Source organism: Homo sapiens, chromosome 17 (assembly GCF_000001405.40).
Source record: "Homo sapiens chromosome 17, GRCh38.p14 Primary Assembly".
Classification (NCBI taxonomy): domain Eukaryota; kingdom Metazoa; phylum Chordata; class Mammalia; order Primates; family Hominidae; genus Homo; species Homo sapiens.
The window spans coordinates 49,395,439-49,453,760 of NC_000017.11; the positions used below are offsets into that span (position 1 = coordinate 49,395,439).

Sequence of the window (58,322 nt, forward strand, 5' to 3'; positions counted from 1 at the left end):
AAGTGCTGGGATTACAGGCATGAACCATAGCACCTGGCCATGGAACCCTTCTTTCTTCTTCTTCTTCTTCTTTTTTTTTTTTTTTTTGAGACGTCTCGCTCTGTCGGCCAGACTGGAGTGCAGTAGTGAGATCTTGGCTCACTGCACCCTCCGCCTCCCAGGTTCAAGAAATTCTCCTGTCTCAGCCTCCCGAGTAGCTGGGACTACAGGTACACGCCACCATGCCTGGCTAACTTTTGTATTTTTAGTAGACATGGGGTTTCACCATATTGGTCAGGCTGGTCTCTAACTCCTGATCTCAGGTGATCCACCCGCCTCGGCCTCCCAAAGTGCTTGGATTACAGGTGTGAGCCACCACGCCCAGCAGAACCCTTCCTTCTAACAACAGCAGTGCCTAAGGCCCTTGTGTAAAACTGATAAATGCATCATGGCTCTGGCTGAAAGCATCTTCACATCAATCACCTCATATACTCTTCAATAACACTACAATGTGAATATTCGTATCTTTAGTTTCTTGAGGAAAAAAATAAGGCTGTTTGAAGTATTTAAGTAATTTACCCAAGGTTTCCCAAGCTATTCAGTGGCAGAGTCAGAATACAAACCCAGATTATTATTATTATTATTATTATTATTATTTTTGACACAGGCTTTCTCTCTGTCACCCAGGCTGGAGTGCAGTGGTGCAATCACAGCTCACTGCAGCCTCGACCTCCCAGGCTTAAGCAATCCTGCCACCTCAGCCTGAGTAGCTGGGACCCCAGGCATGTGCCACCATGCCTAGCTATTTTTTAAATTTTTTGTAGAGTCAGGGTCTCGCTATGTGGCCCAGGCTGGTCTTGAACTTGTGGGCTCAAGTGATCCACCTGCCTCACCTTCCCAAACTGCTGATATTACAGGCATGAGCCAACAAGCCCGGCTTTTTGTTTGTTTGTTTGTTTTGACAGGATTTAATACTATTGCCTAGGCTAGAGTGCAGTGTTGCTCACTGCAGATGCGAATTCCCGTGCTCAAGCAATCCTCCCAACTCAATCTTCCAAGTAGCTGAAACTACAGGTATGCATGACCACACCTGGCTAATTTTTTATTTTTTGATTTTTTTGTAGAGATGAGGTCTTGCTGTGCTGCCCAGGCTGGTCTCAAACTCTTGGCTTCAAATGATCCTCCTGCTTTGGCCTCCTAAAGTGTTGGGATTACAGGCATGAGCCATCGCGCCTGGCCCAAACCCACATCTTTCTAGTTCTAGAACCTGCACTAGTTCCACTAAACTGAGTTGCCTTCTGGAGTGAGAACCCTGGGAAGTCCAGCCCAGCACAGTTTCAGTGTCAGCAAGCATTGCTGTAGTTCACTGGCATGAAGATGAAGGGCTTTTTTTTTTTTTTTTGAGACAGAGTTTCGCTCTTGTTGCCCAAGCTAGAGTGCAATGGCACGATCTCGGCTCACTGCAACCTCTGCCTCCCTAGTTCAAGCGATTCTTCTGCCTCAGCCTCCTGACTAGCTGGTATTACAGGCATGCACCATCACACCCGGCTAATTTTTTGTATTTTTAGTAGAAACAGGGTTTCAACATGTTAGCCAGGCTGGTCTTGAACACCTGACCTCAGGTGATTTGCCCGCCTCAGCCTCCCAAAGTGCTGGGATTACAGGCATGAGCCACCGCGCCCGGCCCATGAAGGGACTTTCAAAAGAGAAGACATTGTCTCTGTCTCCCCACTTTTCCAGTCTAGCTGGGGATGAAAGAGTGTGTATGAAGGGAATGGACAGGACACATGCCGCCACCCATCTGCGGATGCAAAGGAAGGATTTATATGCCAAGGTGCCCCAGATATTGGAGCATTTGAAGCTGAGAGATGGGATAGGAAAAGCACTAGATGGAGAGTTTGGGGACCTACATCCCAACCCTGGCTTTGCTACTCATACCCTGTGGGACATTGTGCAAACCTCCTTACCCTCCTCACCCAAAGGAAGGGGTGTTCCTGAGGATCTGAAAGCCTCCTCTTCAATTCTGTGCTGTTGTGGTTTCAATGGGGGTGGAGCTAGACAGGAGAGGAATCCTAAAGAAAGTAAGCTTTGAAGAGAACCTTGAGCAGGGGAAAGGTAGGACATGGAAGAGGGAAGTGGCACTGCACATAAGAGCTTGGCAGAGGCAACAAAGGAAAGAAGCTCATTCTTGAATGCTTCTTAAAGATTAGCTCTGGCACAGTTCACAGTAAAGAGCACCCGTAGGTTCTTTTGGAGTTTCTAGTTGTCCAGGACAAATATGGGCTTAGTCAAGACACTCCTCCACCCAGAGGCTAAAGCTCCCAGAGGCCCCAGTGTCTGGGATTCATTGCTACACTGGGCTCCCTTCCTCGGCCGTGGCCTCTCCTTGCTTTGGAAAGACAGTCCAGCAGCAAACACTCCCTGGAGACCAAAGGAGTGGAAAAGAAGTGGTTTTCAACCTCAGACCACCAGGAGACCTTCCTTATTAATTCCTACCTGCTTGCTACCCTCGTTCTCATCTACTGCCATTTCAGAAACATGTGTAAGCCACAGAGAACAGCAGGTGTTATAAATCTGTGTGCCAGGGCCCCAATGTGACTTTGCTTCTCAGATCACCATAGCCTTGGACACAATCAAAGACTGGTGACAATTACATTGCTATCTGACTTAAATCCCTCAGCCCCTCCTGTTGCCTGAGACTTCCAAATTCTGGGGTTCTTCCTTCTCTTCTCCAAGGCTATCAAATCCCCTAAGTTAGGGGTCAGCAAACTTTTTTTTTTTTTTTGAGACAGAGTCTCGCTCTGTAGCCCAGGCTGGAGAGCAGTGGCATGATCTTGGCTCACTGAAACCTCTGCTTCTTGCTTCAGCCTCCCAAGTAGCTGGGATTACTGGCACCTGCCACCATGTCCAACTAATTTTTTTTTTTTTTTTTTTTTTTAGTAGAGACAGAGTCTCACTATGTTGGCCAGGCTGGTATCGAACTCCTAACCTCAAGTGATCCATCCGCTTCGGCCTCCCAAAGTGCTGGGATTACAGATGTGAACCACCACACCCAGCCAGGGGTCAGCAAACTTCTTCCATAAAGGAATAGATAGCAAATATTTTAGGCTGTACAAGCCATATGGTTTCTGCTGCAACTATTCAGCTCTGCTGTTGTAGTGCTGAGGAGCATAGCTATATTCCAAAAAAAATTTACTTATGGACTGAAGTATGAATTTCACATTTTCATATATTATAGAATACTTATTTTTATTTTTATTTATTTTTTTAATGAGATGAGGCTTCGCTATGTCCAGGCTGGTCTTGAACTCCTGGACTCAGGTGATTCACCTGCCTCTGCCTCCCAAAGTGCTAGGATTACAGGCGTGAGCCACCGTACTTAGCCCCTATTATTTTTTTAGAGACAAGGTCTCCTCTGTCACCCAGACTGGAGTGCAGTGTCTTGATCATAGCTCGCTAAAACCTTAAACTCCTAGATTCAAATGATTCTCCTGCCTCAGCCTCCTGAGTGGCTAGGACTACAGGCACGCACTCCTACACCTAGCTAATTTTTTATCTTTTTTTTTTTTTGAAATGGAGTCTCGCTCTGTTGCCCAGGCTGGAGTGCAGTGGCGCAGTCTTGGCTCACTGCAGGCTCCACCCCCCAGGTTCACGCCATTCTCCTGCCTCAGCCTCCCAAATAGCTGGGACTACAGGCGCCCGCCACCATACCTGGCTAATTTTTTGTATTTTTAGTAGAGACGGGGTTTTACTGTTAGCCAGGATGGTCTTGATCTCCTGACCTCGTGATCCGCCCGCCTTGGCCTCCCAAAGTGCTGGGATTACAGGCGTGAGCCACCACTCCTGGCCCGCTAATTTTTTATCTTTTGATTTTTTTTTTTTTTTTTTTTAGAGATGGGGGTCTCACTATGTTGCCCAGGCTGGTCTCAGACTCTTGGCCTCAAGCAATCCTCCCATATGGGCCTCCCAAAGTGTTGGAATTACAGGCGTGAGTGACCACGCCTGGCCTTCATGTGTCACAAAATATTCTCTTCTTTTGACTTTGTCCTAAGCACTTAAAAGTGTAAAAATTCAAGTTAAATGTCAGAAACGAAAAAAAGTGTAAACATCATTCTTAGCTCATGAGCTATACAGAAACAAGTGAAAGGCTGTATTTGGCCCACAGGTTATATAGCTTGCCAACTCCTGACCAGTGTTTGCACCTCTTTCAGCCAAACTTAGATGGTCCAAGCCTTTCAATGATCATAGCTTTTCTGGCTAATCCAAGTGGGTTGTCCCAGTCTCCAAGGATGGCAACAGCTTTAAGTTCCCTAAAAGTAGCCTTACCCTTTCAGCTTTATTTTCTCTTCTGAAGTGGCTTGATTAGAGGGTGCTAGAGAGCCACCCCTCCTTCCCATGCCCCTAGCTATAAACTGGTTTCCCCAGTACATTTCCACCCATTCTCTCTCTCGACTATGTGCACCTGGGCCTTACCGAGTCACCTTAGTCCCTACTGGCTGGGGCAGGCCTCATCACTCCATTTTGTTAAATTCTCTACCCTGGTGTTGCCAGAACTCTGGAGCCAATGCCTCTTTTATTAAGGGAGATTTTATATACAAGGAAAGCTTGGAAGAGGTCAGCCAGAGGTGAATTCCTGGAGCAGGGGGATTTTAAGCTGAGCTTCACAGGCACAGGGTCAGGAATTAGAGGAGGGAAGAGAGAAGCGTGGTGTTCCAGACAGAAGCAGGAGAGAGTGGGCTGTGAGTAGGTGACAGGGAGGGGACAGTCCGCAAGTGGACACCCACAGGAAGTGAGATAGATATTATTCTGAGGAATTGGTCTTGGGAAGGGAGGTGGCATTGGTGGTTGGGTTGGCCAGTTAGACCCAGAAAACCCTGATTCAGAGCAGCTGGAGATAACTTGACCTATGGCATGAGAGGAGAACTCAAGAGTCTCAACTTCCAGCTCTGTTTTTGTTTTTGTTTTTGTTTTTAACGGTCCAGAAGTCTTTTATTTATTTATTTTGTGCCTATTATGCTATGAATTCATAGGGAACAGGTTCCAGCAGCTCAGACGCCTTACCATTGGTTTTCACAATGTGTGCTTCTCTGGGTGGAGCAGGCTGGCGCTTCAGTTGAACCCACATACTTTTCTCTTTGGCGTCTTTCTTTTTCTGATCATTTATTTTGATATGTTTCAGGAAGCGATTCCAGCTCTCAGAGTGCTTAATGTGCTCAATAAGTACATTCATTCTCTTGACAAGATTCTTGCCCTTGTTTCCAACAATGCCAACAGCTTGCTGGTAACACTGTAGACTCTTTTGAGTTTTGCCATGGAAATGTTTGTGGGGAATTCCTTTTTGAACAGCACCCATTCTCTTGATGTCTACAATATCACCTTTTTTTTTTTTTTTTTTTTTTTTTTGAGATGGAGTCTCACTCTGTCGCCCAGGCTGGAGTGCAGTGGTGCAATCTCGGCTCACTACAACCTCCGCCTCCTGGGTTCAAGCGATTCTCCTGCCTCAGCCTCCTGAGTAGCTGGGATTACAGGTGCCCGCCACCACGCTCAGCTAATATTTTGTATTTTTAGTAGAGATGGGGTTTCATCATGTTGCCCAGGATGGTCTTGAACTCCCGACCTCAGGTGATCCACCTGCCTCGGCCTCCCAAAGTGCTGGGATTACAGGCGTGAGCCACCGTGCCTGGCCCGCTTGCATTTTCAAACAGCACTCCCCACCCTGTGAGAACCACTAGGTAGGTTTGTGAGGTAAGCAGTAAAATAGTGTTAGGCTAGAAAGGGGTAGCCAGTACACGGAGAACCTTGAATGTCAGGACAAGACATTGCACTAAATTGAAGGTTCTTCATTGTGGAGGGGATGAGATCTGCTTTAGAAAAATGAAGTTTGGGCCAGGGGTGTTGGCTCACGCCTATAATCCCAGCACTTTGGGAGGCTGAGGTGGGTAGATTACTTGAGGCCAGGAGTTCAAGACCAGTCTGGCCAACATGGTGAAACCCCATCTCTATTAAAAATTCAAAAATTAGCTGGGTGTGGTAGCGCATGCCTGTAATCTAGCTACTCAGGAGGCTGAGGCAGGAGAATCACTTCAACCTGAGAGGCAGAGGCTGCAGTGAGCCGAGATTGTGCCACTATATTCCAGCCTGGGTGACAGAGCGAGACTTTGTCAAAAAAAAAGAAAAGAAAAGAAAAGAAAAATGAAGTTTGGAGCACTGTACAGAATGAATGGAAGATCTATGAGAGGCAGACCAATCAGTTGCAGCTTCCTGCGTCCTTCTCACCCAGGTAATTTTCAATCTGGGTGGGCTGCTTTGGCACAATTATTGGTGGATTGCAGAGGTCAAGGGGAGGACCTAACTGCACATCCTGGGGCTGATGGCTGGAATGTAACTAGATTATTTGCTAAGGCGGGATTTGACTAATATTCCACTGTCTTTCCTGTATTTCAAATAAACCCATGAGATTAACACAACGCTCCTCCTCCCCATCAGTCCACACTGGCGGAAGTTGTGTAAAACTAGCAGAAGTCAGGAAAATGGCAACCCTTTGAGGGTTTTTCTCTCCTCTCCCTGCCCAGGGTGCACTGCCTTCTTCGCCCTTCATAGCCTGAACAAGGGAACTATTCAGCCCGACCAAAGGGGAGAGGGAGGAAGACACTTCCTGCTCTCCCTTCCCTGGCCAGGACAGGACATGGTTTTTGATCCAAGGCCCAGAGAATCCCGAGCTGATAAAGGCCCATTGTGGCAGTTTCTGGAGAAACCCAGAGGCCATCAGGGGCTAAGAAGCTGGTTAACAGCCCTTGAACATTTGTGAAAAGAATTACTTGGCGGAAGTCAAGGCAAAATGAGGCCCCTGGGCTGCCACTGGGATATGCCTTTGCCATCCCTGGCAGGGAGGCTAATGGCAAAGCCAGCAGGAAACCTGGCCCTCCTGCCACTGAAAGGGCTGACCTGAAGGCACTAGCAACCTCAAAGCAGTGCAAGGCAGCTTTGCAGCTCAGGGCTCCCCTACAGACACCTGGAGGATGAAACCCAATCTCCCGCCAAATGCAGGAAACACAACTGCTCTTTTAAAAAGAGCCTGGGAAAGAGAGAGGAGCCTCCTGTCCTCCCACCCCCAAAAGGGTGTCCAAAGCAATAAACAGCAGGAAAAGGAGGAAGGGCGCAGAGTGGAAGCTGGTCTGGAACTTATTTAGGAATTAGGCTCTTTCTGCTCCAATCTTTAATGCGCTTTGAGTTCAGGCACCTCATCATTCGAAAGCCTATTCTTACAGCAAAAGAGCCAAAGTGGGAAGAGATATCCTGAGGCCTGAGATAAATGATGCTGGGGAGGCGGCAGGGAGATGGGCTGGATGCGGGGAGGCTCACGGGAGGGAGGTTTGAGGTGCAGCTGAGGGTCAGGAGCCCACCACACACTGTGGTCTGCTCCCGGGATGGCTGCTGGGAGGCCCTGGGAGGGGTGCAGGATGCAGGGATTGGGAGAACTCAATCCCTGGCTCCATCCCAAATCTGTGCATCGGGTCTCCCTCTTCCCCAGCTGACAGGTGGTGGCCCGATCACTCTGGGGGAGGAAATGTGGAATCCAGGTCAGAGAGCAGCCTGTGGAGTCTTCTTAAAGACCCCTCTCTGTGGCCAGGTGGTGAGCCTGGGGATTAAATGAAGAGCAGATTTAAAGCACAGTCAGTGCTGTCCACTCACTGCATGCTGTTTCCACTCTGTTCCTAGAAGGATTTGGGGTGGGTGATTGACACAGTTCATTTCTCAACCTGCGGTGGGCTTTCCCTCCCCATCATCCAAAATGCACAAACTCAGCTCCCCTCAAATGCCAAGGCATTTCCAATTTCCCTATTGTCAAAGCAAAGCAGAATAAGCAATACAAACCCACTGGCTGGGCGCAGTGGCTCACGCCTGTAATCCCAGCACTTTGGGAGGCCAAGGCTGGATCACTTGAGCCCAGGAGTTCAAAATCAGCCTGGGTAACATGGTGAGACCTGGTCTCTTATAAAAAATACAAAATTAGCCAAGCATAGTGGCACACACATGTAGTCCCAGATACTCAGGAAGCTAGGGCAGGAGGATCACTTGAGCCCAGGAGGTCAAGGCTGCAGTGAGCCATGTTCATGCCACTGCACTCTAGCCTGGGCAACAAAGTGTGACCCTGCCTCAAAAAAAAAAAAAAAAAAAAAAAAAAAAGAAAAGAAAAAAAGAAAGAAAGGAAAAGAAAACAAGAGAAAAAAAAAAACCTACTGCAGAGTGCCCCAAGCCATCTAACTGAGGGCTACCGGACACATTATTTACGTCAACCACTTCCCTAGCATTGGGGGAAGGTGTTGCTGGCAGTTGGCGGGCAGGCCTGTAACTCCCAGTGAGTAGTGGCACCAAAACACACAGAACAAGTTAACTGCCCTCCACCTACCTTCACTGCCTATCCCATGACAAACCTCACCTGCTACCACAGAGATTCCCTTCGGGTTGGGGATGGATCTGGAACACAACACAAAGTGTTTTCTGAAAACAAAGCATTTTCTGCCTTACTGGAGACTCTGTCCCAGCTGGCAATGCAAACATGTACACACAAAAACTGCTAGAACACTCTGTTCTGATCCCACGGCTCCCACAAACAAAAAACCAACCCATGGCTGAGCCGGAAGGTCTGGGTGTCATTTATTGACAGCAGTTTATACACATTTGTTTCCTTCCCAGTGCAGGCATAGAGCCCGTGAGAAGGGCAGTCTCTGAATGAGGGGGCCAGGAACGTAGGTCGGACACGTCTTTGGCAGGCATGTTCAGCCCCAGCAGGATGCAATCCTTCAAGTTGGAATTCCACTGGGTATCTGAGAGGGACCAAGGTGGGGGGTAGAGAGGAAGTCTTCAACAGGACTCACATCTCGGTCCAGGCCTCCTCTCTCACTATACAAGTCCATCCAAGTTTTAGGACCCTGGGGGGCAACAGTCAGGCCCACCCACCTCAACAGGGGCAGATTCTTCAATCTGTGCCCAGTTCACACACACCTGTTTCCGCTGGTCACACAGTTAAAGAGAATCAGACTTATGGTAACAGACAGACCACTTCCTCTCTGCCCCTCCCCGGCACCTCTCTTCAGCAGCATCTGCACAGGAACCGCTGGGAAGACGGAGGCCTGCCTTCTCAGTTCAGCCGCACATGCCCTCATCCGCAAACCTTCCATCAGTGACAGGACGGAGGCCACACGTGGATCTAGGCAGACACCTGTGCTCCCCAGTCCATCACATACTGCCCCGCCTGCGTGCTGCCAAATGCTGGTGCCCAGGCCGGAACTCCAGCAGGCCCCGAATTGGGACCTAAAGCTGGTTTGCATAGGCACTTGGCAATTTTTGGTAGGGAGGTGGATAAAAAAGTAGATGGATGTGAGAAGAATGAAAGAGTTTCATTTGATAGACTAATTAGAGATCTGAAGTGATTTTACCTTTATTTCCTTCACTTTAAGCCAATCATGAAATTTCACAGTGATTTCTGGGGTGGGAGCAGAAGGAAGGCTGTGTTAAGAATCATCGGGGCTGTGGCCCAGTCAGCCCGCGGAGGTGCAGGCAGGGTGGGCCCTCACTGGGGCAGCTGGAGGAGCACGGACTGCCCCGCTGGCAGGTAGGTGATGTTCCGAGAGCGTGAGAGCTGGTACGCGATGTCCTCTGCAGCTTCCAGCTTGCGCAGCTCGATCAGGCCATCCCCTGCAGTGGCCAGTGAGTTGGCAATCAGCTCAGCTGCCTTGGAGTCGCCCTCAGCAGAGATGATGGCCGCCTTTTTCTGTTGCTCAGCCTAAAAGAATGGAGGTGGAGACAAAGATCAAACCTCAGGGCACCGCATGTCAGGCTACAACCAAAGGCCCTTCACCAGAAAGCCACCTTCCCAGGCTCCTGAAGGAACTCGGGGAGTTTACTTCCTCCTGATGGCTAGCGGGGGAAGCGGGGGGAAGCAGAGCACATTGCCCACCAGTCCTCCCCTATCCTTTCATGCTCACTCCTTGTCACGGGAGGGATACATCTCTGTTGGCTGCAGGAATATTTGTCTTATTTCAAAGTCCTCATTAATATTAATTGCAATCTAGTTTAACAACCCTACTCTGAGCCAGGAGAAGCCAAGGCCAAGGAAAACAGAAGCAAAAGAAAGGTGGAATCAATCCTCAAGGCTCATCTTTTCCTCCAGCCTTAAGTCTAAAGGACTTCATCAAAGCCAGGACAGGGCCGGGTGTGGTGGCTCATGCCTGTAATCCTGGCACTTTGGGAGGCGGAGGCAGGAGGATCACTTGAGCCCAGGAGGCCAAGGCTGCAGTGAGCTATGATCATGCCATTGCACTCCAGCCTGGGCCACAGAGCTGTCACAAACAAACAAACAAACAAACAAACAAACAAAAAACCTCGGGATGGCTAAGGAAGAGCAGCATGCACTTTTGACTGTTCCTAGAGCTGCCTGTGAGTTAGGCTGGTTCCTGACCAGAATCCAGGCACCCAGAGTGAGATCTCCTAGGCTTGCCCTACCAATATCAATAGGAAGACAGCTCTCTGCAACGTGTGACCTTCAGGAGTGTGAGGAAGAAGACAGTATTAAGCCTCCCTGAAATTACATACAATTTTGAAATGACTGGGCCCTGCGTCTATTTGCTCAACAAACATTTACTGTATACCTACTATCACCAGGCACTGTACTAGACTTATTATAATCTCTGAAGTTATGGCAGATACAAAGCAACACAAGTCTCTGCCCACACAGTGTTTTCATTCTCCAAAATTAAATCTATCCCTCTTTTCCCATTTTATTTCTTGCTGTCCCCATCTCCCCACCAATTAGGGATACTGGTGGTGGGAAGAAGGGGACAACAATAAATGAACATGTCTTTGCAAATACCAGAAAGACCAGGCTGCTACGCAAATACACTGTGTCCCATCACATTCTTTGACACATCTGGATGGATTTAGCACTAGAAAAAAATCTAGTGACGAAAGCACATCTGGTGCAACGTTTGATCTTTTTTGCTGTCAGCTTTCACTATGTAACTATGGTTAAAAATGACTTCTCAGTGAAGCTGAAAATACTCCAGGAGAAACATTTTTATTTGTAAGAGAGTGTTTTTGATCTCAGAGAAGTGGAAGAAAAATTACCCTTCAGTGATTTAGGAACATAACTCCACATATCCTTGACTAGCCCCTGAAGACTCTGGAACCAATTGCAGAAGTACAATTCCTTCAAGCCCCTTCTGATTATCCCGGAAGAAGGGATGACAGATGATGAATTTCCAGGCCACCCAGCAAATGGGGAAGCTGAGTGCCGGAGAAAGGGGAGAGAGAGGCTCCTGCCATCTGGTCGAAGGCTCACCTTTTCCACCACAAATCTGGCCCTCTCTGCTTCCTGCTGAGCCACCTGTTTGGCTTCCACCGCTTCTGTGAACTCCTTCCCGAAGGTCAGATGTGTCTAAGGGGAGAGAGTGAGCACAAGATGAGGCAGTGTGATTGCTTCGACAGCACTGCTGGGAGGGCTCCATGGCCGCTGGAAGAAGAGGCCAGCAATGGCTCTAGCAGCTGGAGGCATCCGTGAGGCCAGAACACTCTTCCACCTCCGTATCTGTATCCAAACTGAGTTTACACCCAGACTCTCTGGCTGCCCAAACTGCTCCTGTATATTACTCTGTCACTCTCAGTACAGTGACCTCATGTAGCAAATGGCACCGGGGGCTTTTGATGGGGCCCACAGGCACCAGAAGGTATCTACTCAATCGACCACCTCCCCAGAGGAGGAGAACTGTGGGTTCTAAGACCCCCGCCACTGACTAGTGCTCTTCCAAGGGCCTTTGATGCCTTGTTCAAAGCCCAAGGAAGGCCAGATGGAAAACAGGGTCCCTGAGAGTGAGGGAGGCAGCTGGTTCCCAGGGATCCAAGAGCCTGATGCTCTCTGTTTATGGATTAACCAGTCCGCGTCTTCCCACAGCAGCTCCACCACTGAACAGGAAGAGGACGAGGGACGGTGGAACGCAAATCATGGTATTCCCAATGTGAATGGTTCTGTTAAACGGTTTAAAAGAAAGAGAAAGCAGGTAAAGTCATTGGTCGGCATGAGGGTTTAGAAGTCTGATGATCCATAGACCTTCCCTAATCATGTCAGGTCTGACGGGACTGTCCCTAAAGATAGCACAAACAATGGGAAGGGACCTCAGAATTCCTAATGCCCAGCCTAGAGCAATTTACTTATTCATCCTAATTTTTATTGAAAAAGAATCAAGAGAAGAGCATTGGTTTTGCCATCAAATTCTAGTTGTTTCATTTCCTCCACTCTCCCAACCTCTGCTTTTTAAAAAAGCAGCTCCAAACTTCTCCTGAAGAGTAAATCCTGGTCTCATTCTCTTCCAGAATTTTTAACCTCCTAACTCTAACTGCAGCTGTTGTACTTCGCCTGATCCATTTCTAGTTTCTTAGTCAAAGTTTGGGTAAGAAAATCTGATCCTGAGACATGAAAAATGAAATGTATAATTAAGGAATAAAATTTATTTCTACAAGGGCCAGCTGAGGGCAGCAAATTCCCCATGAAACCTAATTTTCTTCTCACACCTTAGATAGGGTTTCTTGTGGTCAGCCCACATTTCCCCAGAATGGAGTATGTGGTTAAAGTCTAGTAAAATGCCAACTTTTCCCTTAGGTTTTTACTCAGCGTTTTCTCACAGCCAAGGTGTTCAGGTTAACGGTAATTACGAGGGAAGGGCCCACAGAATGGCTGCAGCCTGGCCTCTTGCCAGCAGAGGGAGCCCCAAGCCCCCAGGACTTCCAGCAGGCGGAGCAAGGTGGAGCAGTGCCCAGGGGTTAGCACTGGGTGTTGTCAAGTGGCTGTTTAAACAGCTGCACAGATGCCGGGGGAGGCAGTGCCTTTCCCTAGCAATGCACGGGAGAACTGAACAGGAAACACTTTACCTCACTGCCCGAACAAATCACTCCAAATGGTTTTTCCCAGAGAATCTAGAAACACGACCCCTTCCCCTCACCCTCCTCAACCTGAAACGCTATCCTGCCTGCATTGCTTTCTGAGTTATGACATCCAATGTCATATAAACACACAAGCTATAGTGTCTCAAGAGGATAGCTTACGCCTCAGAGATGTCCCTTGCCCCCTATACCAGGCCTGGGGGAATCCAACCGTTCGTTTACACTCTATCACCTTTCACTGGGGTTCCCAGAGCTTACTTCACTGAGCTTCGGACTGTAAAGTGTTAGGAAGCTCCCAGGAGTCAGGCTGGGAGGTCTGTGCTAGGGAGAAGGACTACCCGAGCTGTTCTCTGGTCTCTACCAGGCAGTTTCTGCCTGTGTCAAACAGGGTTAACAAGGCATCACTCTCTGGGTAACAGTTTGGAGAAGGTAAAACATTTAGTGGTTAGAGACTATCTGGATACAACCAGAGGTCATAAGAAAAATGTGTGTGGCAGGGGGAAGGTAAAAGAACCCTCAACTGAAAAACCCACGGAGACTGCCTCACCTCAGCATGTTTCCGTGTTTTCAAGTCTCACATCTAGCAAAGCAGAAGGGAGGACCTAATAGCGTCTACCCAGAAATGGAGCCAGGCACCTAAACGAGAACTGCAGCCCCTTCCCCTCCTCGGTCTCCCGAAGGATCTTACCAAGGACACGTCATCCAGGATGAGCCCAAAGGTGGCGGCTCGCTCTGTAAGGTCGTCGCTCACCTGCCTGGAGACCAGCTCTCTCTGGGTGATTAGTTCTCCAGCATCAAAGCGAGCCTGGTTTCAAAGGGAGGAGCAGAAGGGCAGGTCAGGTTAATGAGGAAGCAGAAAAGGAACCAGGAAACTAGCAGCCACATCCCAACCAACCCACTGCCAAGCGCTTCCTGCCACCTGGCACCCTCCCAGGGTGGTGCTCTGGGCTCGAGGCTAAAGGCCCCTGTTCACTCACCACCACTGACTTGAGGATCTCAGTTGTGATGGACGGCAGCACACGCTCATCATAGTCCTCTCCGATGCTGGTGAAGATGCGAGGAAGCTGGCTGGCGACAGGCCGGAAGAGGATGCGCAGTGTGATGTTGACATTCTGTAAATCTTAGGGTAGGGGACAAACACTGGAGTTAAAAATAAAAACCACTGTAGGAAAACAAGTGTTTTTTTTTTGTTTTTTTTTTTTTTTGAGACAGGTTTTTGCTCTTGTTGCCTAGGCTGGAGTACAATGGGACAATCTCGGCTCACTACAACCTCTGCCTCCCAGATTCAAGCAATTCTCCTGCCTCAGCCTCCTGAGTAGCTGGGATTACAGGCACGCGCCGCCACACCCAGCTGTTTTGTATTTTTAGTAGAGACAGGGTGTCACCATGTTAGGCTGGTCTCAAACTCCTGACCTCAGGTGATCTACCTGCCTCAGCCTCCCAAAGTGCTGGGATTACAGGTGTGAGCCACCGCACCTGGCCACAAGTGGTCTTTTATATGACCTCTCCTACTCCAATTTGCTACAATTTTTATTTATGTATTTTGAGACAGGGTCACATGTTGCCCAGGCTGAAGTGCAGTGGTAAGATCACAGCTCACTGTAGCCGCTTTGACCTCCTGGGCTCAGTTGATCCTCCCACCTACACCTTCCAAGTAGCTGGGACTACACAGGCACAGACCACCACGCCCAGCTAATCTCTGTACTTTTTGTAGAGCTGGGGTTTCGCCATATTTCCCAGGCTGGTCTCAAACTCCTGGGCTCAAGTGATCCAACTGCCTCAGCCTCCCAAAATGCTAGAATTACAGGTGTGAGCCATTACGCCTGGCAATTTTTATTTTTTATTTTTAGAGACAAGGTCTTGCTATGTGGCCCAGGCTAGACTCAAGCTCCTGAGCTTAAGCATTTCTCCTGCCTCAGCCTCTTGAGTAGCTGACACGCACCACTGTGCCTGGCTCCAAATTTGCTACAATTTATAAGCAAATCTGCTGATTATAAGATCCCAGAGGGCAAGGTGCAGGTATGCCTGGTTTCCTTGGCAGAGAACCCAATAGAGCATCATAAAGAGTTTATAATTTCTTAAGAGGCTTCAGTGATAGCAGCTTTTTGGTATCCCCTGAATGCCCTCAGATATACATAATTCAGATTATATGTCTAACAGGTGCCATGCAAAGTTTGCAACACTGAACATTTTAAGACAATAGACAGGGCAATGCTAAGAATTGTAGGGTGAGGCCTTTACATGCTCTGGTGATTGTGGCCAAGTCAGGAGTCAGCCTTGGAGAGGTTAGTTCGGGTCTGGTGGAAACGGTGTTAGACTATCAGTCCAAAGATCTGGGCTATTTACTAATGATGTGGCCTCTCTAAGCCTTAGCCAACCTGAGCTTATTTCCCTGTCTATGAGAATGGGGACAATTTCATTTGCTTTCTGGGCCTTGCGGAAATGTTGGGGAAAATTGAAGGAGAAAACAGACGTAAAAGCACTCTGTCAAATGTGTAACACATATAAGGGGTTAACAGACTGATCCTATGTTCTGCTTCTCATTACTTGGACCATTTAAAGGATCCAGGGAGAGAATTATACTTTCCCCTGGACAATTCAGGCCTGCCTGGAGCCAAAGCACTGTCACGGCTTGCTTACAGATGTCAACAATATGGACCAAGCGCCCATGAGACAGCCCTGAACTGGGCACCAAGAGAGGTGGGCAATGTATTAATACCTACAACTCCCTGATCTCTGGAAGCTCCTATCAATAGTTTTAGAAATAGGTACATAATGTATCCTGAAAACAACTGCAAAACAGTACGGAAAGAAATTCCAAAGAGATGGGAAGATTAGAAGCAGGCTTTTTTTTTTTTTTTTTTTGAGACAGAGTCTCACTCTGTTGCCCAGGCTGCAGTGAAGTGGCACAATCTTAGCTCACTGCAACCTCCGCCCCCCAGGCTCAAGCAATTCTCCTGCCTCAGCCTCTCAAGTAGCTGGGATTACAGGCACCCCCCACCACCGGCTAATTTTTGTATTTTTAGGAGAGATGGGGTTTCACCACATTGGCCAGGCTGGTCTTGAACTCCTGACCTCAGGTGATCCACCTGCCTCAGCCTCCCAAAGTGCTGGGATTACAGGCATGAACCACCGCACCCAGCCATAAGTGGGTATTTCTAAGATTCCATATCAAGCTCTCCAGGGCAAGTAGTCTAGTCATTCCTATGATGTACAGTTCAAACTCTTTTGGATCCTGGTATCCCACAGATGCTCCTGTGACACAGAAGAACAGAGCACCTCTTCCACACTCCCTACTTTACCTGAACCATAGGCAAGACTCACCTTTGCTACCAGTGATGACTGGCACATTACGTGGTCGAGAACGGCAGTCAAAGATAATTGGTTTCTGTACCCACGGGATGAGAAAATGAGTCCCTTCCCCTACCACAATGTCCTGCACTCCACGGAATCGGTCAAAGATGACAGCTCTGTGCCCAGCATCCACTAGGAAGAAAGGACAATGACATGTCATAAAAATCCTCTCATCCTTTAAACAAAAGGATCATGTCTTTGAAAGAGCCCTGGTGCTTTCTGTTCACTTATTAAGTCTCCCCTCTTCTCTCTGTCTTCCCCAACTCCTGGTCTCTAGAGACTTCTAACTAGCTGCAAAACTAAGCAGTCACTTCCTGTTCCACATGTCCCCAAGGATTGGTAATAGGACCTGTTCCTTAGCATCCTTTCTCCTTGAGGGAACTGGCTGTTGATTTTCTGAATGACCATTCTATCCCTGAACTCCCACCAACATATTTCCAGGAATCATCTACCAAAACTTCTAAAACTCAGTGAGGTCTTCCCAGTTACCACATATCCATCGGGCTCCAATTTAACCTAGTGCTCCCAGAAGTAGCACCCTCATTATGGGAATCCTACATTTCGAAGAGCCTACTCTTTCTTCCTAATAGCTCTGTTTCGCTAAAGTTTTAAGGGGTTATAGAGCTGTCTTGGCACAGAGAGAAATTTATGATGGCAATTTCTGTCTAGTTGCAGATGTGGCCAAAAGGATCACAGTACTGCTAAGATGTGTCATATAAGCCAAGCAGGCTTTTCTAATCAGCTGCCTCTCTGAACTTTATCATTGGTCCAAATATCTTCACTCTGAAAGTAAAGCTCCTCTTGTCAGCCAGCCACACACCGGATGGGTCAATCTATTGCTGCTTTGCAGCATGTGAAAGTGTCAGAATGTCAGAATTAAAGGAGGTCCTACAGATAAAGTCAGGTCAAATCCATTGCTTGACCAATGAGGAAGCTTCCACAGTAAAGTGGAAGAAAAGCCAGCTTAACCTCCCTCCTACACTGTTAAAAGCTGGGCAATGCATCTCAAAGATACTTTCTCTGAAACTACCCGAATTCAGCACAGCAAAAGTTCCTGTTCAGGACAAGGTCACCCAAACAGATCTGCAGCCTTTGCTGTTATTCCACATGCAAGCAGAGGAGAACAAATGAGATCTCCATTTCAGATAGCCAGGGAAATCCAGACACTGTGCGGCAGCATTTGGGTGGTGCGGCTTCACTTCACCTTGACAGAAGCCACTGGACACATCCAACTAGGAAGTGGGCTGGGAAGCTCTTTTTGAATACAGGCTCTGAGAGAACCTATGACTGAAAGGTCAGGGGCTCTGATAACAATGCAGTCCTGTGGTATGAAATGGCAGGAGGTGAGCCCTCTTGGCCACAAACACATTCACTGACGGCAGCTACCATCAAGAGTGTCACATGGGCTATGCAGACCAACAGAAAACTCCTAGGAAAGTGCAGTGACCCACTGTCCCTCCATGCCTCACCATTATATAAGGCAGAGTTCACCACGCCTCCTGCAACAGCTAAGGCCAGGCCAAACTTGCCAATGGACTCAAACACTTTGGCAGCCATGTTTCCTTCTGCTGGACCCTCTCACACCTAAGGGGATAAAAACAAAATACAATCAAACTTGATGCCAAATCCTCAGAGAAGGCCCTCTCTGACACACAACAGTCACTTTTCAACCTGGCTATTTATTTCCCCATTCCTGAAAGTGCTAAATCATCCATTGAAGGATACCTAATAAATAATGCTTTATAGCTTGGAAAGTGTACTATCAATTCTTCTGCTTTTTTTTTTTTTCAGTTTCTTTTCTTTCCTTTTTTTTTTTTTGGAGACAGGGTCTTGCTCTGTCACCCAGGCTGGAGTGCAGTGGTGCAATCTCAGCTCACTGAAGCCTCGACCTCCCAGGCTCAAGCGATCTTCTCACCTCAACCTCCCAAGTAGCTGGGACCACAGAAGTGTGCCACCATGCCCGGCTAATTTTGTTCATTTTTTGCAGAGATGGGGTCTTGCTACGTTGCCCCAGGTGGTCTCAAACTCCTGGGCTCAAGTGATCCCCCTGCCTCGGCCTCCCAAGTGTTGGGATTACAGGCATGAGCCATCATGCCTGGCTGATTTCTCTTTTTTTCTCAACCATTTAAAGTAAGGTGTCTGGGACACTTGGTTCAATAATGAAAACAATGCATGGGCTTGAAATCCACAGAGAACTTAGCACCACACTAAACCACCCTCTCATTTCCTGGACAAGTAGGCCCCCAAAAAGAGGCTGTGAGGTTAGATTGGTGCAATTATGGTTTGAAAAAAATAACTTAAAAAATGTGCTACATGTTGATGCCAACAAAAAAAGTAACCGTAACAGCTAACACTTATATCAGGTAGCCTAATAAAAGCAATTTATTTACTTCTCACAATTACCCTATGAAGCATATTACTACAGAGGAAACAGAGGCACACAGAGAGGTTACATGAGAAGCCGAGATTGCAGTTATTAAGTGGTAGAACCAGAATTAGAACCCAGAGGTCTAATGCTAGCAGACACAGCTTACCTCCTCACCATACTGCTTGTCAACATCGTGTATTAAGAACGACATGCTTCTTATGGAAGCAGGAGCTGGATGACATCCTGGGGCCAAGATAACTGAAGAACCCATTTGGGAGAAAGGCTCTAACTAGCTGCACAGGGACAGTGAGCTCTGGAATAACTGGGAGGGTGGGGCTGAGGCGGGGTGGGCATAAGCACAGTTGACCTAACTAGAAATCACGCCAGCATGTAACTTTCTAACGCTCCGCCCCACCGTCGTTGCCCGCTCCAGTCTCAAATCCTCCCTCCCTACTTCCCAGACCTCAACTCCTGAGACTACCCTGATCTCGTCCAGTGCATTTAAATCTTCCTTCTCTGAGGCTGGGACACCCGGCCCTTTACATTTGTAATAGCTTCTGGATTATTCCTCACCCTGCCTCCATGGACACCTCCCTTACTCTGAGCAACCCCTGGCTCGTCCCGGGCTCAGCCCCTTCTCCCCTCCCTCACAAGTCGGACTCACGCACGCACTCTCCTCGCCCAAAGTGCACATCATGGAGCAGAGGAGGACTGCAGAGATGCCCAGAAACGAGCCTTTGCCGCCCCCTCCATTCTCACCTGCTTCCACTCTGACCTCCACATGAATTCCCCAACCACACATACTGCGCATGAGCTCCTCTGCCCCGCCCGCTTTCCAAGATCCACGCTTCCTATTGGTGTGGAAGAGCGCTGTGAGTTCTGGGAAGGGTGGCTTAGAACCTCACCCTGGTTCTGCGGCTCTTAGCAGATGAACTACAACTCCCAAAAGGCTATGCAGCGGCGGGCCCGCGGAGAAAAGCGTTTTCTCTTTGGTGATCAACGCGAGGATGTTGCCGCAAAGCCTTTTGGGGGCTGTAGTTTTCTGGGGCTAAATGCACGTGCCTATCCTGTACAGAGGCTAAGACTGCCGCAAGGAGAGCCTTAGGGCTCCGGGAAAGAGGAGGTGGGCGTCCAGCTGGTGGCAAAAATTAGTAGGGGCAAGTTCATGGCTGATGAAGAGGACAGGTGGAACTCTGGAGGAAGTCGTGGTGAAATCACCGGCAGGCTGAGACCCTTTGGGGGAAACGAAGGGCCGTCTTCCTTCCAAAGCCCTGTCTGCAAACGTCCTCAGAGTTGTGAGACGTTGATTACCAGACCCAGAGAGAACCATCTGTGCTGAAAAACTGAGACCAACCGAGAGGAAGGAATTCATTCAGGGTCATGCACCGAGTGAGAAAAGGGGCTCGGCTTGGAATCCAGGTCCCCTAGACATGATTTTAGAGAAACGTTTTATTTGGAAAAGTTGCAAGAATAGGGCAAAAGAACGCACGTTAAACTTTGGCTCAGATTCACCTATTGTTAACAATTTGCTTCATTTGTTTTATCATTTGTTTCTTACCTCTCCCCTCCTCCTCCCTGCCGCCACTCCGCCGCCCCACCTCCGTGTGCGTGTGTGTTTATTTTCTTGTTTTTGTTTTGTTTTGTTGTTTGTTTTTGAGATGGAGTTTCGCTTTTGTTGCCCAGGCTGGAGTGCAGTGGCGCGATCTCGGCTCACCGCAACCTCCGCCTCCCGGGTTCAAGCGATTCTCCTGCCTCACCCTCCCAGAATAGCTGAGATTACAGGCATGCACCACCACACCCGGCTAATTTTTTATTTTTGTAGAGACGGGGTTTCTCCATGTTGGTCAGGCTGGTCTCGAACTCCCGACCTAGGTGATCCACCCGCCTCGGCCTCCCAAAGTGGTGGGATTACAGGCATGAGCCACCGCGCTCAGCTCTCATTCTAGTTTTTACCTCTATAAGATCAACTCTTTTAGCCCCCACATAGGAATAAGAACGTGAGGGCTGGGCGTGGTGGTCACGCCTGTAATCCCAGCACTTCGGGAGGCCAAGGACAGAGGATTGCTTTAGCCTAGGAGTTTGAGACTAGCCTGGGCAACAAATTGAAACCCTGTCTCTACAAAAATAAAAATAAAAAGTACCTGGATGTGGTGGCATGTACCTGTAGTTCCACCTATTCGGGAGCCAAGGTGGGAGGATTGCTTGAGCCTGGGAGGTCAAGGTTGCAGTGAGCTGTGACTGTGCCACTGCACTGCAGCCTGGGTGACAGAGCGAGACCTTGTCTCAAAAAAAAAAAAAAAAAAAAAAAAAGTATGGTCATTTTTAACAATATTAATTCTTCCAATCCACCAATCCATGAACACGAGATGTCTTTCCATTTGTTTGTGTCCTCTTCAGTTTCTTTCATCAGTGTTTTGTAGTTTTTATTGTAGAGGTCTTTTTCCTCCTTGATTAAATTTTTTCCTAGGTAGTAGGGTTGCTTTCTTGATTTCTCTTTCAGCTAATTCCTTATTGGTGTACAGAAATGCTAGTTTTTGTATAATGATTTTTTATCCTGCAACTTTACTGAATGTATCAGTTATAAGAGATTTTTGGTGAAATCTTTAGATTTTTCTATATACTAGGTATCATGTCATCTTCAAAGGGGGCAATTTGATTTTTTTTTTTTTTAAGACTACTCAAGTGCAGTAGTGAGAAGTGGGGAAAGAGTAGAACAAGGAGTTCAATCTGTAACTTACTGTGAGATTGAGATAACTCACTACATTCGCACTGGCCTGACTTCCTTTTTTCCAATTTGGATGCCTTTTATTTCTTTCTCTTGCCTGGTTGCTCTGGCTAAGACTTCAGTACTATGTGGATTAAGAGTGATGAAAGTGGGCCGGGCGCGGTGGCTCACGCCTGTAATCCCAGCACTTTGAGGCCAAGGTGGGCGGATCTCCTGAGGTCGGGAGTTCAAGACCAGCCTGACCAACATGGAGAAACCCCGTTTCTACTAAAAGTACAAAAAAAATTAGCCGGGCATGGTGGCGCATGCCTGTAATCCCATCTACTCGGGAGGCTGAGATAGGAGAAATGCTTGAATCCGAGAGGCAGAAGTTACCGTGAGCCGAGATCACGCCATTGCACCCCAGCCTGGGCAACAAGAGCACAACTCCATCTCAAATAAATAAATAAATAAATAAATAAGTAATGAAAGTGGGCATCTTTGCCTTCTTCTAGTTCTTAGAAGAAAGGCATTCCTCTATTCCCCCATTCAATATGATGATAGCTGTGGGTTTGTCATTTATGGAGTTTATTATGTTGAGATATGTTTCTTCTATGCCTAATTTGTTGAGAATATTTATCACGAAGGATGTTTAATTTTATCAAGTGCTTTTTCTGCATCTATTGAGATGATCATATGGTTTTTGTCCTTCATTCTGCTGATGTGATGTATCCGCGGTTATTGATTTATGTATGTTGAACCGTCTTTGCATTTCTGGAATAAATCCCACTTGATCATGGTGTATTATCCTTTTGATGTGCTGTTGGATTTTGTTTACTAGTATTTAGTTGAGGATTTTTGCATCGATGTTCATCAAGGATATTGGCCTGCTGTTTTCTTTTTTTGTTGTGTTTTTGTCTGATTTTGGTGTCAGGGTAATTCTGGCCTTATAGAATGAGTTAGGAAGAATTTCTTCCTCTTCAGTTTTTTTGGAATAGTTTGAGAAAATTGGTATTATTTCTTCTTTATAAGTTTGGTAGAATTTAGCAGTGAAGCCATCTGTTCCTGGGCTTTTCTGTTTTGGGAGACTTTTTATCACTAATTCAATTTCATCACTCGTCATGGGTCTTTTCAAGTTTTCTGTTTCTTCCTGGTTCAATATTTGTAGGTTGTATGTGTCCAGTTATCCATTTTCTCTAGGTTTTCCAATTTTTTCATGTGTAGTTGTTCATAATAGTCTCTGATGAATTATTGTATGTCTCTGGAAACAGTTGTAATGTCTCATTTTTTATTTCTGATTTTATTTATTTGGGTCTCCTCTCTTTTCTTCTTGTTGAGTCTAACTAGCAGTTTATTGATTTTGTTTATCCATTGAAACAAACAATGTCTAATTTCATTGATTAAATTTTTTTCACTCTCTGTTTTGTTTTGCTATGCTGTAATCGTTATTATTCTTTTCCTTCTCCTAATTTTGGGTTTGGTTTGTTCTTGCTTTTCTAGTTCCTTGCGGAGCATTGTTAGGTTGTTTATTTGAAAACTTTCTAGTTTTTTGATGTAGGTGCTTATTGCTATCAATGTCTGTCTTAGCACTGCTTCTGTTGTATCCTATATATTTTGGTATGTTGTGTTTCCATTTTCTTTTCTTTTCTTTTTTCTTTTTTTTTTTGAGATGGAGTTTTGCTCTTGCTGCCCAGGCTTGAGTACAATGGCGTGATCTTGGCTCACCGCAACCTCCGCCTCCCGGGTTCAAGCCATTCTCCTGCCTCAGCCTCCTGAGTAGCTGTGATTACAGGCATGCACCACCATGCCTGGCTAATTTTGTATTTTTAGTAGAGACAGGGTTCCTCCATGTTGGTCAGGCTGGTCTCAAACTCCCAGTCTCAGGTGATCCGCCCACTTCAGCCTCCCAAAGTACTGAGATTACAGGCATGAGCCACAGCACCCGGCCTGTGTTTCCATTTTCATTTGTTTCAATAAATTTTTTTTTTGATGTTTTACCCAATAATGATTCTTTTCTTTCTTTTTTTTTTTTTTTTTTTTTTTTTTTTTAGTATTTATTGATCATTCTTGGGTGTTTCTCGGAGAGGGGGATGTGGTGGGGTCATAGGATAATAGTGGAGAGAAGGTCAGCAGATAAACACGTGAACAAAGGTCTCTGGTTTTCCTAGGCAGAAGTCCCCGTGGCCTTCCGGCCTTCCGCAGTGTTTGTGTCCCTGGGTACTTGAGATTAGGCAGTGGTGATGACTCTTAACGAGCATGCTGCCTTCAAGCATCTGTTTAACAAAGCACATCTTGCACTGCCCTTAATCCATTTAACCCTGAGTTGACACAGCACATGTTTCAGAGAGCACGGGGTTGGGGGTAAGGTTATAGATTAACAGCATCCCAAGGCAGAAGAATTTTTCTTAGTACAGAACAAAATGGAGTCTATGTCTACTTCTTTCTACACAGACACAGTAACAATCTTATCTCTCTTTCTTTTCCCCACATTTCCCCCTTTTCTTTTTGACAAAACTGCCATCGTCATCATGGCCCGTTCTCGATGGTCGCTGTCTATTCGGAGCTGTTGGGTACACCTGCAGAAAGGCTGTCACTTCACACTTGGAAGATTGCACAGCGGCCAGGCAGAGGCGCTTCTCACTTCCCAGACAGGGCAGCCGGGCAGAGGCGCTCCTCATTTCCCAGATGGGGCGGCCGGGCAGAGGCGCTCCTCACTTCCCAGATGGGGTGGCCGGGCAGAGGCGCTCCTCACTTCCCAGACGAAGGGTGGCCGGGCAGAGGTGCTCCTCACATCCCAGATGGGGTGGCCAGGCAGAGGCGCTCCCCACTTCCCAGATGGGGTGGTGGCCGGGCAGAGGCGCTCCTCACATCCCAGATGGGGCGGCCGGGCAGAGGCGCTCCTCACCTCCCAGATGGGGCGGCTGGGCAGAGGCGCTCCCCACTTCCCAGATGGGGTTGCGGCCGGGCAGAGGCACTCCTCACATCCCAGACGGGGCGGCCGGGCAGAGGCGCTCCCCACTTCCCAGATGGGGTGGCGGCCGGGCAGAGGCGCTCCTCACATCCCAGATGGGGCGGCCGGGCAGAGGCTCTCCTCACTTCCCAGACGACGGGCGGCCAGGCAGAGGTGCTCCTCACCTCCCAGGCGGGCCAGCCGGGCAGAGGCGCTCCTCACTTCCCAGATGGGGCGGCCAGGCAGAGGGGCTCCTCACATCCCAGACGATGGGCAGCCAGGCAGAGAGGCTCCTCGCTTCCTAGACGGGGTGGTGGCCGGGCAGAGGCTGTAACCTTAGCACTTTGGGAGGCCAAGGCAGGTGGCTGGGAGGTGAAGGTTGTAGCGAGCCGAGATCACGCCATTGCACTCCAGCCTGGGCAACATTGAGCATTGAGTGAGCAAGACTCCGTCTGCAATCCCAGCACCTCGGGAGGCCGAGGCGGGCAGATCACTCAAGGTCAGGAGCTGGAGACCAGCCCGGCCAACAGGGCGAAACCCCGTCTCCACCAAAAATACAAAAACCAGTCAGGCGTGGGGGTGCGTGCCTGCAATCCCAGGCACTCGGCAGGCCGAGGCAGGAGAATCACGGGAGCCCGAGGCAGGGAGGTTGCAGCGAGCCGAGATCACGGCAGTACAGTCCAGCCTCGGCAACAGAGGGAGACCGTCAAAAGAAAGAAAGAGAGAAAGAGAGAAGGAAAGGAAGAAAAGGAAGGAAGGAAGGAAGGAAGGAAGCAAGCAAGCAAGCAAGCAAGCAAGCAAGCAAGACATTTTTTGATATCCTTCTTAATTTGTTCATTGACCCAATGGTCATTTAAGAGTATGTTGTTGGCCAGGCGCGATGGCTCATGCCTATAATCCCAGCAGTTTGGGAGGCTGACATGGGTGGATCACTTGAGGTCAGGAGTTCAAGGACAGCCTGGCCAATGTGGCGAAACCCCACTCTATTAAAAATACAAAAATTAGCCAGTTGTGGTGGTGCACACCTGTAATCCCAGCTACTGGGGAGGCTGAGGCAGGAGAATCACTTGAACCCAGGAGGTGGAGATTGCAGTGAGCCGAGATTGCACCACTATTCCAGCTTGGGCAACAGAGTGAGACTCTGTCAATAAATAAATAAATTAATTAATTAATTAAATAAAAAATGGGCCAGGCATGCTGGTTCATGCCTGTAATCCCAGCACTTTGGGAGGCCAAGGCTGGTGGATCACCTGAGGTTGGGAGTTCAAGTCCAGCCTGACCAACATGGAGAAACCCTGTCTTTACTAAAAACACAAAATTAGCCGGGCATGGTGGTGCATGCCTGTAATCCCAGCTACTCGGGAGGGTGAGGCAGGAGAATGGCTTGAATCCTGGAGGCAGATGTTGTGGTGAGCTGAGATCACACCATCGCACTCCAGCCTGGGCAACAAGAAGGAAACTCCATCTCAAAAAAAAAAAAAAAAAAAAAAAAAAAGTATGTTGTTTAATTTCCATGTGTTTTTACAGTTTCCAAAGTTTCTCCTTTTATTGAGAAGATACTTGATATGATTTTGATTTTTTAAAAATTTCTAAGACTTGCTTTGTGTCCTAACATATGGTCTATTCTGGAGAATGTTCCATGTGCTGATGAGAAGATTATATATTCTGCAGCTGTTAGATGAAATGTTGGGTAAATGTTAGGTCCATTTGGTCTGGAGTATAGTTTAAGTCCAGTGTTTCTTTGTTGATTTCTGTCTAGATAATCTATCCATTGCTAAGAGTGGGGTGTTGAAGTCCCCAACTATTACTATATTGGAGTCTATCTCTTTATTTATTTATTTATTTAGGAGACAGGGTCTCACTCTGTCACCCAGGCCAGAGTGCAGTGGCACGATCTCAGCTCACCACAGCCTTGACTTCTCAGACTCAGGCAATCCTCCCACCTCAGCCTCCCCAGTAGCTGGGACTATAGATGCATGCCATCATGCCTGGCTAATTTTTTGTACTTTTGTAGAGATGGGGTCTTGCCATGTTGCCCAGGCTGGTCTTGAACTCCTGGGCTCAAGTGATCCTCCCACCTCAGCCTCCGAAAGTGCTGGGATTACAGGCGTGTGCCACTGTGCCTGGCCTATCTCTTCCTTTAGATCAAATCATATTTACTTTATATACCTGGATGCTCCAATGTTGGTTGTATATATATTTAGAATTGTTATATCCTCTTGCTGAATTGATCCTTTAATGGTTATATAATGACCTTCTTTGTCCTTTTTTTTTCAGTGTTTCTGACTTAAAGCCTGTTTTATGTGATATAATTATAGCTATTTCTGCTTGCTTTTGTTTTCCACTTGCATGGAATATCTTTTCTCATCCCTTTACTTTCACTCTAAATATGTCTTTACAGGTGAAGTTAGTATTTTTATAGGCAGCATATAGTTGTATCATTAAAAAAAATATCCAGGCCGGACATGGTGGCTCACGCCTGTAATCCCAGCACTTTGGGAGGCCGAGGCGGGCAGATCACCTGAGGTCAGGAGTTCAAGACCAGCCTGTCCAACATGGAGAAACCTGGTCTCTACTAAAAATACAAAATTAGTTGGGCATGGTGGCAGCCACCTGTAATCCCAGCTACTCGGGAGGCTGAGGCAGGAGAATGGCATGAACCCAGGAGGCGGAGCTTGCAGTGAGCCAAGATTGTGCCATTGCACTCCAGCCTGGGTGACAGAGCGAGACTCTGTCTCAAAAAGAAGAAAAAAAAAATCCATTCAGCCAGACTATGTCTTTTAAGTGGGGAATTTAGTCTGTTTACATTCAAGGTTATTATTGATAGGTAAGGACCTGAGGACTTATTCCTGTCATTTTTGTTTGTTATTTTCTGGTTGTTTTGTGTATCTGTTGTTCCTTTCTTTCTCTCTTATTGTTTATCATTGCAGTTTGGTGGTTTTCTGTAGTGGTAATGTTTGACTCCTTTCTCATTCTCATTCAGGTATCTGCTCTACTAGCAAGTTTTATAGTTGCATGTATTTTGATGATGGTAGATATTGTTTTCTTGCTTCCAGATGTAGGACTCCATTAAGAATTTATTGTAGGACCTGTCTAGAGGTAATTAATTCTCCCAGTTTTTGCTTGTCTGGGAAAGACTATTTCTCCTTTATTTTTGAAGGATAGTTTTGCTGGGTATAGTAGTATTCTTGACTGGAAGTTCCTCCCTCCCCCACTTTCAGCACTTTGAATATATCATTCCATTCTCTCCTGGCTTGCTAAATTTCTGCTGAGAAATCTGTTAGCCTGGTGGGGATTTCGTTTTATGTGACTTGATGCTTTTCTCTTGCTAAATATATATATTTGAGATGGGGTCTTGCTCTGTTGCCCATGCTGGAGTGCAGTGGTTTGATTATGGCTCACTGCAACCTTGACTACCTGGGCTCAAGAGATTCTTTTACCTCAACTTCCCAAATAGCTGGAACCACAGGTACACGCCACCATGCTTGGCTAATTTTTAAATTATTTATAGAGATGAAGTCTGACTGTGTTGCCCAAGCTGGTCTTAAACTCTTTTTTTTTTTTAAAGACAATTCACTGTACACATTTTATTTACAGTTTTGTACACTGTTTTAATATGAATGGGACTGCTTTTCTACTTGAGCCATTTTTAACCAAAGCAAAATAACCTAAGTAATACAAAGTGTTAAAATACAGCATAAAGATACAAAAACAGACATACTAATTCTAGTTAGGAATGTAATTATGATGTTACATTTTTTATAATCCACAATTATGTTTAGGAAATCACACAAACATAGATCACTGATTTGAATGAAATGCATAAATTTGTAGCAAAGCTTTGTAGTTACAAAAAACAAAAAAAATTACCAAAGAATGCACAAAATTAATGTTTATTCCACCTTTGTGTCATATTCCTGGATCCTTCACCAATGTTACATGAGGAAAAAAACAAAAGCAAAACAAATGAAAAACTGAAATCAGAATCACTAATATTATCAAGTAGGGAAACAAATAAATTAAAATCTAGCAGCCATCAGCAAGAGTACAGCAAAGACAATGCTGTAAAAAGAAACAAAGAAAATTGCTAGAAAACTGTATGCATCATAATCTTTCAAACCAGCAAAATATGCTTCTGCATAAAATGGAACAACAGAATTTTTTTTCCTGTAAAGTATAGAAATGCCAAGTTGTTTTCTGACTATTGTGGATAGGTAAAATCTGTATGTAATTAATGGTAATTCTACTGAACTATTACAGAGTGGGCCAGGAACACATTTATGGATTCTGGAGATGTGTACTGTAATTCTTTGATTGGGATAGTGTAAACTCTAGCCAAAAAAAAAAAAAAAAAAAAAAAAAAAAGAACACAGAAGTACAAGACAAAGGCGAATGAGACTTCTCTTATATCTGAGTAACATTTAGATGGAAATCAAATTTAAATGCAGTCCACTCTGCTTTTTGAAGAGGCTTTGGTTCAGCTCCCAAATCTCGATTGCTTGACGCAGTCTCCTATGAGAATACTCAGAAGGTGTCTTCTTAAACAACAAACCTATTTTTAGTGGTGGAGCCGCTCTTAGTAGCTGTGTCTGCGTGGGACTGATAACCAATCACTATCTTTGGAGGAAGTCCTAACCTTTCCTTGTATACCCTCCCTATATGTGTAACAGCTTCTCTGTTTTCACATTCAGTAGTCCATATTGCTATCTTATCACCTTTAGCTCTAACATTAACAACAGCGCCACATACATCATCACTGTAGTCATCAAAAGATTCTCCAATAAGGCACAGAAGTGTCTCTAGCCAAAAGCGATCGAGGTCACTTCGTCTCTGCTGTTTGTTCAATGTAATTAGCCATCGTCCTCCCCGTTTGTTTTTCTCATCTTCCCACATAGGCTCAATACCATCCTTAAAAAGTGAGTAGTCACAGCCAGGCATTAAATTACTAGACAACTGGATATGGTTGTACAGAGCCCAAAAGTCTTCAACAGTATCAAACTTGGAGATCAGCCACAAGTTTGCTTGCCAAGTTTTGCTTTTATCATTTTTAAAAAACCAGAGTGCCCATCTGTTCTGTAGGGGATGTTTAATATAGTGTTCTGGGTTAGCAACCTCCTGATTAGATTCCGTTTTCTCCTTTTCTGTAGTCGGGGGATTAGGAGTAGGGGTGGTTTCCGGTTCGACGGTCGCCATCTTAGATCGATCTCGGTCTTAAACTCTTGAGCTCAAGGGATCCCCCTTCCTTGGCCTCCCACAGTGCTGGGATTATAGGTATGACTTACCATGCCTGGCCTGCTCTTGCTGTTTGTAGAATTCTCTGTCTTTAACTTTTGACTGTAATGTGCCTTGGAGAAGACCTTTTGGGTGGAATCTATTTGAGGATCTTTGAGCTTCTTATATCTGGATGTCTATATCTTTTGTAAGACTTGGGGGAATGTTCCAGCTATTATTTTGTTAAATAGGTTTTCTATGACTTTGCCTCTCTCTTTGCCTTCTGGAATGCCCCAGTTTTAATATTTGGTTGCCTTATGGTGTCCCATGTCTTTCTTTTTCTTCTTCTTCTTCTTTTTTTTAGTTTTGGTCTGACTGGGTTATTTCAAAAGACCACCCAAAACCAAAAGCTATTAGAACTAACAAACAAATTCGGTGAAGTTGCAGGATACAAAATCAACCTACAAAACTCAGTAGCATTTCTATATATCAATAGCAAACAATCTGAAAAAGAAATCAAGAAAGCAATTTTACACTAGCCGCAAAGAAATTTGTGTATTTTTATTTTTATTTTTGAGACAGGGTCTTGCTCTGTCACCCAGGCTGGAGTGCAGTGGCGTGATCTTGGCTCACTGCATCCTCAACCTCCAGAGTTCAACTGATCCTCTCGCCTCAGCCTCCTGAGTAGCTGGGACCACTGGTGCACACCACCATGCCCAGCTAATTTTTGTACTTTTCGTAGAGACAAGGTTTCACCATGTTGCCCAGGCTGGTCTTGAATTCCTGAGCCAAGCAATCCCCCCTCCTAGGCCTCTCAAAGTTCTGGAATTATAGGTATGAGCCACTGCGCCTGGCCAAAAATTAAATAGCTAGGAATTACCGTAACCAAAGAAGTGAAAGATCTCTACAATGAAAACTATAAAACATTGGTGAAAGAAACTGAAGAGGACACAAAAAAATGGAAAGCTATTCCATGTTCATGCATTGGAAGAATCAATATTGTTAAAATGCCTATACTAACCAAAGCAATCTACAGATTCAATGTAATCCCTATCAAAGTATCAATGGCATTCTTCACAGAAATAGAAAAAAAAATCCTAAAGTTTATATGGAACCACAGAAGACCCAGAATATTCAAAGCTATCCTGAGCAAAAAGAACAAAACTGGAGGAATCACATTACCTGGCTTCAAATTATACTACAGAGCTATAGTAACCAAAACAGCATGGTACTGGGCAGGGTGGGCCTGTTCTAAGGCCCCTGGATGGTATGCATGGGTGGTTGGCAGCAGCAGCAAACATGACAGATATTTAAACTTTTTGATCTTAGGATGCCTTCATATTTTTTAAAGCTGTTAAGTACTGCAAAGAGCCTTAGAATATGAATTATATATTTTTCAAATTAAAACAAAAAATTAAATATTACCCACTTACCCATTTAAGAATAACGGGTTGGGCACAGTGGCTCACACCTGTAATCCTGTAAGCACTTTGGGAGGCCGAAGCAGGAGAATCACTTGACTCCAGGAGTTTGTGACCAGCCTAGGCAACATAGAAAGACGCTGTCTCTACAAAAAATAAATTAGCCAGGTATGGTGGCACACCTGTCCCAGCTACTTGGGAAGCTGAGGTGGGAGGATTGCTTGAGCATGAGGGGGTTGAGGTTGCAGTGAGCTGTGATTGTGCCACTGCACTCCAGCCTGGGCAACAGAGCAAGACTATCTAAAAGAAAAAGAAAGAATAACAGTAAGAAACCCATTACGTGTTTACATATTATTACAAAATATAATGATAGTTTCCCAAACAAAACTATTTAGTGAGAAGAGTGACATCATTTGACATTTTTGCCGATCTTGGATTCTTCATTCAATTTGTTTTGCTATCATAAGTGATAACAGCCTCTGAAAAACTCTACTGGGCAGTCAGGAGAGAATGAAAGTGTAAAGAATAAATAATGACTTAGTATCATCACAAAAATAATTTTGCCTTCAAGTACCCACTGAAAGGATCTCAAGGACTGGCAGGGTTATGTGGATTACACCTGGAGAACTTCCTTAGAGTAAAACCCACCTCTGCATAACATTCACACACTCATCCACCTAAGCTTCCAATGAGTTTTTCAGTGCTTGTATTAGTTGGGATATTGAAGTTTAAGTTGCTGTTCCAAGGAGACCCCAGAATACAGTGGCCTAGAGAAGATGCAAGTTAATTTCTTTTTGCTCCACTTGTTGTTCACAGACCCAGTTTCCTTTTCTATTGTTGGTTTACCATCCCCTAAAAGATTATCTTCATCTAAGCATGGGATGTCTGTTCTAGCTTGCAGGAAAGGGAAAGTAGAGGAAATTCAGGGCAGCAATTTTGTTTCAAGCAAATGAGGCAGAAGCAGCACATACACTTTCCACTCCATTCCATTGTTGAAAACTTGGTTACATGACCTGATGTAGTCACAAAGAAGGATTGAAAAATGTAGTCTTTAGCCAGGCAGCCAATATACAAGAAGAAAGGATCTGAGGACTAACCAGCCATCTGCAGTGCTTCTCTTATTTATAAATAATCAGACACACATGATTTAAGTCCATTTGAGAAAAGCCATAACATGAAAGAGAAAACCAAAACAAACAAAAATAAACTAAGCAAAACAAAAACAAAACAAAAGGCTGGGTGTGGTAGCTCACGCCTGTAATCCCAGCATTTTGGGAGGCTGAGGCGGGAAGATCACAAGGTCAGGAGTTTGAGGCCAGACTGACCAACATGGTGAAACCCCATCTCTACTAAAAATACAAAAATTAGCTGGGCGTGGTGAAGCGCACCTGTAATCCCAGCTACTCAGGAGGCTGAGGCAGGAGAATCACTTGAACCCAGGAGGCGGAGGTTGCCGTGAGCTGAGGTCGCGCCACTGCACTCCAGCCTGGGGGATACAGCAAGACTCCATTTTAAAACACACACACACACACACAAACAAAACAAAACAAAAACAAAACAAAACAAAACAAAACAAAAACTTGGCTGAATCAGAGACAAGGTAAGGAGCATAGGAAATCTAAACAAATTTACCCTATCATTGATATCTTCAGGTAAAAGGAAAGATAACTACCATACATGAGAGTAGAACAAGATGCTATTAAGACAAAAAGGAAGAGATGAAAGATGGAACATTTCCTCCTAAAATCAAGAATAAAGTAAAGAAGGTACTGTTATCACTTTTTTTTTTGAGACAGAATTTCGCTCTGTTGCCCAGGCTGGAGTGCAATGGCGCAATCTCGGCTCACTGCAACCTCCGCCTCCTGGGTTCAAGTGATTCTCCAGCCCCAGCCCCCTGAGTAGCTGGGACTACAGGCATGTGCCACCACACCTGGCTAACTTTTTTTTTTTTTTTTGGTAATCTTAGTAGAAACGGGGTTTCACCATGTTGGCCAGGCTGGTCACCAACTGCTGGCCTCAGATGATCCACCCGCCTCGGCCTCCCAAAGTTCTGGGATTACAGGAGGGAGCAACCGTGCCAAGCCTGTTATCACTTCTATTCAACATTGTCCTAGCCAGTACAATAGCCTACAGTAGGCTACAAAAATATATAGAAGTCATGTAGATTGGAAAAGAAGTTAAACTGCCCTTATTGGCAGATGGACTGTGTGTATATAGAAAATCCTAAAGAATATAGAAAAAGCTATTAGAACTAGTAAGTGAGTTTAGAAGGGATGCAGGACATAAGGTCAACATACAAAAACCAGCAACAAACATCTGGACATTGCATTTTTTTTTTTTTTTTTTGGCAGAGTCTCACTCTGTCGCCCAGGCTGGAATACAGTGGCGCCATCTCTGCTCACTGCAACCTCCCTCCACCTCCCAGGTTCAAGCAATTCTCATGCCTCAGCCTCCCTAGTAGCTGGGATTACAGGTGTGCACCACCATGTCTGGCTGATTTTTGTATTTTTAGTAGAGACGGAGTTTCTCCATGTTGGCCAGGCTGATCTCGAGCTCCTGGTCTCAAGTGATCCACCCGCCTTGGCCCCCCAAAGTGTTGGGATTACAGGCATGAGCCACTGCACCCAGCCTGAAATGTTTTATTTTATTTTATTTTATTTTTTATTTTTTTTTGAGACAGAGTCTCGCTCAGTCACCCAGGCTGGAGTGCAGTGGCCCGATCTCAGCTCACTGCAAGCTCCGCCTCCCAGGTTCATGCCATTCTCCTGCCTCAGCCTCCCGAGTAGCTGGGACTACAGGCACCCACCACCACGCCCGGCTAATTTTTTGTATTTTTAGTGGAGACGGGGTTTCACCGCGTTAGCCAGGATGGTCTCGATCTGCTGACCTCGCAGTCTGCCCGCCTCGGACTCCCAAAGTGCTGGGATTACAGGCGTGAGCCACTGCGCCCAGCCTGGCCTGAAATGTTTTAAATACCACTTATAATAGCATCAAAATGTGATATTTAGGAAAAATTTAATTACAACTGTATGATAAAAACTATGAATATTGCTGAGAAATTTAAAAAGACCTAAGTAAATGGAAAGATGCACCTTATTCACTGATGAAAAATTTCAGTGTTGTTAAAATGTCAGTTCTCTCCAAAATGATTTATGGATTTAAAGCAATGCCATATGAAACTCCAGAAAGTTTTTTGTAGAAACTGACAAGCTAATTCTAAAATTTATATGGAATTGCAAAGGACCTAGAATTGGCAAAACAATTTTGAAAAAGACAGCAGTGTTGGAGGCTTTAGGGTATCTGAAGGATATCGTGTACATCCATCTGTAAAGCTACAGTAACCTAGAAAGTATGGTATTGGTTCTCAATCCAACAGAACAGAGAATTCAGAAATAAACCCACACATGTATGGTCAACTGATTTTTGACAAAAATGACAATGTTATCCAATGGTTAATGGGTAGTCTTTTTTAAAAATGGTTCTCCCAGCCTGGCCAACATGGTGAAACCCTGTCTCTACAAACAATAAAAAAATTAGCCAGGCATGGTGGCACACCCCTATAATCCCAGCACTTTGGGAGGCTGAGGTGGGTGGATCACCTGAGGTCAGGAGTTCGAGACCAGCCTGGCCAATATGGCAAAACCCCATCTCTACTAAAAATAAAAATTAGCAGGGTGTGGTGGCACACGCCTGTAATCCCAGCTACTCAGGAGGCTGAGGCAGGAGAATTGTTGAACTCGGGAGGCAGAGGTTGCAGTGAGTTGAGATTGCGCCACTGTACTCCAGCCTGGGCAACAGAGCAAGACTCTGTCTCAAAAAAATTTAAAAAATTTAAAAAATTAAAAGCACAAATCATAAAATTTTTAACATTGATAAATTAGACTTCATTAAAATTAAAACTTCTGCGTTGAAACACATTGTAAAGGAAAAAAAGCCACAAACGGGGAGAAAATATGCCCAATATGTTTATATGACAAAAGACCTGCATTCAGTACACATAAAGAACTCTTGAGAACTACTTAGTAACAATAATACAAACTCAATTTTTAAAATGTTTTAAAAATAGACAAAATATTTGAACAGACAGTTCATCAAAGAAGATATAGGAATGGTATAGGAATGGCTAACAAACACATGAGAAGATGCCCGACATCATTAGTCATCAAGAAAATGCAGGCTGGGCATGGTGGCTCACACCTGTAATCTCAGCACTTTGGGAGGCCGAGGCAGGCGGATCACAAGGTCAGCAGATCAAGACCATCCTGGCTAATACGGTGAAACCCCGTCTCTACTAAAAATACAAAAAATTAGCGGGGTGTGGTGGCGGGCACCTGTAGTCCCAGCTACTTGGGAGGCTGAGGCAGGAGAATGGCGTGAACCCGGGAGGCGGAGCTTGCAGTGAGCCGAGATGGCACCATTGCACTCCAGCCTGGGCGACAGAGCAAGACTCCGTCTCAAAAAAAAAAAAAAAAAAAAATGCAGATTGAAACCATAATGAGATTACTATTACACATCCACTAAAATGACAAAAATTTTGACAGTACCAACTATTGGTGAGGATGTAGAGTAACTGGAACATTGCTGATGGGAGTGTAAAATGGCACAACCACTTCAAAAAAACTATTGCCAGTTTCTTATGAAATTAAACATATATTTACTATACAACTCAGCAATTTCATTCCTAGATATTTATTCAAAAACTAATGTCCATACAAGACTTGTACTCTCTCTGTGGCCCAGGCTGGAGTGCAGTGGCATGATCACTGCTCACTGCAGCCTGGAACTCCTGGGCCTAAGTGATTCTCCCACTTCAGCCTCCCAAGTAGCTGGGACTTCAGGCATGCACCACTGTGTCCAGCTAATTTAAAATTTTTTTTTTAGAGATGGGGTCTCACTATATTGCCCAAGCTGGTCATGAACTCCTGGGCTCAAGTGATCCTCCTGCCTTGGCCTCCCGAAGTGCTGGGGTTATAGACATGAGCCATCATGCCTGGCCTGTATCAGCTTTCTTCATAATAACCCCAAACTCGAAACAACTCAAATGTCTATCAAAAAATGAATAGATGGAAATCAGTGGTATGCAACGAAATACTATTGAGCAATGAACAGGAATTACTGCTACAATCAGCAACATGAATCTCAAATTATGATGAGTGAAAAAAGCCAGACTCAAAATGGTGTAGATTATAATGATTCTGTTTATATAAAGCTCCAGAAAAGACCAGTCTAATCTATAGTGTCAGAAAGCAGATTGGTGGTTGCCTAGGGTAAGGGGTAAGGTGATTGATTGTCACCATGCCTGGCTAATTTTTGTATTTTTAGGGGAGACAGGGTTTCACCATGTTGTCCATGTTGGCCAGGCTGGTCTCGAACTCCTGACCTCAGGTGATCCTCCCACCTCCACCTGCCCAAAGTGCTGGGATTACAGACGTGAGCCACCTCGCCGAGCTGACTCTTACTCCTCTCTAAGCCCCAGTTGAGAAGACTGTAGAAGAGGCTGCCCGGAAGCGGGACGGTGTCCTGGGCAGAGGTGAAAACAGAAGAGAATTTGCCAGTCATAGACCAGGAGCTCCAGAGGGCCTGTGGACGAGCTGGGGGGACTGTGGTAGGGCAGGGAGGAATAGGGGATTGAATGGGGTTGGAGACATGCAGAGCAGTGTGAGGCATGAGAGGCAGCATGGTGCTGGCTGACCACCCAGGCTTGGACTTCTCATGGTGATGGAGGTAAAGAAGGAAGGGAGGCAGGGGCAGGCTGGTCGGCTGGTCTCTGGAATGAGTGTGGGCTCGAGTCTCTTCCCTTCCTGATGCTGCCTTCCCTTAGTAACCTGGCCTTCCTCCACAGTGGCTCTCAGATCCCCGCTAATGGGGATGCCCAGAGTCTGTTTCCTGCTCATTCTCTTCTCACCTGTTTTCTTTATTGCAGTGAAATTTGGAAGTGCCGTGCCTTCCCCACACACCAGGTGACTGCCTTAGCACTAGGTCACTTGTATCTCAGCTTGTTTGTCCACTCCCCAAACTCCTGGAGGCCAGGACCACGTCAATTTATCTTTGAGTCCATTATATTTTAGGCCATGCTATGCTCAAGGTACATGGTCTCCGGGCATTGTTTGATAAAACAGAATAAATTCAGGAGAGGAAAGGGGAATAAACATGCTTAGTGAACATCTTCTCTGTAGGCATATGCTTGTCCCTTGAAAATCATGTGTATGATTTCCTGAGCAGAGCACTGGCGCTCAGCGGATATTCCAGATTATTATTATTAAGTTATATTATTATTATTTTATTATTCCACCTCATTGGGTAGGCGTTATTACCCCTACTCTATGTATTCATTTCACAAGTATTTCTTGAGTGCCTACTCTGTATCAGACACTGTGTTACACCCTGGGAATACTAAGTATATATGAGTGTGCTGGTTCTTCCTGGTGGAACCGCAAATCCCCAGATGCATTTGCTGTCCTGCACTGTGAGTAGAAAGGACAGTCCCTGGGGCTTACATCAACCTGGCTCACTTGCCAGCTGCTTCCAGGTGTTTTTAGCCAATGGGAGGCCCTGGCAGGGAATGGCCTGGGAGGGAAGTTGGAATGTTTCTTCCTTGTTCCCTTTGCTTTGGGCTGTGTTTTTGGCAGTAACAACTGCAGCCTCTTTAGGACCACCCCTCCTTCATGGCTCCAGCTCTCCAGGGACTTTGGTAACACCATTCTACTACTCCCTCCACTGTCATCCAGCACACACAGAGTGGGAGACACCATCCTGGTCATCTCAGGGCCCTGAGCTGTGGCTAAGTCCACAGGGGCTTCCTGGGCAGTGACCTGGGTAGACCAGCTGTTTGTCGTCGGCTCCTCCCTTGCTTCATGCTGTTCCCTGCCTGGCACAGCGCAACTGCCAATGCTCAGACAGAAGTGACTAGAGGGGATCTCCTGGCCTTCAGAGTCCAGGGCCTGACACACAGAGCACAGATTTCACTGGAAAGAAAAGAGAAAGGGAAGGAGGGATGGAGAAGGAAGGGAGGGAAGATGGACCTTGTATCTGAGTCCATCCTGTGAATCCATTCTCCCCAGGTCACTAAGCCTGAGGTTATAACCAAACAGGCTTCTGAAAGGTCACGGATCATGTAAAGGGAGACCTCTGTTGTAGGGAAAGGCCACTGAACTTGAGAATCATTCTTGCCAATTCTGTGATCTTGGGCAATACATTTGGCCTTAGTTTCCTACTCTGCAAAATGAGCACAGCTCTCATGCTTCAAAGCAGTGCACAAAAGCACCTCAAGGTTGCCAAGCACAGTGGCACACACTTGTAATCCCAGCAACTCCAGAGGCTGAAGTGGGAGGATTGCTTGAGCCCAGGAGTTCAAGGCCAGCCTGGGTAGCATAGTGAGACCCTCATCTCAAAAAAAAAAAAAAAAAAAAAGGCCGGGTGCGGTGGCTCACGCCTGTAATCCCAACACTTTGGGAGGCTGAGGCGGGCGGATCATGAGGTCAGAAGATCAAGACCATCCTGGCTAACACGGTGAAACCCTGTCTGTACTAAAAATACAAAAAATTAGCCAGGCATGGTGGCGGGCGCCTGTAGTCCCAGCTACTCGGGAGGCTGAGGCAGGAGAATGGCCTGAACCCAGGAGGCAGAGCTTGCAGTGAGCCGAGATCGCGCCACTGCACTCCAGCCTGGGTGACAAAGCGAGACTCTGTCTGAAAAAAAAAAAAAAATGAAAAAAAAAAAGCACACCTCAAGCTATGTAAGTGCTAGGTGTTGTTATAAGCATATCCAAGCTCATCCCCAGGACAGGATATCCTCCTCACACAGGACTCTTTTCTTCTTGCATCCTCAGAAATGTAGTCATAGCCAGGAGTGATAAGACATTTCATTCTAATTGGATGCCACACAACTAACTCTTTTTTTCCCTTTTTTTGGAGACAGAGTCTTGCTCTGTCGCCCAGGCTGGAGTGCAGTCGTGTGATTTCGGCTCACTGCAACCTCCACCTCCCAGGTTCAAGCAATTCTCGTGCCTCAGCCTCCCGAGTAGCTGGGATTACAGGCATGCACCACCCCGCCTGGCTAAATTTTTTTTTTTTATTTTCAGTAGAGATGGGGTTTTACTATGTTGGCCAGGCTGGTCTCGAACTCCTGACCTTAGGTGATCTGCTCGCCTTGGCCTCCCAAAGTGCTGGGATTACAGGCTTGAGCCACTGTGCCCAGCCTTTCTTTCCATTTTTTTCTCACCATTTTTTTTTCAAGGTGACTTACAACTAATTCAACATGAAAAAAGAGAGGAAAGGTCATGAAAATCATACCCCTTCCCCTCCCCAGGATTTTCCAATAGGCGAAAATTTTCAGCTCCTAAAAGCCCATGTGGAAAAAGAAAACAGATGGGCTCTGGGAAGTGTTGCAAAGCCCTGGGAAGGGCTCTGAGTCCCCTCTGTCCTCTGAGGTCAGGTGGAGGGGTCAGGGAAGGAGACAGGTCTGCAGGGACCTGTAGCCAGAAGGGATGAGGCGGGGGCTAGGTGTGGAGCACCCAGTACATGAGAGGCACTGTGTCAGACTCTAAGGAAACAGAGGGGAAGCCAGCACTCTGGCCCTCAAGGAGCTCTCAGGCTTGCCAGAAGCATTTGGATGGGACAGGGCGGGCTGTGGATGGACTCGAGCCTCCAACCCCTCACCATACACTGTGGAAGCACCCCAGTTGTGGCCTGGGAAGGGATCTTGCTAGGGTCAAGTCTCAGCTCCGGCCAGAGTGAATGTCTCCTACATGGGGAGGTGGAGTTTCTGTTGGTGGATGAAGAACCGGAACTGGGCCCAATTTGGTGACTGGTCAGAGGGTACTGAGGTCCTATGCTCCAGGGACTTCCCTTCCAAGCCGACCTGGGACAAAAAGTAATGCTCCTTTTGTCCGCTAGGAGGAGCCAGTGTCCTTGAGTGGACTGTAGGGTGGCCCCCACCCCCACCCCACCCCATCTAGGGACAGGGAGCATTCAGCAGGTGGGAAGGGAGAGCGGTCTGCAGGTCACCCAGCCTTCCCTGGAGCTCTTCCCCTTTGACCTGGGCTCCGGCTCTCTCCTTTGTCACACATGGTGGTGGTGGGCAGTGGGATTCCAGCTCTATGGAAATACAGATTGTGCGTAAGTCAAAAGCAAATCTTTACTTCACCTCGCCAACCCAGAGTGTGGGCAAACCGGGGGGGCAGTTTGGGTAAAGTCATTCTACCCATCTGAGCCTCCATTTCTCATCCGCAAAATGCAAGCTTTGTTAAGCCAGATGTTTTCTAAGGCATCACTATGGGGATTTTGAAGTCCAGTGATTCCTAGTGCTGCCCCTTCCTCTCTACCCTCAGCCTTTCCTGATTTCTGCAAGTGCACACCACCAGCCAGTCCCATAACAGAGCTTCCTGCCCCTACGTTCACCCCCAATGCAGGGACATTCCTCTGGCAGGTGTGAGAGGCAGAGTCCCTGGGAAACCAGGAGACCTCTGCCAAGATCCACACTCTTGGCATCACCTGGGCCTCTCATTCCAGGTCATGTTTTATTTCCAAGCACAGACTGTGTTTCCAACTCAACCAGATCTCTCCACCCACACGTCTCTCGGGTACCTGCACCCCAATGTGCCCAAGGCTTAGCTGTCCACCCCCACTCCAGGCTGCTGTCCATTTCAGCGGTGGCCCAGCACCCTCCCAATCCCCCAAGCCTGAAGTCTGGCTGTAAATATCAAGCCTTCTCTTCTCGCACTTTCTCTTTCCATATTCATGTGGCCAAAAAGTCCAGACAGGCTTACCTTGAATGCGCCCACCTCTCCTCTTTCCCGCTGCCCCTGCCCTAGTTCAGGCCTTCATTGTTTCTTTCCGGAACCGGCTGGTCTCTCTGACTCCAGTCTGTCCTCTCTCCAATCTATCATCTATCTATGCTGCTGCCAGAGAGCTCTTTCTAAAGCACAAATCTGATTATGCACATCTCTGCTTTAAAATCTTGGCTGTAGCCTCGTGGCCTAAAGATAAATCCAAAGTCCTAATGAGGCTTCCAAGTCCATTCATGGTCTGACCCTTGCTTCCCAGTCCAAGCTCATTTCCCAGCATGCTCCTGGGCCCATCCACACCACATTGCTCCCCACCCTCTGATCTGCCTGTGCTCTTTCAGGGTTCTTGCCTTTGCAAACACTGTCCCCTCAGCCAAGAACTACGACCCTGATTTTTGCTTGGTGAACTTGGACTTCTCCTTGAAGACTGAGCTCAAGGCTGTTCAGCCTTTCCCAAGTGTCCCAGGCAAGGTTTCCATCACCCCTCTTATATTTCTTTATCATCTGTCTGCCTCCTGCACTAGACTGTAGTCCCCTATTTAGCTCTGTTCCTCCACATCTAACCAATGCTTGATGTGTGGTAGGGATTTCTTACATGTGCTGAATGAATGAATGAATGCGTATGCATGAATGGTCTGGGAAATGGCACGCTCAATTGCACTCTTCCTTTTTTCTCTGCTGGAGCCCACTGAGCAAGGGAAAGGGAAAATGGTAGGAGATGAGATGGGGGACATGGGTGGAGACCAGACCAAGTAGGGCTTTGGGAACCAAAAATATAGAATTGGGATGATTTCTCTCTTATTGGATCTCAGGTACACAGATTTAATCAATCAATCATACTCCTCAGAATGATATATTGTTGTCATTGTCATCTGACTATTTTTTGGTCCCTCTCTCATACGCAGTGAGAATCCATAAACATTTATCTTATGTGAATCCTTCCATCCTCCCTACTTTTACTTACAGGAGAATTTGCGTTTCATTCTCAAAGCAATGAGAACTCTTTGGAGGCTTTTAAGCAAGGGAGTGACGTGATCTGATTTTCATTTTATAAGGATTGCTCTGTCTGCAATCATAGAGGACAAAAGTGGAGCTGAGGGACCAGATAGAGGCTGCTGAAGTGCACGAATGAGGAATGGTGTTCGGTGGAAGAGTGGAGGTAGAGAGAGAGAAAAATGGGCAGGTGGGCGTAGGTACTGGAGGAAGAGAAGACCAGACTGGCTGGTGTATGAGATGTGGGAATCAAGAGGGGGAAAGGCCTCCACAGTGAAGGTTTCAGCTGTTCTGGAGAGTAGTTTAGAGGCAGCCTTTGGTTGGAAAGGGAGCCGGGGAACTTGTCTAGAAGCTGGGTCTACATAGCAAGCATATCTTTCTTACTTAGACTATATTTGGGGAGGGGCAATAAAGACTATTTATTTGGGGCAAATGAAGGGATGCTTAGAGAGATAATGGAGGAAGGAGGGTTTGTCCCTCCAAGCCAATCCCTGCCACCAGCCCCCAACCCCCACTTTTTTTTTCTCTGAGACAGAAAAAAGCCTCCTCCTCCCAGGTTTGATTCTCCTGCCTCAGACTCCCAAGTAACTGGGATTACAGGTGGGCACCACCATGCCCAACTTATTTTGTGTTTTTAGTAGAGATGGGGTTTCACCATGTTGTCCAGGCTGCTCTTGAACTCCTGACCTTAAGTGATCCACCCGCCTTGGCCTCCCAAAGTGCTGAGATTACAGGCATGAGCCACTGCCCCCAGACCAAGCCAATCCTTAACACCACCACAGGCCACAGGGCCTTTGCATAGGAGGCTCTCTTCCCGAATCTGTGCAAACCAACTCCTCTTTCCATCAAGGTCTCAGCTCAAAGATCATCTCAGAAAAGCTCAAAGATTATCTCTGGCATCCTGGCTGGAGAGATGACACTACCTCCTGCCCCTCACCATCACCCTCTACACTCTCTTTCACTTTCTTATAGCACTTATCAAAGCTTTGACGCAGTTCTCTGGTGCAGCCACCTTCTAGAGCTTTTGGTGCACTTCTGAGGCTCCCCTCCACCTCTTCTGTTTCGAGGACCTTGGTGGGCTTTGATGGAGACAGAACCAAGAACCCAGCGCCAAGGTCCAGGCCTTTGTGAGGTGCTGGTGCAGGGGTCGCACACCCAGCTGCCAATCAAGTGAAGGGAGGGAGGAAAATGAACATCTAAGACCTCAAGCTGGAAGAAGTCTCAGTCCCAGAAGGTGGTAACTGGTTCCCCTGCCCCTCTTCCTACCCCCTCCCACAGCTCGGCCAGCTGCTGGAGGGACGCTGCAGGGGAAGGAGGCAGGGTGATTAAGAGCTCTGGTTGTCAGGGCTGGGGCCAGGGGGCACGCCCCCTGGGTGACATTTTCTCGCATTGTGTCCTCAGAACAAAAACGAGTCTTATTTGAGGAGCTGGATGGGGGAGGGGGCCGGGGGGCTGAAGCGACCGAGTGGAATCGTGGCTCCAGGGAACAGCGATTACTCATCAAAGGCCAGGGCAGCCCACGTCTTTGTGTGCCCTCCGCAGCCCGCCCGTGCCTGGCCACAGGCCCCCAGCCCTAGACATCCCCCTGACGGCCCCCAAAGAGCAGGGCTGGGGTGGGAGAGACCTGGGATCGTGTGTGGGCACAGAGCCGGGACAGGCGCGGTGGGGGCAGGGGTGACCAGGGCAGGCTTCCTGGAGGATGGGAGTGTGGAAATGCACAGGACAGAGGGGAGGCGCAAGAAGGAGAACGGCTGCAGGCTAAGGGGGAAAAAAAGTGGGTCTCCGGAGACCAGGGGGTGAGTGCAGGGGGACGGGGAGGGGGCAGAACTTCTAAGGTGTCAACTCAGCCCCCGGATGGAGTGTCCTGGAGTGCTTGGGGGAAGGGGCCGCTTCCTGCTACAATGGCTATTTTGGGGCCTGAATCAAATCAAATCCGCTGCAGCCCCCAGAGCCCCCAGCAGCTGCGCAGAACAGCTGTCCGGCTGAGGGCGCTGAGCGGCTGGAATGGCACTTCCTGCCCCCCACTGATCTCTGGCTGCCCAAGGGTGTGCGTTGCAGGGGAAGGGGGAAGAGGATGTGAAAGGGCTTTGGGCTCAAGTCAGAAACCTGGGCTAAGATGGTGTGCTTTCCTCCTCCTGCTCTGTGTGACCGCGGGGCTGAGACTGGCATAGAGATGCCAGTTCTGGGGCCATCCTGAAGCTCTTCCCTGCACCTTCACCCTCCATTCAGTCCCTACAAGGTATCTCCCCAGGCCCAGACAATCCCTACCTGAGCAGTCCTCCTGATCTTCCCCCCAGGAAGCCCTTCTAGTTTCTCTTGATGGGAAGAGCCCTTTCCTCATCTGCCGCCTCCCAACCTCAAAGGCTGTTCCCAGACTGGTTCCCTGCAGGCAGAGGAGCATCTCTCCCATCAGATCTGGATTTGGTTCTTCCTCTAGCTGAACTCCCAGCCATCCACTTGGTATTTACTCACAAGGCACCTGAGGGTTGACACGGAAGACAGGTAAGCTTCCCGGCAGGTGCCTGTTCAATCTCCTGATTGTGCTGAAGGGGCCTCATGCATGCCAGCTAAAAACCCATAGGCTGGCATGTAATAGAGTTGGGGGGAGCACTGAACTGCCTCCTCCAGGAAGCCTTCCTGGGACAGGCAAAAAGGAGAGGTCTCTTTCTTTTTGGTCCACCCTGGCTCAAGGCCAGCCAATGTCCACAAGAGTGACCAAAGCTAGGACATGCCCTGGGGCTGCCATGTCCCTCAGGTCACTAGTCCATGACGGGGTCCCTCGTGCCCATCTTGTGCAGAAAGAACCCCATTGTCCAGGGGGCATAGCTGAGGGGTGAGTTCAGAGCCCAGAGATGTTGACCACAGGGCTGGTCATCAGTCTTCTGACCACAGCAGGAGGGAGTTGGGGAACTGTGTGGTCTGTGGGGGTGAGGGGCAGGCACACACTAGTGCACACACAGGACCATAAGCCCAGACACTGCCCTCCTCATCCAAGCACACACTCCCCCGTGCTCCCCCCAGGACGGCCCCTCCCTTTGTTTTTCCGCATTCCTGCTGGCAGATGCTCCATTCTTTTCTTCCCCAAGCAAGCCAGGGAGATCTCCACCTTCCGGGGTGGGGGGGCTCCGGACATAGCAAAAGTGGGGGGAAGCAGGGATGTGCCACCTGTCCCTGGGGGCAGGGGCAGCCCCTGGAGCCCCACCCACACTGGGATGAGAGCCCAGGGTGCTTTGATCTCCTGTGCGGTGCGCCTGTTGTGGAAGCTGCCAAGATTAACAGAGATGCACACACAGGTCTTTTAGCCAGGTCTGCAATTCCTGAGCTTGTTTCCAGATCAGAGCCCTCATCTTCCTTCAGAGACCTCTTCACTAATGGACCTCCCACCTCTTTCCTCACTGAATCTCTCCCCTCATTGAACCCCCTCTCCTCTCCCATCCCTATCTCTATGAGTCATCCCATCTCTGGGAGATTGGTGTCCTTTCCTTCCAATTTCCATGGGCCCCAGAAGGTCTGGTCTACAACACAGACCCCGTAGGTAGTGGCTGAGACAGGTTGCACTGGTTTGCTTGTGCCCAACCCCCTAAAGACACACAGTGCACCTGTCATCACCACCACCACCACCACCACCACCCCTGTGCAGGCCCAGCCTGAGAAGGCCCATCTGGACTCAGGAAGTCCTGCCATTTCAGCAGGTTGAGGTTCCTGGGCCCCCAGGCTCCAAGTAGACCAGAGACTGGTAAGAAGTGAATGGCAGGTGGAGACTAGTAACCAGACTCTGAGTTGAACTTGATTTTGGCCCTGAATCCATCTGAGGTAGAGTCCTATGATCTAGCCTTCTTCTTCTTCTTCTTTTTTTGAGACAGAGTCTCACTCTGTCGCCCAGGTTGGAGTGCAGTGGCACAATCTCGGCTCACTGCAACCTCCGCCCCAGGGTTCTAGCAATTCTCTGACCTCAGCCACCCAAGTAGCTGGGATTACACGTGCCTGCCACCACGCCCGGCTACTTTTTTTGTATTTGTAGTAGAAACAGGGTTTCGCCATGTTGGCCAGGTTGGTCTCAAACTCTTGACCTCAGGTGATCCACCTGCCTTGGCCTCCCAAAGTGCTGGGATTACAGGTGTGAGCCACTGCGCCCGGCTGATCTAGCCTTCTTGTAGGATCATTCACACATATCACTGTTTCCCTCATAAGCATCCCAAAGCGGGAGGAGGCCCATTCCCCCTTCCACTCTCTCCCAGCCCAGGAACAGCTCGCTCCAGAGTGGCCTGGCTCTGATGATCAGGAACTCATTGTATCTGTACAGTCTCAATTCTGCCTGCGGTGAAGGAGACCCCACCCTAAGTGAAAGCAGGGACTGTGGGGTCCACGTGGGATTCAGGGAGGGTGGGAGAGTGAGACCCAAAGAGAGCCAGAGATAAAGACAGAAAGCCAGAGAGGTAAGCAATGGAGAGGCAGAGAAGATGGATGGATGGATGGAGGGATGGAGGATTGGAGGGAGGGAGAAAAAGAGAAAAGCGGAGGGAAGAGAGGAAGGTGGAGGGGGAGGGGAGGGGAGGGAGAGAGGGGAGACATAGTGAAGAAGTGCTGAGCCAAGATGAGAGGAAGGAAGCTATTGGCCCCTCTCCCTCCCTCCCTGCAGCCACACCAGGCAAAACTCCAGACACAAATGCATCTCAATGGGCGTCTGGCAGGGAGGCTCCAACTGCTCTGAGGTTCTGAGGTTCCGCTGAGCTCACCTGGCCAAGTGTGTCAAAACTCCCACCAGCATCACCCCAGCACCACCTAGAAGCACTCTGAGCCCCACTCTGAAGATAATTCTGGGAATGAAAAAGAAGTCGAAACCTGCCCAAGTCCTCCGAGAGGGTCTCGGGTCCTTCCCCAGTCCCTTGCATTGCTGGAAACCCTTTCCCCTAGAACAGAGCTACACTAACTGCCAGGAGGCCAGGCCTGTTGGCAGAAACAGAGATGACCCCCTCTCCCACCTTCCGCTTTGCCACTCCAGTGACTATTTGCTGACTGTCTCTTTCTTGCTGCTAATCGCTCGGCCCCGTCTAATTGGTAATTAGCCTTGCGAGCCCAGCCTGTGCTTGGCTAATTGCTGTTTGTCTCACCCTCATCTCCGGCAGCAGAGTGGTGCCAACACAGCCGCCTGGGCTCTATCCGGGCTGCTGGCATCCGTGCCAGGTTCTGTAGAGGTTTCTGCAGCCCCACCCTGTTCTCTTCCAGGGATTTTGTGGGGTACAGCCTCCTTCAGCAGTAATGTCAGCCCTGAGGGTGGTCCCTGACAGTCCTTCTGGGTGGTTGCAGACTGGGGCCCCTGCTTTCATGCATAGTCCATGCCCAGTTATAGAAAAAGACGGCCATGAGTGAGCTACAGTCCCTACTGAGGAGTGGAGTCTGGGGGGACTCTAGGGAGGAGGTGTCTGCACCGGAACTTAAGGATGTCTAGGATTTAACCATCAGAGAAAGGAGAAAGGACTTTTCAGGCAAAAGTGGTGGTTGGCCCAGTGTGACCGAAGGGTCTGGAAAGGAGCCTGGAAAGGTAGGTAGGGTGGGGTTTGATTCTGCAAGCTGTAGGAACCATGGAAGGTTTTTGAGCTGGGGAAAGGTATGATCTGCTCTGCCCTGGGGGGATCATTCTGGATGCCGTGGTGAGGATGAGGATTGGTGAGGGGAAAAACCAGGCCAGGGTGAACCCTCAGGAGGCTGCTGCTTTTGGGTTGGAGGCAGAGAGGAGGGCAAGGGTGGGAGAATTGTTTTAGAAGAACCCACAGGATCTGTTGATGGATTGGAAGCAGGAGGACATCCCCAGGGACGGTGTGCCAAGGCTGTGATGATAGACTTCCAAGGACAACAAGGATCCTCCCCTCCCCACTAGCCCTGTTGGGAGAAGGGCAGGTGGCATCTCACCTGTTTTCCATGACTCATAGTGTAGCTTGGGACCCCTTTTTGAGAACTAAGTCTCCTGGTCTCTTTAGGAGCCTCTTAAGGAGATGATGTCATTGACTCAAGAACTGACACTGGCTGGGCCCTTACCATGGGCTGGTAACCAAGCACCAGCTTCTCAGAACTTCCCAGGAGAAAGCCACTATTATTATCTTCAATTTTCACATGGGGAAACCGAGACTTGGGGAGATTAAGCCACCTGCCCAAGGCCACACAGCTAGTAAATGGTGGAGGTTAGATGCGCTCAGGTCTCACTTCTCCGTCAGAACTCTAAACATGACTTTGCAGTACCTCTCAACCTCCTGTGACAACTGTGCTCGGCTAGGGTTTGTTTTATTGACTGATTTATTTTAATCAAAATGGCACCCACCAGCTCGTCCCCTCTACCTGAAATCCCTTTCCTTTTCAACTCTGTCCAAATCCAACCTATCCTTTTAAACCCAGGGCAAAGCCTACCTCCTTCAGGAAGCAATCCTGGATTTTATAAGCCCCTCTCTACATGCTGGAGGTAACCTCTTGGACATACTTGATTTTGAGTCTCGTAGCAGCACTTTCTCTACTCTTTGCCCTCTCCCAGGGCCTCCTATAGAGGGAAGACCCACCCTGCAGGAGGCCACACGTGTGTTGACCACATTGCCCTAGACTGCCCCGGGATGGGTCTTGTCCTCACTGAACAGCAAATGTCCTGAATCCCCTGGTCATCTTTGGGTCACGCCCACTGCCACCTCACCTGGCACTGCACACAGGGTAATGTCTGCCCCATGGCTATGTTCTGAGCGATACTTACTTGTCCAACTGGAGGAGGCTCCTCTCACTTGTCATGCTGGACTCAAGTGGCTCCTGGCTGTCCCCAAAACTCAGGTTCACTCATCATGGCAGGGAGCTTTGGCTCTGTCCAGGATCGCCAGAAGCCTGAGCTGCTAGCTCAAAGATTGGCCCACAGCAGGAATTTCCCAAAGTGTTGGGGGCCTCATGGAATGATTACTTTGAAATGGACTACACGCGGTTAGATGAGTAAGTCTTTGTGCTTTTATCAAAACCATCAGTGACATCTTGTATTTTCCTTTCAGAGCCTTTATTTCCTCCAGCAGTGCTGGCCTCATGCCCCAGAATAAAAACGCACTAGTACTTTCCATCCGGCCTGGAAGGGGCTTTAGTGGAAGCTGGTGGAGCTGCAGTAAAGGGGCGGGTGGGCAGAGAGGGGTGGGTGGGCATTGTCCTTTGCCTCCAAGCCAGCCCCAAACTAAAGCAATCTAGGAACCAGAGGTTGGAGACCCCACTAAGGAAGGAACCTGGGAGAAGATTTAGCACACGATTTTCAGCTGTGTTTGGGAGACTTGTGGGATCTTTACAGGTGCCTCGGGGTTGTTGAAGGGCGAAAGACGGGCATTACTATTATTATTTCGAGATAGGGTCTTGCTCTGTTGCCCAGGCTGGAGTGCCGTGGTGCAAACATGACTCACTGCAACCTCAACCTCCTGGCCTTAAGTGATCCTCCCACCTCAGCTTCCCTGAGTAGCTGAGACCACAGCACGCACCACCACACCTGGCTCTTTTTAAAAATTTTTGTAGAGATGGGGTCTTGCCACATTGCCCAGGCTGGCCTTAAATTCTTGGGCTCGGCCGGGTGCAGTGCCTCACGCCTGTAATCCCAGCACTTTCGGAGGCCAAGGTGGGCGGATCACAAGGTCAGGAGATGAGACCATCCTGGCTAACACGGTGAAACCCCGTCTCTACTAAAAATACAAAAAATTAGCCAGGCGCAGTGACACGCACCTGTAGTCCCAGCTACTTGAGAGGCATGAACCTGGGAGGCAGAGGTTGCAGTGAGCCGAGATCGCACCACTGCACTCCAACCTGGGTGACAGAGCGAGAATCCGTCTAAAAAAAAAAAAAAAAAAAAATTCCTGGGCTCAAGCCATCCCCCCACCTCAGCGTCCCACAGTGCTGGGATTACAGGCATGAACCACTGCACCCGGCTAAGGTGGGCATTATTTATCTTTGTGTTCCCCATGAGTATTCTGCCATTCCTGGTTTGCATAGTCATTGGAGACATGGGCTCTGCAATGAATCTTCTTGGATTCAACCCGGAAGCTCTGTCCCTTACTGCATGTGTAACTGTAGGCAGCTTACTGAATGTCCTTGTGTCTCATTTTCCCATCTGCAATATCCAGAGGATGATAATTATCATGCTGTTTCAAGGTGGGTTGTGATGGTTGTGAAATCCATGGTACCATGCCTGGTCTTCAGCAGGACTTAACAAAAAATAGCCTATATTATTTTACCTATATGTTTTTGGGTTTTTTTCCCCTTCTCTAGCCTATCTGCCAGATTCACGAACAACCTGACCCAATGCAGGCAAATGCAGAGGATGTCCCATAACTGTCCCACTTCCTGGGAACCCTTCTTTGTGGCCAGACAGGGTTTAGTGCAGAGAGACAGAGAAGAGCCAGGTGTCCCCTGGCCCAATGCTTCCGGGAAGCGTCTTGGCCTTCCCACCTCTGAGAACATTCAGGCCTTTGAGATGTGGCCCCTGCCTGCCCCAGTACCCCCGGCCCGACAATGGGGGCTTCAGAGGAGCCTGGATGGCAGGACACAGCCCCCTCTGTGAAGCGGAGTTGACCGCCAAGCTGGTGAGTCTGAGAAGACATTCCTCATGGGGCAGAGAAGGATGAAGGGAGGAGGCTGTGCATTGGCCCCTTGGCCCAGCCCTGACCCGAGGAGCCATTGCCACTGGGGCTTGGACAAAGGTCCCCTCTTCCTGCTCTCTGTCCTTTCAGTGCCCACCCGGGGGATGGTGCCAACAAGGGTCTGTCCCAGGGCCAAGAAGGAAGGCATGAGGCTTGGATGATGTGAGGGGTCTCCTCCAGGTTATAACACAGCACCCACAGTGCTGCGGGGTGAGTGGAGAGGCGGGCAGGCAGCAAGCCAGGAAAGAGCATCTGTTGGAGCTTGTGGTGGCCACAGGCTCAGGGACCCTTGCCTCCTTCCCTGCGCCCTCAGTCCTCAGCCCTCTGAGCCATCTCTTGAATAATATCTCCAGCAATCTCAAAATTCTCCTCTCCCCTTCAGGAGGTCTTCGTGGATTTATCAGGGAGAAGCATGGCTGACTAAAGGAATTCTGGCACCACGTGACAACCATCTTCCTCATCAAGATTGGTGTCCTGGGAAGTGGCTATCCCTGACCTTCCGGCAGAATGAGGAGAAAAGTCTGAACCAGGCAGTTTACCTTCCCCCGGTAGCACTCCTCTCAGGCCATGGAGAATAACAATAGCTAACATTAACTGAGCTTTTGCTAGGGGCCAGAACTTTGCGTGCATTATCTCATTTAATCCTTGTACTAAGAGGTAAGTACCATTACTATTGCCAAAAGAGGAAACAGAAGCTTAGTATGGTTAAGTGATTTGCTCAATGGCTGGAAGAGATGAAGTAACCCACCTCAAGGTTGTTCAGGTAGTTTGCAGTAGAGTCAGGATTTGAACCCAAGCAGTCTAAATCCCGAGATTCATTTCACCAAAAACAGAAACCAGAGAATAGAATCCTGATCCCTGCAGCAGGTCAGCTGAGCCAGGACCAATTCATTGCTTGATTCCTACAAAGGATTCTTGCTGATGAAGGTAACAAGGAAGATAGAAAGAGGAGATTGATAACAGTGAGGAAGAACATGTTGATGAATAGGTGACTAGGAAATTCCTACCTAGGAATCATTGAGTTGTTCATTCATTAATCCGTCATCCATCTCGGGAACTCTGTTGAGTGGCCATAGAGTGTAAATAACATGAGCTCTGGAGCCTGACAGACTGAGTTCAAATCCCAGTTCTGCCATGATTTCCTGTGTGACCTTGGGCACGTTGCTTCACTTCTCTGAGCCTCAGACGTCTCATCAATAAAGTGAGGATAATAAATTATCTATCTTGTAGGGCTGCTGTGAGAATACATGTTATAATACATAGGAAGTGGTTTGTATGTTGCCTAGTACAGAATGAACACTCAATGAACGTTAGCTATTATTATTATTATTACTTCTACTTCTGTCCAGGTGCTGGGCTAAGGTACCAGAGTTACAAAGATGAATGGGACTGCCTCTCTGATTGAAGAGATTAGTGGAAGAGATAGAGATAGACAGACACAATGTAATAGGTGCCGGGAGTGGGGCCTGTACAAACAACCATGGGAACACTTGCTGTGCCTGAAGGACTAAGGAGGGTGTTCCAGAGGAGGTGACCTTATCTGAGACTTGAAGGATAAATAGGAACCTATTAAACAGATAGGAAAAGAAGAGATAAAGCCGGCTGGGGGCAGTGGCTCACGCCTGTAATCCCAGCACTTTGGGAGGCCAAGGTGGGCAGATCATGAGGTCAGAAGTTCGAGACCAGCCTGGCCAACATAGTGAAACCCTGTCTCTACTAAAAATACAAAAATTAGCTGGGAGTGGTGGCAGGAGCCTGTAGTCCCAGCTACTTGGGAGGCTGAGGCAGGAGAATCGCTTGAACTCGGGAGTCAGAGGTTGCAGTGAGCCAAGATCGTGACACTGTACTCCAGCCCAGGTGACACAGCGAGACTCTGTCTCAAAAAAAAAAAAAAAGAGAGATAAAGCCATTCCAGCTAAGGGAACAACGAATGCAAAATGCTCTAGTGTGAAGGAAGCATCCTTAAGGGAGCAGTATGGATTTTGGCAGCCAGGAGGTGCTGGGTCTGGTTCTAGTGTTGGGTGTTGGGTGGGGATAGTGGCAGGAGTAAGGCTCTGTACCTTGGCGGGGCCTCCATGCTCTTCTAAGGACTCTGCATTTTGTCTTATAGACAGTCGGGAAGCGTTTTGGGTAAAGGCAAAGTGTGAATTACACGTAAGACACTCTCAGCTAACCGAAACTTGAGAATTTAGATTGGCTCCATCTGGGCCTGGGAGAAATGGACCCAGCCATCCCCCACAGGATATAAATCCCAAGAAACCACAATCTTGTCCTAAGAAGAAAGCGGAGACAGGCAGGGTGAGCACCAGGGCCCTTCACTGCTCCAGCCTGACCAAAACCCTTGGAGACACAGATCTGGAGTCTTGCCCGTGACAGTGTGAGGCTCTACAGCAGTGATTCTCAAACTTCAGCCTGCACTGGAATCCCCTGGGGACCTTGTTAAAAGGAAGATTCTGATTCAGCAGGCTGGGATGGGGCCTAGGAATGTGCATTTCCAACAAGCCAAGCCCTGCCTTCCCCACCATGCCGATGCCGCTGATCCAGGAACCACACTTTGAGTGGTAAGGATCTAGAACCATGGTCTGCCATCCTGGCAGTGCATTCAAGTAGCCTAGGGGAGGTTTTAAAAAGAAAAAGAAAGATGCCAGGGCCTCACCCCAGACCAATTAAATCAGAATCTTTAGGGGTGGGGCCTGGGCATCCATAGCTTTGAAAGCTCCCAAGTGACTCTGATGCATGGGCAGGAAGTGAAAGGAGAACACTGCAGAATGTGCTCGTTCAGGCTGGGGCAGGGGGCTCAGAACTCCCTTCCCAGCGGATGATCTAGAAATAGCATGCAGTGCACACAAAGTCCTAGCCCATGCCCTGTGAACAGCATTCCTGGTAACCCCAGGAGGGCAACCAAGGGGTATCCATATCAGGAAGGGAAAGGGGCAGGAAGGGCAGCCTCCTCTCAACTCTGTCCCCACCAGCCTCTTGGAAGTGGCTTTGTCCAGTGTCTGAGCTACCAGGCTAAATATAGCCCGGGCTGGGGGCTGAATTCATGCTATTGAAGCCTCTCGATTGCCCCAGCCCCAGCCTCAGAATGCAGAGAGAGGCTAGGGAAGGGGAGGCTGGGAGAGAAGGGAGAAGGGGTGAGGAGGTGGGGAAGAGACAGGAGGTAGTTCGCTTGGCCAGTTGGAATGGGAAATCTGAACAAGTTTATCTTTTAAAGCGAGGGTGCAATGTCGGGGGAAAAGAGAGAGACATTCCTTACCTAGTGCTGAACTATGTCCCCTCAAAATTTATGTTAAAGTCCTAACCCACAGTGGGACTGTATTTGGAGACGGGGTCTTTAAGGAGGTCATTAAAGTTACATGAGGTCATTAGGGTGGGACCCCGATGCCACAGGATTAGTGTCTTTATAAGAGGAAAAGACACTAGAACATTCTCTCCCAGCACCCCCCAGCTCTTCTTGCCCTCACATCCCCCTTCTCCCTGCCCCCTTCCACCTCTTAGCAACATGTACCAAGGAAGGGCCTTGTGGGGACATAGCAAGAAGGCAGCCAGGAAGGGAGCCCTCACCAGAGACTGAATGGGCTGGAACCTTGGTCTTGGACTTCCAACTTCCAGAACTGTGAGAAAATCTATTTCTGGTTTTTGTTATTGTTGTTTGTTGCTTTTTTTTTTTTTTTTTTTGAGACGGAGTCTCACTCTGCCACCCAGGCTGGAGTGCAGTGGCGCAATCTTGGCTCACTGCAACCTCCACCTCCTGAGTTCAAGAGATTCTCCTGCCTCAGCCTGCCGAGTAGCTGGGATTACAGGCATGTGCCACCACGCCCGGCTAATTTTTATATTTTTAGTAGAGACAGGATTTTGGCATGTTGCCCAGGCTAGTCTCGAACTCTTGACTTCAGGTGATCTGCCCACCTCGGCCTCCCAAAGTACTGGGATTACAGGTGCGAGCCACCGTGCTGGGCCCAATTTCTGTTGTTTAAGCCACCCAGTCAGTGATGTTTTGGTACAGCAGCCTGAGCCAAGACAACTTGTAAGCAGAATCTGCCCATCCCTTACCCTTTTATCCATGTCTCCCAGAGCCAATGCCCCTTCCAGAAACTTCTTCAAAGGGGAGATCCTGTGATGGTTTGTTTTATGTGTCAACTTGACTGGGTCACAGGGTGCCCAGATATTTAAACATTATTCTTGGTGTATCCGTGAGGGTGTTTCTGGGTGACATTGACATTTGTGTCATGTCTGTAGACTGATTAAAGCAGATTGCTGTCCCCAGTATTGGTGGGCCCCATGCAGTCCATCAGAGACCCGGATGAAACAAACATGGATAAGGAAGAAGTCACTCTTCTACGTGAATGCTTGAACTAGGACATTGGTCCTCCTGTCCTTTGATTGGAACCTACACCACCAGTGCTCCTGGTTAAGGCCTTTGGGCTTGGACTGGAACTATACCACCAACCTGCTTTGGCCTCCAGTTTGTAGACAGCAGATCATGGGAATTCTCATCCTTCATAATCACGTGAGCCAATTTCTTAGAATAAAATCTCTGTATTATGTGTGAGTGTGTGTGTGTTTATATCGATCTCTATTTCCTTCCTTCCTTCCTTTCTCCTTCCCTCCTTCTTTTCCTTCCTTCCTTTCTCCTTCCCTTCCTTCCTTCCTTCCTCTCTCTCTTTCTTTCTTCTGTTGGTTCTGTTTCTCTGAAGAACACGTGCTAATGCACCTTCACTTCCCTAAGTGTTGCTCATCCTAGTCTCCCACCCAGTGCCCGTGAGGAAGTTCTTGCAACCTAATCACCATCCCTACAGCTGCAACTAGACATGTGCATGAGAAGAATGGTGCCCGAACCCCCAACCTAGAAAAACACATCTCTTAAGAGAGGCATGGGATGGAGACAGGGGACACAGCAGAGAATGGGCCAGCCTCACCCTTGGCCTCTTGCACACCCACCCCTCTCATACAATGTCACTCAGGCAGACAGGTACCCCAGGAGCACACACAGCATCACCTACAGACACCCAGCATCCCTGGCACACAGCGTGCTGTGGCACCAAACCCACCCCCAGGAAGGCAGGCTCTGTGGCTGGTCCCCACCCAGCCTGCTGAGTGTTTAAGTGGTGAGTTTGCACAGCAGCAAGGCCAGAGGCACATTAAGGATTCACTTCCTGGCTGCAGCCAGCCTAGCTCAGCCTTCCTGTTAGAGGATTCTGTGGGCAGCCTCCATCCAGAGACACAGCTCTGCAAAACCACAGGCCCCCCTCCCAGGCCTGTGCCCCCACCCACCCAGCAAGCCCCCTCTGGTGCCCAGGCAGGAGCTCTTCCTGCACCTCTTGCCAAGGCCCTTCCAGACGTCTTCGAGCAGCAGGCCAGAGCCTCGAGGGGTTTCAGGCTGGGGGGAGGTGTAGCAGAGCTGTCTCACTCTGCTGTCTCAGCTTCCACCCAGCACTGATGGTTAACAAGTCTGAAGGCCTAATTGGTTTGATTACCTTATGGTGGGGGCGGGGGGTGCGGCAGACCCTACCCTATGCAGTTCTCAGTCCAAATTTGGTGGTTTGGGGGGAAAAGCCTCATGACTTCCAGAGCCCCCACCCTGGGGAAGCAGTCCCTACCCCTTAGGGGCCCTAAGCTGATGCAGGAGACACAGCCCCTGCCCTCAGAACCCTGATCTGATGAGGAAATGTGGACGCCCTGGAGACGGGTGAAATGAAGACAGAGAGGGTTGGCTGGGCTGGGACAGGTGCAGCGGGGGCTTGGGCAGGAGATGCCAGGGAGAAGAGGGCGTGGTGACAGGGCCAGAGCTGGCATCACTGCAGGTTTCTCTGAGGAGTTACCAGGAGAGCCCCCAAGGGCCCCCAAGGGCAGGTGCTGTGTCTTGCGCCTCACAGAAAGTAGGGGCCCTCTGCCTTCCTTGCTCCATGTCCTACCGCAGGGCCGGGGCCCCGGGAACTCACAGGCGGCTCCTCCCCTAGCTGCCCCTAACTGACCGAGGGGCTTCCAGGCTGCCTCAGGGCCCAGACCAGTCCAGCCTGTCTCCAAGCAGTGGCCCCTTTGACTGGGCTCTGGGTGTTGCACCCATCACCTCACTTCTGCTCCTCTCATGTTTGCCCCACAGCCTCAAGTAAACCAGAAAATCAGCCTGGGGTGGGGGGTGAGAGGTGGGTAGTCAGTGTGCTGAGGGGAGGGGAGCCATTAGGGAGCCGAGCTGCTGTAGGACTAGGAGGATTCTAATCGATGGGCTCATGTTATATTTATCAGCCACAGTACTTAGGTGCTGCCCTAAGCAGGACTAATGGGCTCCCCATTGGAGACGCCATTACAGGAAGTGTGTTGGGGGGAGGGGTGCTGAGAGGAGATGGGCACCTGGCAGGGTCTGCTTCTCCTGGCAACTCCTCACACCCCCAGTCCCTCACACAGGGGCCTCGGTCCTGCAGGCTGTGGGGATTGGATGAGACTGCCATGGAGTGTGCACCATCCTCTTCCCCTCTTCCCCACGATCTGACTGGGAGAAGTCGCCCAGAGACCTTAACCAGAAAGTCACACCCGTCACCCCTGCCCTTCCTGCTTCCCCTGACTGAAGCCACACCCTCTCCACCCTCCACTGTCCGATGACAGCAATGTAGGCCAACCAAGTGGCTCAGCCTTTCCTGGGGTGGAGCCAGTAGCAGTTGCCATGGTGATCTTTCAGGGTGGTGGGTGGAGGGGGGGTCTGGATTCTTCCTGTAAGAGCCTTAATTGCTCATTTATTTAGGGCAATTAGTCCCTGGCGACCCTCCCTTCCTTGACCCTGGCAATGGCTATTCTCAGCTCACAAAACATTCCACCAAGATGGGATATGGGGGCTGGTCCAGAATGAATGGGGTGGGAGGGGAGGAGGCAGGGTGTTGGGACAGAAGCTCCCAAAGTCTGAGAATCCACATTTAGAGGCTGACCTGGTCACACCGCTCCATGTCCTGTCACTGGCCCCTGCTCCCAGCATCCTCTTGGCCTCTCTGGCCTCTCATTCAGCCCTGGGGGTGGACCCGCCCCTCCACACTCCCAACCTTGGTGGCCTCAGGACAGCTGTACTCCCTACCCATAGCACTACTGTCCTCCCTGGCCAGCCCCCAGTCATGGTTGGCTCCCGCCATAGCTCTGTCTCTCCTCCTCATAGGCAGCTGCTCCAAGAGCCGCAGCTCTCAGGGTAGCCCTTCCTGTCCTGCCAGGTCCCACCTTGTCCCAGCAGGCGGCCATAGGATACCCTCATCCTGAGTCCCTGCTCTGCACTCCAGCACACTGCTGCCCCCAGCATCTTAGTCCAGACTACTAGAACTGTGCCTCTGGAAGGCTCTCACTGCACAGATGGAGGAAACTGAGGCCCAGGGAAAGGAAGCTAGTCCAGGGTTCCTCCATGAGTCCGAGGCAGAGCCAGGACTAGAACTCGGAGCCCTTGCTTCCCTGTCTAGTGCTCATGGCACCACAGTGACCTCTCCTTTTTTAGACCGCCCCTGCCAATGGCCCGTCTCTGTTGTCTCTGTCTTCGGCCCATCCTGATGACGGAGCCTCCTGGAAGCCCGTCCATCGCAGCTCCTCAGCGATGCTCTGGCTCAGACTCTGGTCCTCTGGCTCCTCCAGGCCACAGACGCCTTTCCCCTGCCTTCTGCCTCCCCGACTGTGCTGTCCTCTGGGCTCTGAACTCTCCGTCTCTCAGGGAGCCCTTCATCTCCCTGGGGGAGGGGCCCCTGGGACAGGGGAATCCTGTTTAAGGCCCTTCCCGTGGCAATACCTGGGGAACTTCCAGTTCATCCACATCACCCAAGGGCCTCTTGGTCTAAAGCTGATGCAAGCAATGGGGGCCTCGGGGCTCAGACACCTTTGTTTTTGTTTTTTTCCCCCTTTTGGGTTTAGAACCTTTTTTGTTGTTGTTGTTTGAGACAACAACAAACAGGGGGTCTCACTCTGTCGCCCAGGCTGCAATGCAGTGGTGCTGGCTCTGCTCCCAGCATCCTCTTGGCCTCT

General features: G+C 48.5%; 1 protein-coding gene and 2 pseudogenes across 5 annotated transcripts, besides 2 other annotated features; all 3 read right to left on the minus strand.

Annotated features, from left to right (window-relative positions):
• On the minus strand, positions 4,958-5,362 carry RPL21P124 (ribosomal protein L21 pseudogene 124; annotated as a pseudogene).
• PHB1 (prohibitin 1) lies at positions 8,614-19,444 on the minus strand. Of its 5 annotated transcripts, none has more exons than NM_001281715.2 (8): positions 19,397-19,444; positions 18,804-18,895; positions 17,739-17,853; positions 16,240-16,401; positions 13,893-14,035; positions 13,604-13,720; positions 11,321-11,416; positions 8,614-9,766 (listed from the first exon to the last, which is right to left on the minus strand). In NM_001281715.2, exons 3-8 carry the CDS (start codon positions 17,824-17,826, stop codon positions 9,554-9,556), a joined length of 819 nt encoding a protein of 272 aa, NP_001268644.1. In that variant the 5' UTR covers positions 17,827-17,853; positions 18,804-18,895; positions 19,397-19,444; the 3' UTR covers positions 8,614-9,553. The 5 variants fall into 5 exon arrangements, with proteins under 5 accessions (NP_001268644.1, XP_016880252.1, NP_002625.1 ...); XM_017024763.2 differs by having other exon boundaries at positions 19,302-19,444; NM_002634.4 differs by lacking the exon at positions 18,804-18,895.
• Positions 19,222-19,321: an enhancer, noted in NCBI's record as "active region_12361". NCBI's record gives its function as "activates an Ori minimal core promoter by ATAC-STARR-seq in GM12878 lymphoblastoid cells {active_cell/tissue: GM12878}" and the evidence as "EXISTENCE:reporter gene assay evidence [ECO:0000049][PMID:35858748]".
• On the minus strand, positions 27,849-29,467 carry EIF4EP2 (eukaryotic translation initiation factor 4E pseudogene 2; annotated as a pseudogene).
• Positions 43,528-43,587: an enhancer, noted in NCBI's record as "active region_12362". NCBI's record gives its function as "activates an Ori minimal core promoter by ATAC-STARR-seq in GM12878 lymphoblastoid cells {active_cell/tissue: GM12878}" and the evidence as "EXISTENCE:reporter gene assay evidence [ECO:0000049][PMID:35858748]".

Bases quoted from the DNA above. Each gene is read 5' to 3' on its own strand.
- PHB1 (NM_002634.4), bottom strand. From the start codon at position 17,826: ATGGCTGCCAAAGTGTTTGAGTCCATTGGCAAGTTTGGCCTGGCCTTA. The intron at 16,402-17,738 runs GTGAGGCATGGA...CTTTCTTCCTAG, and splicing joins GAACTCTGCCTTATATAATG to TGGATGCTGGGCACAGAGCT. The intron at 14,036-16,239 runs GTGAGTCTTGCC...CCCTACCCTAAG, and splicing joins AGTCATCACTGGTAGCAAAG to ATTTACAGAATGTCAACATC.